The 64,216-nt window shown below is 65.8% G+C and overlaps 5 protein-coding genes across 7 annotated transcripts in view; 2 read left to right on the forward strand and 3 right to left on the reverse strand.

Annotated features, from left to right (window-relative positions):
* Window positions 1-12,423: 12,423 nt before the first annotated feature.
* Window positions 12,424-14,579, reverse strand: LOC106500184 (microtubule-associated proteins 1A/1B light chain 3C-like). Its single transcript, XM_067314586.1, has 5 exons — window positions 14,528-14,579; window positions 14,390-14,445; window positions 13,825-13,931; window positions 12,877-13,114; window positions 12,424-12,462 (listed from the first exon to the last, which is right to left on the reverse strand). The coding sequence occupies exons 1-5, from the start codon at window positions 14,577-14,579 to the stop codon at window positions 12,424-12,426; spliced, it is 492 nt and encodes a 163-aa protein (XP_067170687.1).
* A 5,105-nt stretch (window positions 14,580-19,684) lies between these two features.
* OLFM2 (olfactomedin 2) lies at window positions 19,685-28,907 on the reverse strand. The gene is made up of 6 exons (XM_067314669.1): window positions 28,770-28,907; window positions 24,670-24,819; window positions 23,080-23,235; window positions 21,446-21,665; window positions 21,193-21,299; window positions 19,685-20,366 (listed from the first exon to the last, which is right to left on the reverse strand). Exons 1-6 carry the CDS (start codon window positions 28,905-28,907, stop codon window positions 19,689-19,691), a joined length of 1,449 nt encoding a protein of 482 aa, XP_067170770.1. The 3' UTR covers window positions 19,685-19,688.
* A 5,478-nt stretch (window positions 28,908-34,385) lies between these two features.
* On the reverse strand, window positions 34,386-53,624 carry COL5A3 (collagen type V alpha 3 chain). Of its 3 annotated transcripts, XM_067314706.1 has the most exons (67): window positions 53,522-53,624; window positions 52,011-52,178; window positions 51,604-51,817; window positions 51,372-51,534; window positions 50,543-50,665; window positions 50,189-50,341; window positions 49,178-49,288; window positions 48,956-49,099; window positions 48,803-48,850; window positions 48,614-48,655; window positions 48,460-48,522; window positions 48,280-48,354; window positions 48,066-48,149; window positions 47,933-47,989; window positions 47,782-47,835; window positions 47,620-47,673; window positions 47,435-47,488; window positions 47,251-47,304; window positions 47,124-47,177; window positions 46,997-47,041; window positions 46,781-46,834; window positions 46,593-46,637; window positions 46,336-46,389; window positions 46,209-46,253; window positions 46,070-46,123; window positions 45,922-45,966; window positions 45,757-45,810; window positions 45,608-45,652; window positions 45,392-45,445; window positions 45,097-45,204; window positions 44,969-45,022; window positions 44,834-44,887; window positions 44,332-44,376; window positions 43,605-43,658; window positions 43,461-43,505; window positions 43,234-43,287; window positions 43,081-43,134; window positions 42,944-42,997; window positions 42,623-42,730; window positions 42,385-42,474; window positions 42,245-42,298; window positions 41,942-42,049; window positions 41,645-41,752; window positions 41,181-41,234; window positions 41,011-41,064; window positions 40,672-40,779; window positions 40,428-40,481; window positions 40,172-40,225; window positions 39,992-40,045; window positions 39,801-39,854; window positions 39,483-39,590; window positions 39,252-39,305; window positions 38,941-38,994; window positions 38,671-38,724; window positions 38,475-38,528; window positions 38,193-38,300; window positions 37,874-37,927; window positions 37,733-37,786; window positions 37,513-37,620; window positions 37,347-37,400; window positions 37,055-37,090; window positions 36,866-36,919; window positions 36,416-36,659; window positions 36,095-36,207; window positions 35,825-35,893; window positions 35,476-35,712; window positions 34,386-35,250 (listed from the first exon to the last, which is right to left on the reverse strand). In XM_067314706.1, exons 1-67 carry the CDS (start codon window positions 53,577-53,579, stop codon window positions 35,104-35,106), a joined length of 5,292 nt encoding a protein of 1,763 aa, XP_067170807.1. In that variant the 5' UTR covers window positions 53,580-53,624; the 3' UTR covers window positions 34,386-35,103. The 3 variants fall into 3 exon arrangements, with proteins under 3 accessions (XP_067170807.1, XP_067170808.1, XP_067170809.1); XM_067314707.1 differs by lacking the exon at window positions 41,181-41,234; XM_067314708.1 differs by lacking the exons at window positions 34,386-35,250; window positions 35,476-35,712; window positions 35,825-35,893; ... (2 more) ...; window positions 36,866-36,919; window positions 37,055-37,090 and adding an exon at window positions 37,102-37,249.
* A 1,300-nt stretch (window positions 53,625-54,924) lies between these two features.
* On the forward strand, window positions 54,925-57,006 carry RDH8 (retinol dehydrogenase 8). The gene is made up of 6 exons (XM_067314680.1): window positions 54,925-55,030; window positions 55,790-55,951; window positions 56,023-56,202; window positions 56,283-56,376; window positions 56,471-56,654; window positions 56,735-57,006. The coding sequence occupies exons 1-6, from the start codon at window positions 54,925-54,927 to the stop codon at window positions 56,957-56,959; spliced, it is 951 nt and encodes a 316-aa protein (XP_067170781.1). The 3' UTR covers window positions 56,960-57,006.
* A 971-nt stretch (window positions 57,007-57,977) lies between these two features.
* The window catches only part of P2RY11 (purinergic receptor P2Y11), a 6,242-nt gene continuing 3 nt past the window's right edge, over window positions 57,978-64,216 (forward strand). The window contains 13 exon segments of the mRNA XM_067314587.1: window positions 57,978-58,050; window positions 58,525-58,695; window positions 58,829-58,930; window positions 59,276-59,326; window positions 59,448-59,618; window positions 59,696-59,772; window positions 60,224-60,331; window positions 60,412-60,535; window positions 60,714-60,792; window positions 60,898-61,131; window positions 61,134-61,259; window positions 61,480-61,858; window positions 62,613-64,216. The exon segment at window positions 62,613-64,216 is cut by the window's right edge and continues 3 nt beyond it. Of these exon segments, the coding sequence (XP_067170688.1) occupies window positions 58,033-58,050; window positions 58,525-58,695; window positions 58,829-58,930; window positions 59,276-59,326; window positions 59,448-59,618; window positions 59,696-59,772; window positions 60,224-60,331; window positions 60,412-60,535; window positions 60,714-60,792; window positions 60,898-61,131; window positions 61,134-61,259; window positions 61,480-61,858; window positions 62,613-64,041 (3,069 nt within the window). The 5' untranslated portion in view covers window positions 57,978-58,032 and the 3' untranslated portion in view covers window positions 64,042-64,216.

The following is a 64,216-nucleotide window of genomic DNA, read 5'->3' on the forward strand; positions in this document are numbered from 1 at the left end:
GGTGTTTCTGCATCTCCACTTGGCTCCTTCCATTACTTGAAGAAGGAGGCTGCAATTTAATGGCTTTTCAGCAATGTCACAGGGTTTATTTTCAGCCTTGGGTATTGGTTTGGTTCACGGTCTGACTGTGTCTACAACCATGAGCGCCTAGATGGTTTGCCGGGGCAAAAAGTCATGACCGTCTTTCTACATAATTCAGCAGCTGCAGCAGTTGGTTGAGTAGGTCGATTTAGCTGTTTGGTGGGTTTGGGCATGAGTAACATCTGTCACGAGGCTTATTCTTTCTTGCATCTTCTCTTCAGGGAGAGCTGTTGTGCAGTGGAGTGTTTTGTTTTGGTGAACGCTGTAGATGCTGGTATTGGAGAAGCAAAGGTAAAGAGCTGTGTGTTGCTTCTGGAGGAGAAGGTGGCAAATCTCGTGATGGTTCAGATCCCCCGCTGCTGGCGGGAGAACGTCTACCACTCCCTGCCCTGTGTCTCTGCTGAGCTGTGTGGTAGGGAATCCCTTTCACTCTCTGCTTTGCCCTGTTCCAGTGGAGGCATCTGAGTCTCACGAGCCTTCGTCTGGATGAAAGGGGTAAAAATTCTTTGCTTCTTGTGGTTTATTTATTATGCAAAGTGCTGAAAGAGCCAAACCAGCAGGAGGGGGGCTGCTAGTGCATGGATAACAAAATTACCCAAACATCAAGGCTTCCTACTGGGAGCACTTGGCGTCAAAGAAGCATTTTTATCCCTCTCCAGCAGCTGTAAATCTACAGAGCAGGAGCCAGGTTATGGTCCTCAGGGAAGCCTTAATTTGAACAAAACAACTCTGATTGTTTCTGGCGATGGGCAGGCAGAGAGGGAAACCTGTGAATTACTGGAAACTCCAGGGCCAGGTGGGGTTTACATCTTCCATGGAAGGCAAGACTAAAAATTGAGCTTGTAATGCAAAGACGTGTAGCGGAGGGGGAGGTCAGGCAGTGCTATCTATCACTTGGCTCCTTAGGATGAATTAGTTCCCTTCTCTTCCTCTCCAACCTCATCTCTTCTGGAGCATCCTTGTGGTACTGGGAGGTCTTTCCCAGGACTGTGTCTGTCTGCTCTCACTCCCTTCTGTCTTTGCAGAACCACCTGCTCCAGTTTGCCTGTGGCTTTGCAAGGCTTGCGGCAGGAGGTCGGGTCCCACGTGGGGATGTTGCTCTGCGCTGCAGTTTGGGGCGCTGGAGCAGGGGCTGCCCCGCAGCTGGGAGTCCTTTGGGAGCCCGCTCATGGAGCGGGAGCGGATGGGCCACGCAGACCGTACAGCCGCGGCTGCCAAGAGAAGCCTGTTTAGTGCTAGATGACTGTCATGGCTTTATTTGCCTGCCAGCAACTGGCCTGAGACCAGTTACCTCGTTTCAGGGCTCGCCAATCAGCTGTCGCACCCGTCCACCTGGTGCAGCGGCCATGGGGAGCTGCGCTAGGCACTGGCTACAGCACAGGAACACTGGCACCTTCCAGCCGGGGTTCACCTCACACTGCTGCCTTGCAGCTGGCTGTCCAGACACCCTGCGTCTAGCAGCGGAGAGAAACAGGCACTTCTGGGTGACCCATTGGGCTCACTTGGGTGTCCTCTTTAGGATGGGACAGCTCGGAGGCACCAGTTGCTCTGCTGAAGGCGTCCCTAGTTATCGGGCTGTAGGTGGATGCTTTAAGCAGAGCTTGCTGTGCCTGCAGCCGGCTCCCTGGACCCTGCTCGCGCTGCGCGGCTGCTGCACGGAGGAGCCCTTCCCCTGCCGCCGCTCCCTCTCCGTCACAGCCTCCTTCCTATGCAGCACACGCGCAGCTGGGGCTGAGTCACTCGCTCCTTGCGCAGCCCTGTTTTGAGGAGCCGTTGCAATGTTTTCCCCCCGAATTCTTTCCTGTTCTTTCCTCTAAAGGCTTAGCTTTGCCAGACACAGAGGGAGTTGTGGGGAGCTGGAGAGAGTTAAGTTTTCCTGTTCCTTTCAGTGTTTGTGCCTGTGTAACAGAGCTTGATCTGGAAGCTAACAGCTTATTCACAATTTAAATCATCTTGTTTGGCCTCTGCAGAGATCTTGTCAGCCCCAGAGCTTGCTCAAAGTTTTAATCAAGACACGAGGGCTTGCTTTAAGGCTGAAAGTGCCTCCTTCTGTTTGCATCTCCCTTGGGACAGACATTTGTTCTTGGAGCTAGCTGGAAGGAAGGTAGGGGTCTCCAACCCAAGTCCTTCCTGAAGGACGGAGGTTGGAGATGCCCCTGTTCCCACAGGCTGCGCTGGAGTCATCCCTTTCGGACCGCAGCCCCATGCTGCGTCCTGCTGGAGCTCCTGGTCCCAGGGCTGTCCCTGCGCCCTGTTTGGGACAGCGGCTGGCACGCCAAGTGCACTTTGGGCCTCGCTGGGCCAGCTGCCATCCAGACCCCACAGAGAGTGGTCCCTGCGCAGGCACGGGGCGGCGGGAGTCCCCGACCCAGGGGCCTTGCTCTGAGCGCGCAGGGTGGATGCATTTCACCGGTGGGGGCTGCAGTGCCGAGAAATGCAGGGAGAGCAGCAAAGCAGGGAGCAAAGCAGGGCTGGCGCTGCAGCTGGAGAGCTGTCCTTGCTCTGCGCCGGGCGGCAGCCTGCACTGGCTCCCGCTCGCGCTGCCCTCCCGCCCCGCCACCGCAGCAGGGGTGCAGACGGAGCCGTGTCTCAGGGCAGATCCTTGGTTTGGCCCGGGTCCAGCTTCTTCCCGTTCCTCCTTCCTTTGCTTCCCCTCTCCTTCCTTCTGCCTCTGCCGGCCTGCCGCAGTGCCGCTCCTCTGGTGCTGGCGCACACATCCCCGTCTGCCCTCTCTGCTGTAATTGCTCTCGACAGTCATTGATTCCAGCCCGTTTTCTGCTGCTGGTTTCTTCTCCCTTCTGCACTGGCCTTTGTCAGGTTTGCTCCGCGCTGCTGTCTCCACACGCGAATTCCTCTCGAGTATCCCAGATTTGACGATATTATGATGGCTTGATCTTTGGCACTCTGAATCCTCCTTCATCTGCCTTGGTTCATTGCCTGGGACTCTGGATTGAAATAGCAAGCCTTTTAGCAAGCGTTTTAGCAAGCACTTTTTTTTTTTTTTTTTTTTTTTTTTTTTTGCTGTTGTTGCACCTTGTTGCATGAGCAGTTCTGCTCTTATTCCAGCAAACAATTTAGAGAAACAAAATGACCATCTCCTTTAACCCAAATCCACGATTCTGAGTTCTCAGCCAGCCTTAAAAATTTTGAGTAGAATAAACATCCTGCAGCCCCTGCAGGGGTGGTGGAGAGGCGAATAAGCTGCAAAGCCCCATGTCACATGCATGGGTGCTCCATTTACCCAAGTGCCTCAGAAGTAGCCACTGGTGTTTGCAGGCTGCTCGTTCCCTGTTCTGCAGTCCGGGAAGCTGAAGCAGAGGAGGAAGTGGCCTCTGAGAGCTGGGCAGAGCCTCGGGGAGAGAGGGAGGACCAGTCCTGGCTTCCCACGCCTCATCTAACCTGTCAGCCCTGCTGCCTGCCCGGGAGGTCCTGGGGGCATTTCCTAGTGGCAACGTTGAAGAAACCCTCTGCGTTTGCCTGCCCTGCCCAGGTGAGTCCCAGAGGCTGTGGACGCTTGCTGATGGCTCATGCTCATGTCACGCCCAGCCCCTCTGCGGATGCCGGACAGCCCTGCTGTGACCTCACACGGGCAGTTTCAGCTTCTCGCTCCCGGTGGAGAGAGGTACGAGGATCTGCCGCCCCACGGGCAATCCAGAGATAAGGAGCTTGGGATGAGTCCTTCCTGCTGGGTGGACAGGATCCTGGTGCTCGTGCTAATACTTTGATCCTAAATCTTGTTGCGACAGCGGTGAGCAAATCCTTGTTTCATGGGCGCTGATATTTTGGATGGTGGGAACCTGGGCTGAGAAATCGAGCCGCTAATACAAACCAGCCCAAATGCAATTAGCAGCAGTATTACAGGAGTGGTGCTGAGCTGGTGGCCCTGTGCCAGCAGCCCCTCCGATACGCCCTCGTCCCGTGACGTTTCTCTCATCTCTCTCTCGTTTCTCAAGCGCCACTATCAGCAGCAAAATAACCGAGCGAATTGGGAGGGTACATACCTCCCTCTCAATCATGTCTAAAGCCTTTATTTCGAAAGACAGCCTGCCATTAATCATTAATAGAGCATCCAGGGATGATGCTGGATTCCTAGAAGGTTTCTCTTCATCATGAGCTTCTATTAGAAAAGTTCATATTAACTCTAACGGACGGATTACACTGACAGTTCTTGGACTTTGTCTATCCACTGACCAGTGGGGCTTGCATAAGTGCTGAAACACCTTTAGAGACATTTGGAAACAGTAGATATTTTACCTTTGGAGATAGTTGAAGCTGATATTTTCAGCATCAGCATTGCACACCCTCTCCACTGATAAAAACGCTCTCAGGCCAAGGGACGAAGGGAATTGCAGGGTGCAGATGAAGTGCTGCTGAGCCCTTGGGGCTTCTGGCTGTGCTGTAAGCTCTTGCTGTGAATGTGAAGCACCTTCACTTCGCAGGGCTGTTTTTTTATGCTTTACATCCAAAAGGAAAGCCAGCTCTTCAGAAGAGCCAGCAGCTCATGTGGGTTTGTGCTGCCTGCCAAAGGCCAGAGATCTTGTTGAACATAACCTCTCTGTGTCTTTCCTGTCTGTAATGTAAAACGAGGTGAATTGGTCCCCGCTCACAGCGCTGGAGCCTCTGTTTCTAGCCGCTCTGCTCCGGCCGCTGCCAGTCCTGCTCCCTCCCCGAGCCGGGTGCGGGACCTGCTGGGACCTGCAGCATCCTGGAGAGCAGGAGTGCGGCAAGGGCTGTCGGTCAGCCCGGGTCTGTCCATCCTGCTGTTGGATATAAAATACACTGTGATCTGGACTTGGCTGGTGTTTTATTTCCTTGCGGAGACAAAGGCGTGATCTCTTTCAATAGGTATCTTACTGCTGCCCCGTGAGACAGGACAGCCGGGCAGCTCGTTATCCGCAGAGCTGGTGCTAAGTGCCTGCGAGGCAGACGGTGAGTCATGGCCAGGCTGTTCATTGCTCTTTTGACCAGGGAGCCAGGACCAGCCAGAACGGCCTCCGTCTTTCTGGTGTCACTGCAGGGGGGCAAGCCTGGGGCGTGAGGAGGGATGGGGATGTCCTGGGGATGAACGAGTGCCCAAGCATGTGCCAGCCCCAACATCTCCCCACACTGCTTGCGCCGCTTGTACCACTGCTGGAGCAGAACTGGGCTCTTGGCTCCGCGTGGGCTGGGGATTGCTCGCTTGCCACCGATGCTCCTGCTGGGCTCTACCCAGGCTGCACCTGGACCCTCCTCGGGCTCGGCAGGACTCTCGGCGCCGCTGCCACCGGCCCCTCGTGCCGGCCCCCCGGCTCTGCCGAAGCGCCGCTGGGCTCGGCGGAGGGGTGGCGGAGGCCGGCTGGCTGGATGCAGCACGAGGCCTGCCAGAGTACCTGCTCTTATATAAAATATTCCCTCTTGTGAGTTATAAATAGTGCGAGATGTGACTGCAGTGAAATCACTTTTAATATAAAGTAATGAGAAGAGGAGGAATGCAGGCAGGAAATATCACTGCTGCTGGATCAACCTGGATTTAGCTCTGAAATTAAACAGCCTTGGGGGATCCCAGGATAAATAAAGGTGAACAAATAGCTCCAAAGAAGAGAGAGCATCAAGGTTGGGCCCACAGAGCAAGGCAGCGGGGGTCTGTTGGTCTGGCTGCTATTTATATAAATAATCGGACTCTCTGGAGGGCAGCAGCTGAGTGCTTGCCCCTAAAATGAATTAAAATCATGCCTTCATCGTGCTGCAGGGTGGCACACGGGCTTGCTCAGCATGCTTTCCCTGTGCTGCTGGCTGCTGGCCCGGAGCTGGTTCAGGCTCGCAGCAGCGGGCAGAGCTTAGCCAGGCAGAGCACGGGCTGTCTCCTGCCCCAGAGGCTGCCAGCATGCTCCTGCGTCCCGCTCGCATGGCCTGGCTGGGCCCCACTGGCTTCTGAGCGCTCCTGGGCTTGGAGGCTCAGGGGGCTTCAACCTGCCACGAAGACGGGTTGCACAACAGGAGCGGCAGAAATCGGACATGTGGCTCAGCCGTGGCCTGGCGAGGAGAGCGAGGGGAGGCCGACGCCAGCTGCACATGGGGGAAGAGTCCTGAGTGCGGCTTTCAGCTTGGAGAGATGAAGAGCTTCGTGTCACCAGCTGAACCACATCTGCCTGCAGGCAGCTGTCCTGTAGCAGAAATGCACGTGTGAACTTCCTCTGGAGGTGGTTGGAGCATCCCTCCTGGTCTCCCCCCATGGGTGCTTAACCAGGCGTGGTACTGGAGCATCTCAGTCTCGGCGTTAGAGGAAAATACTGAAAATCAGGTCCTTCTCTGAAAGCCACATGAGACGCTGGAAAAGACAAGCTGTGGGAAATCCTAGGTGACATCTTCTCTGGGACATAGTGCTTCAAATGACTCATCTGCAGCGCTGTTTGCACTAGCAGGAAGAGGTGTTGGAGGCCCAGGCAGGAAGCCTCACAAAGTCGGTGCATCCCACGGGGCAGTGACCACTCAGCTATGAGATCTTGAGCAAGCCACTTCTTGTGACTTGAATTTCCATGTTTTGAGATTTTGGTGCATCAAACAGGACCATCCAAACTCCAGTTAGAGCAACAAGGTGCAGAAAAACATTATTACAGTATGGAAAGATTTAGAGAGAGACTGATAGCTTAAGAGCTTTCATGAAGGACCTGACACCAGGAAGCAAACAATTGAAACCATTTAGCTACCTTCTTAATCATGTAAGATTCAAGTGACAATTATGAAACCTCCAGATGCAGCATTCCTGCAGGAGGAGCAGAAAGAAATAAAATAAAAGGCGGACACTCCATGTAACAAGCAAGAGAATTTTGGATGGGGACAAAAAGCAGCCAGAGGAAGCAGGACTAAGTGAGGGCTTAATCACCTCAATCTGGGGCTGGATTCATTATTATGGCTCTCATGGAAAACATCTATTCAAGGGCTAGACAAAGGAAACGGAATATAATCAGGAGCCAATGTGTTGAGCAGTGTTCCAACACAAACAGCATCTTCAGAGATGAAAGAACAATTTACAAAACAAAGATATGTCAATTCTTCCATCTGATAAGAACCCAACAATAGGTATTTACCCACTAATGAACACACAAAGCAGCTGTGAAGGGAATCTTAATGATGAGCAAGAAGGTAAAATCCTGCCCACGAATGCACAGGCCTCAGCTGCCGTCAGCAAATCTCAGCGCTCAGCAACATCTGGAAGGAGAGGGCTTTTTCTTCGCCTGCTGTGCACTGACTGCTAACCCATGTGAGTGAGTGAGCGCTCTGTGCAGCGTCTGGCTGAGGTGCTCCCTGGACACGTGCCCCGCTCAGCCACGAGTATCATGGATTTGGGAATGCTCAGGACTGGCAGTTTGAAGGGACCGGGGGGGGGGGGGGGGCAGGCAGATAACTCTTGAAACATCGCTTGGCTGCATCCGTGGGCTCCCCATGTCCAGCTGCTCTGGGGCAGAGACCCCTTCCTAACCGTGGTCAGCACCTGCTTTGCATTCCTGCCACGTGTGAACAAGTTGGAGCTGGAATGCTAAATCTCACCTTGCCCTTCCCTGCGGAGCCTGGTCTTTCCCTTTGATGTCCAAGGCGTGCTGCTGGCACGGTGCTCCTGCTACCCAGCTGCACCAGATTAATCATTTATTCCTTCACATCTCCACCAGCGGCGGAAAGGATGGGCTTGATGCTGGGAGGCGAGTGGTGGAGCAGGGCTGGGGGAAGGCACTGTGAAAACATCCGCAGCAGAACAGGCTGGGGAGGAAGCGCAGCGCCCAGGAACGGGGCACAGGCAGGAAGTTTCCTGAGCCCCTGAATGCCGCAGTCTGCCCAAAGGGGCTCCGCGCGGGCACGGTCCTCCTAGAGGGGGTTCAGGCCTCCTTGGCTCCGGAGGCATTCCCCCCACACACACAGTGCACAGGCGATTTATGGCCCACGCTTCATCTCCTTCTGCTTTAGGAAATAGAATAATGCGCCAATATTGCATGGTATTTTAAAGAAATGGGGGGAAAAACAGTGCTCAGAATTACAGCTGGCTCTTTCACACCAAAATATTGCTGGCCCCTGCTGAGAAAATTAGTTGCCTTATAATTAACTTAGAATTATATTGGCAATAAATATGTAATTATATTTGTACTAATATGGGTGGCTTGCGATTACAAATGGCATTTAGCAAACTAAATGAATCAGTGAAAAGTCCATCAGCATCCTGTTTCCTGATGGTTGACAATTTTTATGCATTTTTGAGAGTAAATAAAACACGTGGACACCACTTTTCGGCATCCTACATCTGCCCTGGGGAGAGATGCTACCACTGCACTGAGCCTGGGTGCATGTGATGCTGGGGTGCATCCCTGGAAAGGACCCAAGGACCAAAGGTCTCCAGGAATCTGCACTGTCATTAAGTGTAGCACCTTGACGGAAACCCTGCCCTGGGGACCCAGCTGCCTCTGCCTGCAGAGCTGCGTTTGCAATAAGCCGACCGGTTATTTCTCATAGTCCCTAAGCTCGCTCCATCCCTCTGCGGGATCCTGCATATTTTTGCATGATAAACAACCACCTTTCAGTAATCCCGCCGCGGCAGCTCCTGGAGAAGCAATTCCCCTGGTGGGAGTTTGGAGTGAGCAGAGAGCTCAGACCGCTGGGCTGCTGCTGCTTCTCCGCTCCCTGCGAAGCTGCCAGGTCCTGGCTGCTTTGTGCCCAGCACAGCAGGACCCAGCGCTCCAGGGGCTCCAGTGGTGCCTGGGGAATGGGGACAGGACAAAGCGGCTGGTCCTTGCAGCGAGAGGAGCGCAGATCGCCTGCAGCGGTGGAAGAGCCCCAAACTTGCAGGGAGGCTCGGGCACAGAGCGCCTGGGGCAGAGCCGATGGGGCTGCATGGTCTTCACAGACCCCCACAGAGGGCAGGGGGCTCCTGAGCCTCTTAAAATCTGGTTTCAGGAATGTTTCTGCTGGTGCCAACCTCTTTTTTTTTTTTTTTTTTTTTTTTTGTTTGTTTGTTTGTTTTGCATCTGAAAATCTCCACCGGGCACAGGTTGCCCTGGCAGAGGCTTCCCAAGCCTCCTCTCCTGGAGGAGAGACTGTCCTTGACTGGCATGTAGCTTCAGCAGTGCTTCCCCACCAGAGCTGCACGAGGCTCTGGAGATGGTGCAGAACATTAAACCCCGGGAGAGTTTGTTGGAGGGAGGCTGGCAGAGCTTGGTGCCAGGATGGTGATAGCAACAAAGAGCTCAGAAGGTTCATAGCCTGGATCCTGGGAAGGAGAAAGGGAGAAGGGAGGGTATGGGTGATGAATGACCCAGAGTCTGGAATTAGTCTAGGGACAGGAGATGTGATTTCAGGCGGCTTCCATCATTAAAAAGCCCTTTAATTTAGAGATGATATGTCTGTCCCATCTGGTCCCATCCAAACTACCCATCTGTTTCCTGAACCAAGGACAGAAGGGTTAATAGGGCTATAAGCTCCTTTTAATGAGCATCTTGTAGACTGAGCATGTGCACGCTGCTCCCAGTCTCGAATGCTCCTTCCCAAATCAAATCCCGGGCACCAGGGGTAACTCCAGATTAGGACACGGTGAGAAGAGGCTGAGAGCCAGCAGCAGGAACAGGCCAGGGAATGAGGGTTCAACCACCAACCCACAGGTTTTGGCCCTGGCTGGGGCCGTGCAGGGGCAGGTGTCGGAGCCGGGCAGCATAGCTGCTGCTCCTGGGCATCTCCCATGGGAAGAGCCGGTGGGGCATTCGCGGCTGGGGGGGGGGGCCAGCCCAGGCCTCCCGCTCGTCCTGGGCTGCGCTCTTTCCCAGGGTGCAGTGAGCGCTCCCAGTGGGAAGCTGTTTCCAGAAACAACCACATTTCACAAAGCAACATCCCCAGGACTGCAGTGCTTCCATGAATGGCATGGGGCTACTTGTATATTTATGGCGTCACGATCCCATCGCACAGCCTGCGTAGCAGCACTTGAATTCATTGCCTCGCCTCCTGCCAGGGCTGCGAACGGCTCCGGGCACCACCCCAGCTTCCAGACCAAATTCTGCTGGGCTAGAAGTGGCTGCTGGTGCTGTCGGACCTGCCACCACGCAGCCCTCGCTCCCTGGGCCAGATGGGGCCCATCTGGCCAAGATGAAGGCAGCTGGGGGAACCCCAACCAGCTCTTGGTCGGCGGGGTGCTCCTCGAACCCCTGTGAGCCCTCCCTCCACGGGGTGATCCTCAAACCCCTGCCAACAGGAGCAAAACACCAGCTCGCAAGGTGGGAGGAGGTGAGCTGCGACTCAGGCGCTGGCAGAGATGCCCGGCGCCCCGGGAAGGGAGCAGCACAGGGGCCGGCGTGCAGCCCGCCGGCGCTCCTCTGCAACGTGGCTGCTCCTGTCAGCGAGGCGGGGACAAGCGGCAGTGGATTTCCCCTGACATCTGCTGGGAAACAGCTTTGTGGGATTCCCCTCCTCCCCGCAACGAGGGGAAGCACATGGTAGCGGGAAAAGGGCAGGAAAGCAGAGCGGGGTGGGGGGGGGGAGAAAGGCCTTGAAGGACCTGCGGGAGAAGGCTTTCCCAGGACACCCCTCCCTTCAGCATCCCGCTTCCCTCCCCTGCGCCAACACCCCGTCCAGCTATTGTCTCGCAGGTTATTGCTCACTGCAAATTAATGAAGGCGCAAACCCGCTCTGCATGGATGCGGTGCCACTTCTTGCATCTTTGGGAGCCTTTGGGAAGCGCACAGCATTAATTCAGTCTGTAATTGAGACTTTTCTGGCAGTGAAAGCACCCCATCCTTCCCCAGTTAATGCGCGTCCTGGTGCAGAGGGGAGGCGCTGATGGGGGAAAGGAGAGGGTTTAGCACCGCAGGGGGATTCCCGCCAGCCAGGGCCTCCTCACTGCCGCTGCACCTGTCGAGCGCTGGCGTGCTCGGAGCAGCAGCTCTCCTGGTGCTGCAGAGGGGCCACAAAGGATGCGCTCTCCTCTCGCCAGCGCGGCCCCATCTCTGCTGCCAGGGCAGAGAAGGGGTTGGTGCCTGGCCGGTCCCCCCCACGCTGCATCTTGCTTTTCTGCTCTGTACAGGCTTGCAGACCGTCCTCAGGTATTCAGGGATGCTCTAGGAAAACCAACACGTGCGTGCATGCGCACGGTGCAGCGATCGGGTGGAAGGGGACTGCGCCACCCGGGTGCCCCGAGCCAGCCCGGGGGCTGCCAGGGCTTGCATACACGACGCACGCGCAGTCAGGCGGCAGGACGCCCAGAGACGGCGTGAGCGCAGCGACCGCGTGTGTGCAAACACCGCGAGCTGTGCCAGCCCCTTCCCTATCCAGCAGGGAGGGAAGCGGTTCCAGATATAAGTGGATCAGCTGCAGGCTGACAGGTTAAATATATGTTTGCAAAAACCCAGAGCAAGGAGATGTCTACGCGGGGAGCGAGCGTTGCCTCCGAACATCTGCCTGGGAAGCTCCGGCGGCGGCAGCAGACACCAGTGTCGGGATGATGGATGGGAAATGGCTGGGGGCAGCAGAGACGGAGCAAAGGGGCCGGGACACAGGGCCCCGCTCCCTCCGTGCGCGGGGACAGCCCCGTTGGCCAGACTCCCGGGCCCATGCCAGCAGGGCCCCTAGCACAGCCCCTCTTTCAAACACCCCATCTTTGCCCTGATTCTTCTCCCTTCCTCCGGAAAATCAAGTCTGCAACTCCCCTAGAAACACAGCAGCCCTGCTCGCTTTGGCAGTTGAGGTTTGTCACCCCCAGCTGACGCACAGCAGGGGCTGAGACCCCTGTGGATAGTCCACATCCCACCCCGGGGCCAGAGAGCCCCTGCCCGGCTGCTTCCTTTGCTCTCACTCGCCCCCATCACACTGCAGCCCAGCTCCTGCTGTCATGGCCGACACCGGTAGCTAATTTTAGAGTGTATTTATTAACATTTTAACATAAAACGTGCATGAAATATTCACCCGGTGTGACAATGCACTTTATCACAAGGGAAGCCTTAAATATTTAAGAGGTATTTTGCAGCCTCAGTGGCAGGAAGCATTTGCATCTGACTCACAGCACAACACTAAGATTTGAGTGCAGCTGATCCCTGCTGCAGTTTTTAGTTACGTGCCCCATCCTCGGTGCACCAGGCCAAGAGGTGTTTTCACCCCCCGCACCGGGGAGTTGCTCTTCTGCAGGCAGGTTTCTGCTAAAGCGCTGCTTTCCAGGCTGCTTTTGCCTCCCGCCCAGTAGCAGGAGCAAGCTCCTCTCCCGTTTCCATGCCGTTTTTCTCTCCTAGCCACCTGCCCCAGCTGCCAAAGGCCTGGCGGGAGTAGGCTAAAGCACCACGGATGGAGGGCAGCTTCGTGTCCCATTAGGTGAGCAGAGGAAGTAGCCTAATCTTACTTTCTTTACTCCAAGTCCCAAGAGCATGGAAATTTAAGGAGCAACTAGAACAGACACACGGCTTAACAGAAATCTAAACAGACCGTGAAACTCCTCATCCACAATCCTATTAGAGGAGCAGTGTCGTGTAGAAGAAGCCTAAGTTCTCAGTGCAGCAAACCAGGAGAGGGATGAGAGGCTACAAAGCCCTTTAGAAGAACCTCTTAGAAGAGCTTCTGGTGGATCAAAGTAAACCAGCACCACGTTCTGCTGTGTCGTGAGAATAATTTGTGCCTAAAGCTGCCAGATTAGCAAGGTGTTGAGTGGAGTTTTTAGACCATTACAGTTCTGAGCCTGTCAAGCTGCTGTCAGAGAGGAGGTGAGGTTTGATCCAGCCGAGCTTCGGGGCTGGGTAGGCGCGCGCATCTCCCCGCAGGTCTGGGGCACCGGCCCGCAGCCGAGGGAGATGCATTCCTCACCTCGCCGCAGCAGGACGCGCAGCCGCTGGGACGAGGCATTGGCAGGCAGCTCGCGGCTGAGCGGCCACTGGAGAAGCAGCTGCCGAACACCTCCTGGGAGGCGTAGGTCAAGTAGAGGAAGCCGTCCTCGTCCTTGTGGTCGCGGTACAGCTCCTGCATGGTGGCCGTCATGTTGGGCAGCCCTCTGTTGTTCACCAGCAGGTAGAAGGTCTGGGAAGAGGCCAGGCACAGACGCGTCCTGGCAGGAGGAGGGAGAAGGCAGCACGCGGGTGAGTATTTCGTGGGGAGAAGCTGACCGCACCAGCCCCGCAGCAGCGGGGCCATCTGGAAGGGCATCTCAGGGGCTGCACAGAGACTTTGCAAAGCTGGAGCAGCTGGCACCGTGCTTGGCACCGCGCTCCTGTCCGTAGGACTGGGCTCCAGCAGCTGCCCCCTGGATTCAGCAGGCTGGGCGTTCCCTGGAAAAGTGCCATCCCCGCTCCCAGCCTCTCCCAAAGATCACTAACCACCACTGCTACCAAGTGCTGCTTGTTTGCATTGCTGCTAATAGCCCATCTCTAATGGGCTGTTCAGCTGCGCTCATGCACAGACAGCAGCACAGCAGAGGAGCCAGGCTGGCGGGAGCCCTGGGAACAAGGCTGACCGTCACCTTCTGTCCCAGCGAGGACAAAGGATTTCTGCCATGAGGGTCCCCGCGTGGCTGCTCTTTGCTTGCAGCCTGGCACCCCTCAGGTTGGTCTAAACACTTGCCCACCAGGAGGGCAAATGCCTAAAGCAGCTGAAACCAGCTTCCCCGTGGAGCCGTTTTGAGGGCTCAGCTGCACCTGGGCTGGGCATTTGCAGCAGGTTGGTGCTGCAGAGGAACAAGCCCTTTTGCGGGGAGCGCAGGGAAAGAGCCAGACCCCCTCCCCAAGCAAGATAGGTGCTGCCACGCTGCTCGCGCCTTACCGCAGGGTGACGGCAAACTGGGACAGCGGCAGGTCCTGGGACACCAGAAACTTGGTCCTGCTCAAGGGGGGCAAGTTCTTCTCCTTCTGGTAGCGCTCCACCACCACCTGCACCAGGGCAGAGAGGCTGGAGGGATCAGGGGGATGGGGGACCCCGGGGCCAGTGACCACGGCAGGAGCCTCCGGGGAGGGGAGATGCTTTGTGGCCTTCAGAGTCAAGGCATGGACTCTTCAGCAGAGACATTTGCAGATCATCTTTTAACTACTGGAGCTTTTTTGGAGGGGGGAAGGGAGGGGGAACAGCACATTCTTCAGCTGCTGTCCCTCAGCCATGCTCGAGGGGACACAGGCTTCAGCATGGGCAGGTACCCATTTGAGTGGACGCCCTGCCAGAAACGGGACGGCAGCCAAAGTCAGGGGACTTGGCCGGTGCCCACCGCACTGCTGCAGGCGCTGGCAGCAGGGCAATTTTGAGGAGGGTTTTTGAGTTTGCAAGCAAGGGGAGACCCCCATGCTCAGGCAGCTGCTCAGTCACAGCTGCAAAGAGAGCAGAACAGAGCCCTTACCGGGATCTTGTTGGGGTATTTTATCCGGATCTCTGTCACTTCATGCATCCTAGTGGCTGCAAAAGAGAAAGATGGAGAGTGAACAGAGCCCGACGCCCGCTCCGCTCTGCGGCAGGGCTTGCTGTCCCGGCGACGCACCGAGGCTCTTCCTCTGCTTGAAGGGGCGAGCACTGCCCTCCACCCGCTGCATCTCCCAGCACAAGCAGGACCCAGCCCTGCCAAGGGCTGCACCTGGCAGCTGATATAGGCTTGTGCCCACCTGGGCTGGGGAGGAGGAGCCAGGCGGATCCCCAGCTTCCTGGTGGAGCAGCCGCCTTTTCCCCCAGCTGGGGCGGGAATGGGGTTTGGAGTGAGTCTGGCCGCCCTGGTGCCAGCGTGGGGCTTTTTCACAGGGTTTCCCTGTAAGCCAGCTGCGCGGATGCTGGGATGCGATGGCGCAAGGAGCGGCAGAGCCCGTGCCAGCCGCTGCTCTGGGAGGCCAAGGGATTCGTGGGGGATGTGGGGTCTCAGGGGCCCCTGCCTGCCCAGGGAGCAGTAAGCATGCCTTATCGCGACAGCAAGCATGCCTTATCACGACGGTTCAATTCCTTCACTCTCCCCGTTCGGTTTAGCGAGGGGCCTGGGTCAGGCGGGATCCCCCCAAGCCGCCGCTGAGCTGGCTCCTTCGTGTGCTGCAGGGCTATTTGGGAGCGCAGCAGCTTCTGCAAGTGGGCCAGACCCGCCGCGCTGCTTAGCCCCCGTTTGTCCTTCCTCTAGGCTGATCCCGCAGCAGCATGTGCGAGAGCCACAGTGTCCAGCCCTCCGCGCGCAGCACCGCTCGGAGCAGGGAGGAGGCAACGGCAGCCCGGAGTGCAGAGAGGCGCCGGAGGCTCCAACTGCCTCGTTTAGAGCCGCTCGTTGCACCAGGGGCTGTTTGCAGCTGCCGGGGGAAGGCAACGGCTCCGGAGGAGCTGCTGATGGGAGCAGCCCGGCCCCGGGTGCATTCCTGGCCCCAGAGGCGCTTCCCGGCACCGGCGGCATTCCTGGCACCGGCAGCACTTCCTGGCCCTGGAGGCACTTCCCAGCCCTGGTGGTACTTCCCAGCCGGAGCCGCACGGGATGAAACCCAGAGCGGGTCCGCCCGCATTGGCCGGGCTGGGGCTGGGGCCGGTGCCAGGCGTCCGGACTGAGCAGCTTCCCCGTGACGGACGGGAATGCTGAGCCGCCCCAGCACGGCGGTGCACAGCCAAGGACAATCCGTCATCCCATTTTTTTTTTGATGTGTTTCATATACATATTTAATATATTTTGCTGTTCTGCAATATATTAAACTGTATTACTTTGCCATAAAAAATCCCTCAGACATGCTCATCACTGGTTTGGAAAATTACATTAGCAATATATATTCCATCTGTGTAGCAAGTTAGGCCATTATAAATTTATACCCCTAATAAATTGAATTCTTGAAACTTTGCGTGGGATCCAAAGTGGAGGTTCACAGAGGAAGGGGGCATTTTCATTCCAGATGATTTCTGAACAATAAACTGATAAATATTAAAGTGTCTCTCAGTTTGCTAATAAAACGAATCGATTGCTATTCACTGACTTAATTCTCTTTCCAGGCAGGAGCTAATTGCTTTTCTGAGAGCAAAAAAAAGTTGTGGATTTTTTTTAAAAAAAAAAAGTCTATCTCCATTTTAAATTAGTTCATTAACAGCAAACATTTATTATTTATCAGTTTAATTTCCAAATATTGCTGTGATATCGGGCTGGACTCCGGAATCCCAGGTCTTCATGGAAATGTGATGCTTTCATTAGCATCAACTAATTAATTAAAGATGAAGGGAAATTGCTTTTCCTGGTAGGTGGCAGCTTTCCAAGGCCAAGCAGGGAACGGTCCTCGTCCGCCTAGAAACGGCCTTCGCCCCGGTGCCACCCCTTCACCAAAATGGGGCTTATATCCACTGAATCTTCCCTGTGGGAGCCGGCAACCCTCCCCCGGACTGCGGCTGCGTCGGAAGGAGCCCCGAGCTTCCAGAAATGCTAATTTCCTCGGAGAGCAAACATTGCCGGAATAATCCAAATAAGACAAAATAACAAATGCCGGCACCGGGATGCGGGGGGAGGCGGAGGCAAAATTTATATCAGCAGCTTCCCCGGCTGCCGGCTGGGCTCATCTGCATTCCCACCTTCCCCACTCGGGGCCCTCCCGGAGCAAATTGCAGCTGAAACTCATAAATAAATCCTCTTCTGCACAAGTTAAGTTTTATTCATAGCTCATTTTGTGACATACTGGAATGAAAAAATATATATATCCTCCCAGATTTATCTTTAATCTCACGGTAAATATTAAAGGGGGGGGGGGGACTGCAGCCCCACGCTGTAGCTGGGCGGCACCGCGGGAAAGCCGGAAGCGCCGGGGCTCCCAGCACTATCTGCAACACTCATCCAGGAGCTGCTCCGTGCATGGTCCAGCGGTGCCGGGGCTCCCGGCTGGGCCTTCAGGGCTCTCCAGCCCCAGCACCACCTGCTCCCCCCTTGCAACACTCATCCAGGAGTCGCTCCGTGCGCAGTCCAGTGGTGCTGCTCCCATATGCCCTTCCTGCCCACTGGCTTTCCCAGTCTCCATCCCAGCTCCCCATCCCGCACCATCGCCTGCCATGCCACTGATGCAGTCTGAGTCTGGGTATCTCGGGGGGTGTGTGTGTGGGGGGGGGGGGGGGGGGGTAAAGATCTGCTCCTGCCCCTGCAGCATCCTGCACCCTGACAGGCTGGAGAGGAAACGCCGAAATACCCCTCAGCATCGCCCGCCCCACTGGCCCGCGGCGCCACCGGCACCATGTGTGCTCCCACGCTCTCCCCACGACTCTGCTTCCAGCTGCTGGCAACCATGTATGTGTGCATATATGTATATACATACATATATATATATACACATATAGAAAAAAGGAGCCGTGCAATCCCTGTGGGTACCCCAAGGGAAGGGTGGTGCAGCGGGGGATGCCCGGCTCGGTGCCGCTCCCCGTGCCGGCACCCGCAGCAATCCCCCCCCCCCCCCCCCGGGAGGAACTGGTTCCTCCAAGCAGCCACCACTCAGCCCCAGCAGGGACCCGCAACTGTGAATTATCCCTGGTGAGCCAGCAGCTGGGGCGGAGAAATCCTTCTGGGGGAGCGTTTCCCGCTCCCAGGAGGGAGGGAAGCTGTCGCAGGGGCTGGGAGCGACGGTGAGGGTGGTCCCAGGGGCGATGCAGCTGCGGGGGCGAGCAGACGGCTGCAGTGCCTGGGGGGGGGGGGGGGGGGGGGCACCGAAACCTGGCACTGCCTCTCTTCACACGGCCTATTTTCAGCAGCAGCTATGTGCTGCTGCTGCTGGCCGCTTCCCTTCCATAAAGGAGCCTCCATCACTGAGCTACTGCTGCCCAGCGTCAGGAAAAGCCCACAGCCCAGATGGCCGGGACGCATCAGCCAGTGCCGAACGACCAAGCGGGTTGTTTTCAGCCGCAGCGGAGTTGCCTGGGGAGGACGGGGGGCCCGTCCTGGCCATGTGGGTGCAGCCTGACAGCGGCAGGGAACGAATAACTGATTCGCCTTCTGCTCGATCTGTTCAGTGCCACATGGACACATGGGCACGGCTCCATCCCGTGCAGCGACACCTGGACACACCGGCACAGCTCCGTCCTGTTCAGTGCCACATGGACGCACGGGCATGGCTGCATCCCGTGCAATGTCACACAGACCCACGGGCATGGCGCCATCCTGTGCAACGTCACCCGGATGCACCGGCATGGCTCTGTCCCGTGCACAGGACAGGACGGGGCGGCAGCGTCGCCCCTCGCTGCTCCTGGCTCGCTTTGCACCGCAGAGCTGCCGGCCCAGGGAGCAGCCGGCAGCAGGGCGAGAGCAGAGGCAGCGCGGACATGGGGCCCTGGCAGCCCAAGGACGTCGCCTGCCTGGAGCAGCCCGGGGCAGCCAGAGGCGCCCCAAGGGCAGCAGAGGAGCTGGTGCTGTGCCATGGCGGCAGCCGCTAATTGAATCGCGGCGTGGGGTTAATCGTCTCCCCCCATCGCAGCCCCGCTGCAGTGCGGGAGCTGCAAATCCAGGGATACTTCGGTGGCTGCCGCTCGCGGGGCTGGTGGCGCCGGGGCCTGTTGCTGGCACCCGCCGGGAAAGCTGGATTGCCTTTTGTGCACGATTGATTTTGCAATTGTTTTCTGGCGCTAATAATAGCGCTGGCGCGGGCTGGGCTGGGCTGGGCTGGGCTGGGCTGGGCAGCGCGCGGGGAGGTCTGCGACTGCCGCTTCCCCGGCCTGGCCGGGCCCCCTCCCTGGCTCCCCCCGGCTGGAAATTGGGTTAAATTAATTGGAAAGCATCTGCGCAGCAGAACAGCTAAGCACAGGCTAGAGCCCTGCTCTGAATGGTGCTGAAAGTCACAAATTGATTTTAAAGGGCCAATTTAAGGTTTATTACGCCTGACCGTGCCCGCTGGGGGTCGCTGAGCAGCAACGCTGCCTGCAGAGATGCATCCCGTGCCCTGGGCAGTGCCAGGCCCTCCAGCCCCCTGCCCTCGCATCACCTCCCTGGCGCCCAGCAGTCCCTCCATCCCTCTATCCTGCTGCCTTCTCCATCCCTCCATCCTGCCACCGTCTCCATCCCTTCACCTCCTCCATCCTTCCCCATCCCTCCATCCTGCATCCCTCTATCCCTGTCCTCCATCCCTCTGTCTCCTGTATTCTTCCATCTCCCTGCCTCCTCCATCCCTCCATCCTTCCAGTGCGGACAATGGCCCCAACCCCTCATTTCTGCAGGAAAATGCCCTGGCCCAGCGGGCTCCTCCTCTTGGTGCCCCAAGGACAAGGCCCAGGAAAGCCGCCCGTGGCAGAGACTGGGACCAGGACCAGGAATGGGCTGGTGGGACCAGCCCCGCCAGCCCTCAGCCAGTGAATAAAAAGCGTTATTAAAAAAAAAAAAAAAAAAAAAGTAAAAAAAATAAAAGCACAAGCTGCATCAAATGTCAAAGAGACTGTTTTTATTTGCCATCAAAATAAATTAAAAAAAAAAAAAAACTGAGGTCAGCTCGAATGAAGGCAGACGAGATCCATGCGCCATTGACCACGGGAAGAAACAAATGGAAAAGGATTATAAAAAAATAGAGGTGGAAGAGGAGGAGGAAGAGGAGGAGGAGGTGGAGGAAGAGGAGGAGGAGGAGGTGGAGGAGGAAGAGGTGGAGGAGGAAGAGGAGGAGGAGGAGGAGGAAGAGGGGGAGGAGGAGGAGGAGGAGGAGGAGGAAGGCCGCCCAGCTCCGGTGCAGGGCCCGGAGGGGTCACAGCTCGCCCGACGTCTTTATGACGTGGAAGAGCGTGACGTTGTAGATGACCTGGTGGCCGTTGTTCCAGGTGTAGAGCACCCTCTCCCGCGGGTTGTAGTCCAGCATGGATATGTGGGAGTACTGGTTGTGGAAGGGGATATCCGTGTACTCGTAGCTGGAGGTGTTCGTGTAGTAGGCGAAATAGATCTTGGCGCCGGCCAGGTGGGAGTTGGTGACGTAGAGGGTGCCGCAGATGATGAAGGCCTCCCCAGCGCTGCGCTTCGGGTAGCCCGTGTCCCAGCTGCGCAGCACCTCCAGCGTCTGCGGGTCCACCCGGCTCACCACGATGTTGCCGGCGTTCTGGTTGGTGGTGTAGACGGCCCACAGCCCGCTCTCGTCCACCATGAAGTCGATGTCGGAGAAGCCGCCCCAGGAGTAGGGGAAGGTGTTGTTGTAGCCGGCGCCGGGCAGGCTGCGCTGCACCAGCACGCTGCGCGAGCGGAAGTGGTACTTCACCGCCACGTTGCTCTGGTACTTGTTGTAGTAGAGCGACCCGTTGAAGACCACATGGCCCGTCCCGGCCCAGGGGTGCGGCAGGAGGTGCTGCACGAAGTTCTGCCCCGTGATGAAGTCATTGAGGGTCCGAAACTCCAGCACGCGGCGCCCCTTGTAGTAGCCGTCCATGTACCACACCTGGGAGCGGGCAGGGGTGAGGGAGGTCCCGTCCCCAGGCGCCCTGTCCCCCCTCTGCCGGCTCCGCGCCAGCACGCGGCCGGAGGCGCCCGGTGTTCGCCACGGCCGGGCCCTGCCTGCGCGCTGCACGGAGAGGCGACAACCGCGGGGGACAAGCAAGCTGCACCCTTACGGATGTGTCTTAGTGCTCTATGAGACAATCTTAGTCTTCCCCCTTTAATTTATGGAGTTAAACAATTTTCACTCTTTCTGCAGATCAGACGCTTGGCTAATTTTTAATAGAAAGGAGCTGTGCCCGTAATGCCCAGCACGATTCACCCAGGCTGAGGAGGCACCAGCTCCGCTCCTGCCCCGCCACAGAGCCCGGCTTCCTTTGGCAGTGCTCGGCAGAGGCGGCACGCTGGGGGGCCCACGCCCCGGGCAGCACGTGCCAGGTGCGCGGGCAATGTGGACCTCGGAGGCCAGCACCCTGGGCAGCAAGCACCCAGTGCATGCACCCCCCCCAAGAAGTGAGCACCTGGGTGCATGCACCCAAGCCTGCACCCAGTGCAAGCACCCCAAGAAGCAAGCATGCAGGTTGTGCACTCCCAGAAGCGAGCACCCCAGCGCGTGCACCTCGGGCAGCATGCACCAGTGGGGCCAGCGGCAGGACGGCCACAGCAGCAGGAGCCCGAGGGCTGCTGCAGAGTCCAGAGCAGGGCGCGCGCGGCGGGAGCAGAGCGCCTGCCAAAGTCGCCATGCCAGGGTGCCGGGGAAGGACCCCCCGGAGCCCCGCACTGACCCTGAGCGGTGCCTGGCTGTGTCCCTGTGCCGCCGCCCCACTCACCCGGCTGTCGGCGCTGGGCGTCATCGTGTCAGTCATCCAGGACCCGAAGCGGGAGCCCGAGGCACGGATGGTGATGGGGTTGCTGACGCCTGTCAGCTTCCCGCAACCTGCGGGAACGGAGGCAGCGGTCGGGTCGGGGCAGGCGGCAGGCGGGCACCCCGGCCACCGCGCGCCCTGGCGGGGGGGTGCTCTGGGAGAGGCACCACTTCGCCCCGGGACAAGTGCCGCGCAGGGCAAACGCCGAGGGCCGTACCCAGCTTCTGCACGCAGGCGTGCAGGCGCGCCTCCAGCAGCAGCACCCGCCGCTGCAGCTCCTCGTAGTCGTAGGCGCCCATCTCCTCCCGGATGGCCAGCAGGCTCCCCGAGAGGTTCCTCACCTCCTCCTTCAGGTGCACGATCATCCGCGTGTCCGACTTGTACTGATCCAGCACAGGCAGCAGCGGCAGCAGCTCCCTCATCTTGTCCTTGAGCTCCTGCAAAGGGGGTGGAAGGGGGGGACGCCGGCCGCGGGAGGAGCACGGGGATGGGGCACCCCGCTCCCCTGCCGTGCCCTGCTGGGGGGCCCAGCCCGCGCTGGGAATCCATGGGAATTACACAGCTTTGCCCTTTGCATCTCCTGAGATCCGGTGCCCATGAGCTAATTAATCTGTTGCAGCTGATGCTATTGCTGTGCGCTGCAGGATGGAAATCGGTCACGGAGCAACAGGGATCCAGCCAGTGTCCCTGGATGCCATGGAAAGGCAAGATCCCGCCTCTTTCTGTGTCCCTGCGGGAACACAAGGTAAAATGCCCCTGGCCGGAGTGGAGGGCAGCAATGCACGGGGTGAAGCTCCCTGCACCAAGGGATGCGGAAAAGGTGACGCACAGCTGAAAACCCAGCACTGGCAGCAGTGGCAACAGGCAGAATCACCCCCCCACACACACACACACGAGTTGGCTTACGAGGCTTAAAAATCTCTATTTGCTCATTTTTGCAAAAAGAGGAGGTTCAGAGGCGCTTTGACCCTGCCGTTCCACCCAGTCCAGGCTGCAGCTGCCTGACGAGCGAAGGCAGAGCAGCTCCACAGCCGGAAAGCTGAGCGCCAGCCGGGTGCGACCGCGCGGGGGCTGGGCACCCCCCCAGTACCTCCCCAGCTTTCCTGCAGCACCGCTCACCGTGTGGCCTGCAGACGGGGCAAGGGGGCGCCGAGGGGGGCAGGTGGGGCTCCCTGCACCCAGCGCGCCCAGCTAGGGCATGCACGACTGTGCACGGGCGCACCGCGGCGTGCATGCCAGCACCGCACCGCCTTGCAGAAAACCCACCAAAATGCCCTTTCCCTGAGGGGTGGGGGAGAAGGGCATAAATCCAGGGAAAGACTACAGCCCTGAGTGATGAGCACGGAGCCATCAAGGAGCTCAAACTTGGAGGCTGCAGTCCAGCAGCAAAGGCAGCGCTGCCGCTGCCCAGCTCAGGACTGGGGGCTCACGGCAGGAGCCACCGCTGGGCTGGTAAAGCAGGGGCATGGGGCAGCGCTCGGAGCTGCTCACCACAGCCCTGGCGGGGTTTGCAGCAGGTTTTGCAGGGCTCCTTCGCCCACCAGCCCCTCTGCTCCCACGCTGTGTTGCGGCTCCAGTGGGTGCCCTCACCTCTGCTAATGTTGCCTCTGCATGCCGGGGGCCCGGCCCCCACTGCCACGGTTAAACACTTGCTGCTGCGCGGCTGTTTCATCACTGCCTGGTCTCTGCAGCCATCGGCGCCGACAGCTCCCGAAGCACTCGGGGAGCTGGGGGCCAAGGGGGGTCCCGGGGGGGGGGGGGGCTGAGGCACCGCGGTGGCACGCAGCATTGCCCAGCATGCGTGGGGACCAGCATGCCGCTGGGACCGGCACATGCGGCTGGCGCTAGTACCTGGAAGCTCTTGGTGTTGAGGCTCCGCTGGCTGTCAGCAGCCGCCCGTAGCCGGGCATCCAGGCCCCTCATGAGCGCCTCTGTGTTGCGCACGTACTGCAGGTCCCGGCTGGTCCGCAGGTCCAGCACCTCCATGGACTGCGAGATGTTCTGCACCTGCGGCAGGGGCCGGGGTGAGCGTGGCCGGGGGGCCCGGCGGTGCCCTGGGGCACCCGCTTGCCCCAGCCCTGCTCCCGCTGCGGTGCTCACGTGCACCGTGCTGCGTTGCAGCTCATCCTGCCTCAGCTGTTATTTGTTTTCTAAACCACCCGAGCGCGCATTTCCCAGCTTGGGCTGTTCTTTAATTTCGTCTGGCGCAGGCAGCAGAGTTATTTTATTTCCATGCTCTAAAACGACATGAACGTGGCCGTGTTCCTTAAACGGTTATTTATTTATTAGCATGAGCCCTGCTGGTATTCACAGTGCTGTTGCAGCCTCTGAAGGGAGCTGTTTAAGAGGCATTTTTGCAGCAAGTTATAATAAAAGTTTAATCGGGTTTGTGGTGGACGTGGAGGTGTAAAAACCAAGAGGAAATTAAATGAAAGCTGCTGCTCACGCACGCAGCCTCCCGCAGCCGGGGAAGGGATCACCGCAGCAAGAGGGGCCGCAGCAGCTTCCGCCAGCACTTGCTGCAGCAAAGCAACACCAGTGCAAAGCGCCAGGCACTGGCTGCTACACGACACCAGGGTTTCACCCTGTGTCATGACATGAGATGGTAAAAACCCAATTCCGCCTCGTGCTGGCAGAGGGAGGTGGTGCGGGAAGGCGGCAGGGAAAGCCCAGCAAGCCATCCCTCCGCAAGGAGCAGCCGCCCCAGCTCCACTGGAGACACTGCGGGAACGCTAAAGTGCACTTCATTTTTATTTTTTTTGTCAGGTTTAACCTTTTTGGCAGCATCATGGGCTCGCTCAGTGCAGTGAGCGAATGGGCTGCCCGCACTGCCGCGCTCCTCCGCGCTGGTGGCCATAGCCACACATTGCAGGCAGGCTGATGATCTGCCAGCAAAGCCGTCGTAATTCGAACAGCTCTGGAGGACAAGGCTCTCTGCAGCTGAATGTAAAAGCATTACGGGCACTAATACCAGCAAAGAGCAATGTTTTGCACTGCAGTATCGAGCACCACAGTATTGTGCACCATGGCATTGTGCACCGTGGCACTGCACACCGTGGTATCGTGCATGGCGGCATCGCACACGGCGGCATTGCAGCATCATGCACCGTGGCATCGTGCACCATAGTATCATGCACAGTGGCATCACAGTATCGTGCACAGCGGCACCAGGCTGCAGGTTCCCAGCCAGGGCACACTCCCGTCGGGCAGGGCTGTGAGTCCTCCCTCTCCAGCTGATTAATACGTAATTTGCAGGCACAGTCAGCAGCAGCTCTGCTTCTCCAGCCGCGAGCACTGGGATGGATTTGAATACTGCAATCGCTAATGGACAGCTTTAGCATGGCCCCACCTGGAGCAGCTCACCGCCCGGGGCCGTAAAGGGTGGCTGGGGGGGGGGGGGAACGGGACGGACGGGGGACACGGCACCACGCCGCCACTTACCTTCTCTGTGAGCTGGCGGAGCTGGTGGCTGCGCAGGTCCCGGGAGCAGGTGCCCTGCACAGGGATGACAGCGGTGCAGAGGCACTTGCCGTCGGGGGCTTGCGCCGAGGTGTAGACCTGCCAGCCCTCATCGGGGCTCTGGAAGAGGGTCTGCAGGGGAGAGGGAGGAAGCTGTGAGCTGCCCGGCTGGCACCTGTGATGGGGCGCAAACGCTGCTGCACGGGGCCGTGTACCCCCAGCCTGCGCTCGGGAGCTGGGCGCAGATTCGGGATCCAGCACTGCTAATGCCGCTCCACTTGCGGGCGGACGGGGGGGGCTGCACGCGTCCCCATGGCAGCCAGGGATGCTGCCCCATCCCCGAGAGCCAGGCGCAAACCCACTGAGGCTGCTCTCCCCAGCAGTATGGGACCCCCGGCCACAGGGGCATCGCCCGGCCATAGGGGACCCCCTCCAGCCATAGGGGTCCCCAGCAATGGGGGCATCACCCGGCCATATGCAGACCCCTGGCAACACAGGGACCTGCAGTGATATGGAGACCCCTGTGTGCTCCAGGTATCCTGCAATACGGGACACCCCAGCAATATGGGACCCCCAGCAATGGGGGACCCCCCCAGTGATGGGGGCATCACCCAGCCATATGAGGACCCCTGGCAATAGGGGGCCCCCATGTGCTCCGGGTACCCCACAATACAGGACCCCCTGGCAATAGGAGATCCCCCGGCAACAGGAGACCCCCGTTCGCTGCAGGTACCCGGCTGTGCTGGAGCCGAACCCTGGCCAAAAGCTCCCCTGGGACGAGCTAAGAGCAGGTCGTGGCTGCCGGGCTCCGAAGGGAGAGGCGCCTCCGCGGGAGCCCGGCTCCGTGCCGGCATGTCCGTGCCCCTCCTGCACGATTCCCGGCTGCAAAGGAGCCGCCGGCTCCGGCGCCTCCCCGAGGCGGCACATGTCGGGGGGGGAGCAGCGCCGTCCCCTTCCCTCTCTGCCTGCCTGATTTATTCATGCCATAAGCCAGCATTTCCGTGCTGGGCCATTTAACATTTCGTGGGTAATTCATAATTATTAATTATGAAAATCAAGAGCAAACTCATCCCTCTCCCAGCCCCTGCCGCACGGAGGCAGGCAGAGATAAATGAGCCGTTGCCCGTAACAAGCCGGGGACGACACCTCGCTCTGCACACCACGGTTTTAACTTCATGTTTCACATCGGAAGGGATTTATGGGACACGGCAGTGGCTAAACACTGCTCTCAAATCTCCAGCGCAACGAGTATAAATTAAGTAACAAGGGTGTAAAACTCTCCCCGAGCGCAGTAAATTCCCGAGTTATTGCGGAGGGAGGTAAATAGTTCATTTACTTAGCAAAGCCAGAGCGCCGGAGCTGGCGGTGCGGAGCCAGCTCCCCTCCGGCTGCTCTGGCGAGTGGCGGCGATTCGGCCCAGCCCGCTGACGGGAAATGAATCCAGCGCTGCTGCCGGCTCCTCCACGCCATCCTCCTCCCCTGCTCCCAACAGTGTGAGGGCTGGGCATGGCCGCTCGGCGCTGCAGCGGGCTTCCCCGGAGAGGAGTCGCTCCGAGTCGGCAGCACCCCTGCCACCCCCACAACACTTCCAGGCAGCAGCGCTCCTTGCCGAAAGCTTCCTTCCCTTTCCAAACGCCCTCAAGAAACTGAAGTGCCCAACCCCGATCTGAGAATGATCAAGGCAAAGCGGCTGCGGAGGAGCCATTTCCCTTCATCCGGGAGCCTCCAGGCCGTGCCGGGGCGGAAGGCAGACGTGGATGCTCCAGAGTGGGTTGATGCACAGGGAAAACAGCAGAGGCCGGGGGGCAGGAGGAGCCAGTGCCCCCAGACTCAAGGCTGCTGGAGCCCCTCAAGGGCCGGGACCCCCGGGACAGAGGTGAGAGCCGCCCGGCGCAGCCGCCACTCACGGCACCGCGAGGTCGAACCTGCCGAGGGCCAGTGCAATCTGTCACCAAGTCGTTAATTAGAGCAGCCTGGGAAAGCTGCCCGCTCGCATCCAGGGCACGGAGGGACCACTGCCGGCCGTGCTGCCCAGCCCTGCCGCAGCCCCTCACCTGCCTGGCGGAGCAGCCCGGCCGGAGACACGGAGGGCACTGTGCAGCCCCTCCGTTGCAACAGGCTCCACGGAGTCCGGCTCCGGGGGCTCAAGCCGCGTGGGAGAGTCCGGCCGCTCGCCTCGGGGCAGGTGAGGGGCTGGTGCTTTCTGCAAAGACTCTCGGGAGGTCTTGGGGATTCGCGATGACGCACGCAGCAGGGGAAGGAGGCGCCTGGCAATGCCGAGCCCCGGCCGCACACAGCCACCTCCTGGCGCCCAGGCTTGTGTGCGCCCGTGCGAGCGGTCCCGGCACGGCACAAGCACAGCACAGCACCAAACTGGCCCCAAGCTGGCACAGAGTCCGGCCTGCCGCCGGCAGGAGAGTGGCATGGCGGGGGCCAGCCCCAGCACAGTTCCACTGTGGCAGCGCAGCGGCCAACACGGGGCCCCAAGTGGCCCCACTGCCAGGCCGCCCTGTGCCTGGCCGGGGCTGTCACTGATGCATGTGCCCTGCAATGCACCCTTGCATGCATGCATGCCTGACCATGCACATACACCCTTGCACACACCCTTGCACGCACACCCTTGCACCAGTGCAGACACTGCAGCGGCAGCCGGGTGCCCATCACGCCCCGACCAGCAAAGGCGCCTGCGCCCCGTGGCCTCGTGTGCCTCTCCGCCAGGCTGCCAGCGGGAGCGTGGGTGGTGGTGGCAGCCCATTACAGCCACATTAGCAGCGCTCCTTCACGGTGATTAATGATTTTACAATGAACACCAAAGAGTGACTAATGATTAGCCAATTATTGCAGTGCATCGCCCGCTTTACCCTGCGCGTCGCTAATTGTCCTGCAACACGATGGCCCCGCGCGGCTGCACCTCGAGCATCGCCCAGTGTGTGTGGGGCCGGCAAGCAGGCACCGGCGACAAGGGCGATGCGCTGCCCCAGGGAGCATCGTCTGCTGCCACCACGCACTGGGCTCCGGTGGACAGGGCCGGCGGGGGCCCAGCTCGCACACGTGCTGCCCAGTGAGGGGCAGTGTGCAAGGCCCGGCAGCGCCTGCCAGCTGTCAGTGCGTCTGCCAGCCCGGCTGGCTGCGGGGCCGCGCGGGGAGCAGGCGCTTGCCTGGCCTGGACATCCCGGGCACCGAGGCAGCTCCTTCCCACCCTCTGCGTCCCACCAGCCCGGTGCCCCCAGGCTGGAGCCCTATTCCCGCCGAGGCCGGCAAAGCGGGGAAGCAGCGGCGCTGGCCTGGGGCCCCTCCTGCACCCGCCGCTTCAGCGGCGCGGGAGCCGCAGCACCGCGACGGCACGTCGTGCAGGGATGTGGCCCTGCCGGGACACTGGGCCCCCAGCGCAGCCCCCCGGCACCCGGCCCCGCAGAGCCCCGGGGGGCCCCGCTGCCCCCGGCCCCGGGAAGGAGCCCAGGCATCCTGCCCCCCCCATCAGACCCCAGCTCCACAGAGCCCCGGCGCACGATGCTGCACATGTCTGGGGCTGTGGGTGAAGCAGCCGCCCCGGGGGAGTCCTCCCTGCCCGGGGCCCCCACGCCGGTCCCGCGGCTCCCCGACGGGACGGTCCTTCCATCGGGTAGAAGCGTCCGGCCCGGCCGCGGGGTCCCCAGCCCGCCGGGGGGTCCCGGTGCGCCCCGCCCCGCCCGGGGGGGGGAGGCGGGGCGGGGAAGGAGGGGGGTCCCTGAGCCCGGGGGGGTCCCGGCGCTCCTTGCCTGGATAGGGGGGATCCCTGAGCCCCACCAGGCGATCCCGGTGCGCCCTGCCCGGCGGGGGGCGGGGAAGGGGGTCCCCGAGCCCGGGCGATCCCGGTGCGCCCCGCCCGGGGGGGGGGGAAAGGGGGGGCCCGGTGCGGGGGGGCCCGGTGCGCCCTGCCCGGGGGGAGTGGGGCGGGGATCGGGGGGGTCCCGGTGCGCCGCATCCCGGGTCCGCCCGACCCGCTCGCCGCCGCCGCGGCACGGCGGGTGCCGGTGCCGCAGCCCGGTGCCTCCCCGCGCCCCCCCGCGGCGCTCCCCCCCCCCCGGACGGGGGCGACTCACGATCTTCTCGGAGGTGCCGGCCCGCGACACGGCGGTGCCGTTGAGCCCCACGAGCGAGGGCAGCGTCTGGGACATCCAGTTGGTGACCATGGCCATGGTGCTGAGCACGGCCCCGATCTTCAGCAGCGGCACCGTCATGTCGCCGCCGCCGCCGCCGCATGCCCCCCCCCCGCCGGTGCCGGTGCCGGTGCCGGTGCCCGCCGGGGCGAGCCGCGCACCGGCCGCGCCGCCCCCGCCGCCTGCGGAGCCGCCGCCGCCGCGCTCGCCCTTATAGCGCGGCCGGCGCCGCTCCGGAGTGACGTCGGCGCCGCTGGCCCCGGGCCAGCCCGGCCCGGCCCCGGTTCGGCCCGGCCCCGCCCGGCTTGGGACCCCCCAGCCCGGCTGGGACGCTGCGGTCCATCCCTGGCTGGCGGCGAAGACCGGGGAGCCCCCATCGCCTAGCCCCCCCCCGTACCCCTCAACCCTCTCATCCTCCCCCAGCCGCCCCTGCTGCCCCGAGCCCCCCATGGTGCCATCCAGCATCGCCCACCAGCCTCTGCCCTTGCACCCGGCTGGCACCTGGGGCCCCATGCTGCAGCCCGACTCCTGGAGGGCTCCGGTCCCGTGCAAGCCCCCCCGAGACCCTCCGACCGCGTCCCTGCACAGGCAGGACATGGCCTGCAGCACCCCGGGCATCGCTCCCCCCCCGGACCCCCGTTCCCCTTCCAGCCCCCCGCTTCCCCTTCCAGACCCCCAGTTCCCCTCCAGGCACCGCTCCCCTCTTGGTGCCCCAGTTCCCCTCCCAGCCCCCTGGTTCCCCTCCTTGTCTCCTCCGATCCCGCACGCTGGCCCAGACGAGCAGCGCCGGGGGCAGCTTGTGAGGGCAGCAGGGTTGGGGACGGAGGGACCATGTGGCTGGTGAGCAGAGGAGCTGGGCTGGGACTGGAGCCATGCTGGGAGCCGGGCCTGGGGCGGCTGCTTCCTCGCTGGCACTGGGCAGGGGGATGCGAAGGCCAGTGGCAGCCCTTGGTGCCAGTCCGCGCTGCCCAAGGACCTGCCCCATGGCCACGCGCCACCCTTGGCCGCGCCACGCGCAAGGCCAGGAGCATCAGCGTGAAATTCCCCTTCTCCTCCCCTGCTTCCCCAGTTTGGGCACTGCTGCCTGCCCCATCCCCAGAGGTCACCGTGCTCCCTGCCACTTGCTGTCACTTCCAATGCCACTCATGGCCTCCCTGGACACCCCAACATCCCCAGCACCCACTCTGCCCAGCATCGCCTACCTCCACGGTGCACAGCGCCTTGCACAGGCAGCATGCCCAGCCCAGCACGGCCTGGCATGGCGCAGCACAGCACAGCATGGCACAGCATGGCATGGCACGGTGCAGCACAGCACGGCACGGCATGGCGCGGCACGGCATGGCGCAGCACGGCATGGCACGGCACGGCACGGCACGGCACGGCGCAGCACGGCACGGCACAGTGACCCAAGTCCCCCCCATGGAGCCCCAGGCCCCGCCGAGGCCTGAGCATTGCCCAGGCTGTGGCGCCGTGCCGCGGGGGCGCAGTGCCACCGCGTGGGGACGGGCATGCACAGCACGGGCACCCACGGCACCCACTGCCCGCCCGTGGGCAGAGCCCCGGCCACGGCCACCCGCGGACCCCGCGCCACTGCCACCGGCCGGTGGCTCCCGCAGACCCTGCGTGGGGATGGGGACACGCTGCGGTGCACTGCTGCTCCTGCATCCCCAGTGCTCCGGGCCCTCAGCACAGTAGCCCCGAAACGGGCATCCAACAGGTGCTGAGGGGGTGTCCTGGCCACTGCGGCCACCTCCAGCAATGCAACGTCCCCATGCACCGAGCTCTGCCAGGCACCGTGCGCTGGGGACATGCGCTGGGCGCAGCGGTTCCCCGGGATGCAGCAGCCTCCGGGGAGCCCCGCGCTCAGGCCTGGCACCAGCTGCACGCACCAGGCTGGTGACACAACAGGGCAGAGGGTGAGACGCCCCAAACCTCACCTCCGCCTCTGTATTATTCCTTTGCAAGGCTCTCTTCCAGCCCAGAGCATAATCACTGGGAATCTGCATGCAAATTGCTCGTTAATTCCAGCTCGTTATCCGGCATTTAGCGCCGTGCTGGGGAATGAGGCACAGACATAAGGAGAGGATTGGCAGCGAGGCAGCAAGGCCTCGCCGGGGCGCTGCTGCCACCCTGACCCCAACCCCGATCCCGACCCTGACCCCTCCGCAGGTGACAGGGGTTCAGACATGGCTGCGAATGCCGACGCCCTCTGCAGCTCGACCTGTCCTCGTCCAGGTCCCCACGTCCCATCCCTGCCCTGCTGCATCCCTGGGGATGGGCAGTAGGAGCAGGAGGAGGCAGCCGGGGCACGAGGGCGCTGCACCCTTCTCGGCGCACGCAGCTCCGGGCCCTTCCCGGAGGAGGCTGGGGCACCGCGGTGGAGCCGTCACATGGGACCATGCTCAGAGCAGCCTGGGTGGGGGGTCCGTGCCCCCGAGCTCTCTCTGTGCATTGAGCCAGCAGCTGGCTCCAGAGGCTGGAGCATGCCAGGGAAATGCTGCCGGGCCGCCAGCTCCTGCCCGGGGCCAGCACCTCCCGCGCGGTCCCGTTTCCAGCAGGGCAGTACCCGGGTGCCCAGTCTCTCCCCATGGCTCAAAGCCCTGGGATCATGCTGGGACCCCACGGAGACACATGCCCACAGAGCAGCTCTGGGCTGGGTTGGAGCAGCCCTGCAGCCGCGAACCCAGCTTGTGCGTGTTCAACAGGCAGCACAACTGGCGCTGCACAGCCAGCAGGGCTGTGAGCAAGCTGCCTGACTAATTGCAGTAACGGCCGGGTGGGCGCAGGACGCTTGGGCCACGGCACCACCGGTGGGGCCACGAGCGCCCCAGTCTCCCTCCGCCACCCCGAGGGCTTGTCCCACTGGCTTCCCGCTGGCGTAATGCTGGTGCGCAGCCGGCTCCAGAGCAGGCACCGAAGAAGCTGCCCGGGATAGGGGTTGTGGCTGCTCCCGGAGGGACCCCAGCCCGGAGGGGATGCTGAGACCCCCCCACACCAAGGGGTGACCCAGCACTGGCCCCACGGCCCATGGGTCCCACGCAGAAGGCGTCCCTGGGATGGGGGCCGCCAGGGCTCCCCCAGGCCCACGCACAGCGGCTCTGCAGCCAGCACTGGGGGCCACGTCCAGGCCAGCGCCTTCGCTCGTCCCTGGTGGCCACCGCCTCCACCAGCCACGTGCGAAGATGCTCCAGTGCATCCTCCGGAGCCACCCGTTGCCCACGTGCTGAGTGGGGCACCCGCGGCCCCGCGCCCGCCTCCGTGCCAGGCCCCACACCACAGCCGAGCCACAGCACCGGGGCTCGCACCCGGGCACCCCACGGAGGCGGCCGGGGATGGGGTGATGCAGCCCACAGTGGCGGGCGGCTGTGGGGCCGGGGTGGTGGGGGGACACGGGGTCGAAGCCCCGCACCCGCCCTGGGCGCTGCTGGGGGCTGGGGAAGGGCCCCGGCATCCGAGTGCTGCCGCCGGGGGGGGAGGCGGGGGGTGTCAGGTGTCGCCCGGGGCCCCGCGGGGTCCCACCTGTCCCTCCCGGCGAGACCCCGGGCCGGTGCTGGCGGAGGCCCCGCTCACCCCCGCCGCAAACGGGCATCGCCGGGGGGGAGCCGCCGAGGCAGCGCCGAGCCCCCCCGGCCCCGCCGCCGCCCAGCCGCGCTTACCTGCATCGCGGGGCACCCGGCGGAGAGGAGCAGGAGGAGGCCGGGGAGGAGGCGCATCCTGCAGGCGCGGACCCCGCCGGTGCCGGTGCCGGAGCCGGAGCCGGAGCCGGAGCCGGAGCCGGAGCCGGAGCCCAGTCGGGCCGGGCCGCCCCGCCGGAGCCGGTACCGGAGCCGCGCCCGCCTAGCGCCGCCGCAGCCGCATCCCCCCGCCGGGCCCCGCCGCCGCCGCCGCCGCCGCCCCCGTTGCGGCCGAGCGGGACCCGCCGCCGCCGGCTGCAGCCGCGGCACCGGCCCGGTGCAGGGCGCGCCGCGCCCGGCAGGGGAGGCTGGCGGCGCCGCGCCGGGCCGCGCTGGGCGGTACCGGGCTGAGCCGCGCCGGGAGGGAACGAACCGGGCCGGGAGGCACCGAGCCGAACCGGGCTGGGCCGGGCCGGGCGGCACCGCCGTGCCCAGGGTGGGAGCCGGCTCCCGGTGCCCCTCGCCGGGCACTGCGGTCCCGGGGTGATGGGGGCGGCCGGGTCCCCCCCGCGGTCAGCGGGCGGCCGGAGAGGGGAATGGCAGGACACCTGGGTCCAGTGCTGGCTCGCTGGGTTTTCCCGCACCTGCTCTGGGATCTGCGACAGGGAGCAGGATCCTGCTGCTATGCAGGGTGCCATGGCCCATCCCAAGCCCAGTTCCATCCCATCCTATCCCATCCCATCCCAGCCCATCTCATCCCCTGCCCGGCAGCCTTGTACATGGAAAGCGGGACCCATCATGCCAGGCGGGGAACATGCTGTCAGGGGGCAGAGCTGGCCCTGCTGGGCACCCCAGGACCCCCTGCCCGAGCAGCCCCCCAGGGACAAAGCCTTCCCGGTCCCACTGCCCCATCCCACCGTGATGCCGCAGCCTGTCCCCACGCAGGGGCAGCTCACCTGGACTGGCTGGGGGCAGAAGGGGCCCCGCCACCAGGACACACCACAGGGACAGCCACAAAGGCAGGCTCGCCCCGCATGCCGGGAGCCGGTGCCCTCTGCGTCACACCAAGCACTAAAACCCCCACACGCTGCGGCCTTGCATGCTGTAGCCTCGTGTGCCCCCTCCTTGTGCAAACGGGGGCACGAGGCCCCCTGGCAGCAGCCAGCAGCAGCCTGGGAAACCCTCCGTCTGGCCGCCCACTCAGTGACAGGCAGGGGAGCAGGGAAGCCACCGGCAGCAGGGCTGTGGAAGGAGCCAGGCATCCTGCATGCAGGAGAGCAACCTTGGATGCTGAGACTGCAGAGACAGGGCTGCTCCGACCACGGCAAGAGGGGGGGGAAAAAAAAAAAAAGAGAGAAGCCATACGCGCCCAAGGCCACCTGCGAGCTCAGCATCCTGGGCTGGCGGGGGATTCCAGCCCCGTCTCCAACCATGCCACAAATGTGGTGTGGCAGGCGGCGCCAGCGGCTGCAGGAGCAAGACCAAAGGTGTTCGTGAGGCTCCTGCCGAGGCAGCGGCACCAGGGCAGCCCATGCCCCTCCTTGGCCCGGCACGGGCAGCCCAATGCACGCATTGCCATGTGCATTGCTGCATGCATTGCCATGTGCATTGCTGCGTGCATTGCTGTGTGCATTGCTGCGTGCATTGCTATGTGCATTGCCGTGTGCATCGCGCACACACCATGCACACCTGCCAGCTGTGTGCACACACACCCACATGCAACATGCATGCTGGCCCTCACCAAGGGCTGTGCCTTGCAGCCCCCGGCCGCTGCAGGATCCTGCCAGGGTCCACAGGCACCAGCAGGGCCTGGCGTTGCCTGTTTCCATGGAAGCAGCAGGGATCCAAGGTGGGAGCACAGCGCCGGGACAGGAGACCAGCGCCTGCGGAGCGCCAGCCTGGGGCGCCAGGCACAGAGCAGTGCCAGGCAAGGCAGGAGGTTCAATACAGTCGGTTTATGTTACAGTGACCGCAAGGCGCCGGGACCGAGACGCTGAAAAGCACAGACCAGGGCGCTGGGTTGGGCAGGGGGGCTGCACTCATACCCGACCCCACACGCCCCAGGGTGCCCTTGGCCCCCCCCCCCCAGCTCCGCGCGAGCTGCCACCAGACAGGGAGCGGGAAGCAATCCCCCGGGGGCAGCGGGGCTCTCCTGCCCCCTCGCCGCCCGCTCCTGCGGAGGGGCTGAGCCGCCACAGCGGTGAAGGAGGCAGCCCCGGCTTGCGCATGGAGCCACAGGCAGGCACAGTCAGGACAGACGGCGGCGGCTCGGTGGCAGCAGGCTCTGTAGGAACGTGGGGCCAGGGAGAGGGCTGGATGGGGGCCCTGGCCCTCTGGCATGGGGCTGGGCGAGGGGTGCCGCAGCGCTGCCATGCTGAGGGCATGTCCAGTGCTTTACTAAGGGGGCTCTCGGGGAGCATCATAGCACCACGGGGAGGGCGCCGGCTCGCACCCACTCCCTACAGTCCGGGGCGCCCTGCCCCAGCTCGTCCCCCCAGGAGCCAGCAGTATAAATAAGGGGGGTGGCACGGGCAGAAGGGGGGGCGCGCAGTGGCAGCTCCAAGTCCTGAGTGTGCCAGGGCAGGCACTGGGTCACTGTCCCTGGCATGAGAGGCGGCAGAGGCCCCCGGAGCCCCCTGCCCACGCGCCATCTGGGGCTGCGCTCAGCCCAGGAAGCACACGGGGCCCAGCTCGAAGCCAAACTTCTGGTTGGCGTCTCCGAAGTCGGCCACGGCCACGTCCGTCAGGGGCAGCCGTTCGACGCGGGACGAGGCCACCTCCAGCACCGTCCGCTCTTGGCCCCGGCGTCCCTGCAGACATGGGGCAGGCTCAGGGATGGGACTCTGGGGCAGGGAACCGCCGGGACCTCACAGACACAGCGGCAGGGGAGCAGGGACACAGCGGATGCCCAGAGACAGGGGCTGGTTCCAGCTGGGTGGCTGCGAGGGGCTCCAGGGGTGGGGAAGGAGACGAGGGGTCCACGGGGCTGCGTGAAGGGGGGCAGCGGGGTTCAGGTGGCATTTGGGATGCCTCACCTGGCAGCCGTCACGGAGGGCCCGGACGGGGGTGGCAGGGTGGCCGTGCCCCAGCTCCTCGTCGTTGGCCCCACGGAAGCGCAGGGCGCGGGCGAAGGTGCTGGCGTCGGCGTCGTACCAGGCGGCTGCGTTCTGGCAGTTCAGCGTGAAGTTCTGGTGGGCTCTGGCGCTCAGGAGACGCAGGAAGGTGAGCTGGGTCACAGGCACCCCGTTCCCATCCGCGTCCACATAGGAGAACTGGGAGAACAACACACAGACTGAGATGCAGCCACCCAACACCGAGCACCGGGTGCCCCTTCCCTTCTGCCCCCAGACGGAGTGCGAGCAACGTCTGCCCCCAGGCTCCTACCTTTTTGCCCCTCTTGAAGGTGCTGTACCATGTTCCCGGCTTCTCCCTGTTCCAGGCAGCGAGTCGGACCTGGGGGTGACGGATGAGGAGAAGGTGTTGGGGGCGAAGAAGAGCGTCTCTAACCTCCGGGCCCCCACAACATGGGGTAGAGCAAGCCCTGAACCTCCCCCAATTCCCCAGGGGTTCCCGGGCCCAGAGGGCTGCTGGACCATGGATCTGGACACCCGGCTCTGCTCTGCCCCGGCCCTCCTGATCCCTGCTTCAACTCACAGCCTCAAACTTCTTATCAGGGAAGAGACAGGTCTCGCCGCCAGCCGTGAAATTACAGAAAACCCGGAAGGCATCTCGGGAACAGCCCTGGTTGGGGTCAATCCAGTACTCGCCTGGGAAGGAGGGCAGGGAGGTCAGCAGGCGGACAGACAGACAGACAGAACAGCTCCCTCGGGCTCTGCACTCGCCTTGGCCCCCTCCCCGGAGACATGCTGTACGTGCAGTGCCTGGTGTGGGGCAGAGGTACAGGAAGCCCCAGTCCCACCCCTCTTGGAGGTGTTTCCAGCGTTTCCTCTGCCTTCTGCACCTCCAAAACCTCACCATCCTTGAGGTGGGGGTGGCAGAGCTGCAGCTCCCTGCAGACACGAGCGGGACTCTCGGGGGTGCCCAGGGGCCGTCTCAGCTGCTCGACCTCGGTGCGCAGGGAGCTGAGCGAAGCATACACTTCCTCCAGCCCCTCGTGGTCTGAGGGGGCTCCCTGCTCCCCGGGAGCCCCTTCCGTGGCCTGCCGGCGCTTCCTGGCCCTGCTCGAGGGAAGTGGCTCGAGCAGCTCAGCTGGGCGGCCCTGGGACACAGACAGAGAGGGGTGAGAGCTGCAGATGCTGGGGCCAGAGCAGGATGAGAAAGGCCGGAGCAGCCTCTGCACTGGCAAGAGGGGCCTGGGGACGGAGGAGCCATCCCTGGAGGGGAGAGGCAAAGGCGGAGTAGGGGGCTCGGCAGAACCCAAGTGGGGTGTTGTCTGTCTCCGTGCCCAAAGCGCCCCTCACTCACCGGTGGCCCTGGGGGCCCAGGGGGGCCCATGTCACCTCTGGGGCCCAGCGTGCCCTGCAAAAGAAGAGGAATCGGCAATCAGTCGAGCAGCCTGCAAGGCCCCGGATGCCTTGTTCTCTCCCCAGCTCTCCTAGGGACATGGCAGAAGATGCCCCTGCTCATGCTCCCCATCCCCTCCCGGGCACTCACCGGTGAGCCTTTGGAGCCCTTCTGACCCAAAGGTCCCTGTGGGGAAGAGAAGACAAGAGAGGGGTGCTTGCTGGGAGCAACCAGCTCCCGGGCATGCGGTGGTTATGCGGCATGGGAAAGCCGCCCTTGACCCTCCCGTGAGCCTTGGTCCCCTCTGCCCTTCTCAGCCATCCTGGGGAGAGAAGCCCCCCGGGACTGCAGGGGAGTTAAGGGCAGACCGGAGATCCTGGGATGAGCAGGACGACGTGCAGCTAAAGCTTGGTGCACCTGGACGATGCAGGAAGATACTCACCGAGAGCCCGGGAGGCCCTGGGGGGCCGGTGGGACCTGTGGGTCCAGCCAAACCCTGTGGGTAGAGACAGCATCAGCCCTGTCCCCATGGGGCCTGTGTCCTGCCAAGTACGTTGTCTCCCTCCCTGCTGCCAGCCCCAATCTCAGGAGAGACCCCACATACTCACAGGGTCTCCCTTGGGTCCTGGGGGGCCCTGGATGCCTGGCAGCCCCTGGTCTCCTTTCTCCCCCATCTCTCCTGGAGGTCCAACGAGCCCGATCAGTCCAGCATGGCCCTGGGGGTGAAGGGAGTGTCAGGTGGCCTCCTCCCCAGGACCACGAATGGGGATGAGTCTGGGCTGAGGGGCACCCCAGCCCCAGCTCCTGCACAACCATCACCTCGCTCACCTTGTCTCCCTTGTGGCCAGGATCTCCTTTGAGGCCAGGCAAGCCCACAGGGCCCTGCAAGAGGCACAGGGAGTGTCACAGTCCCTGGACGGCGCCCAGCCAGGACACCAGGGTCCCCAGGGCTCACTCACCCCGACTTACCAGGGGGCCAGGTGGTCCCACTTGTCCTGGGGCTCCCAGCAGACCTTGCTCACCCTGGAGAAGACATGGCGTGGGAGAACGGCATGGGGCTGAGCCCCCCGAAAGCCCCCCTCCGAGCAGCATTCCCCAGGGCTGCAGCAATCCCAGCCTGCAGCAGCTCAGTGCCCGAGGGGACGTCTCGTGCCCTGAGGCAGCGCTGCACAGGCACCCCGCTGCCCCGGGCTTCGGGCACGTGCTCAGCCCTGCGTCTCCGCAGGGATGTGCCGTGCTGCACGGGCCCTCCCCACAGCCCCACACCCCCGCCGCCACCAGGACTCACAGCTGGACCAGGGATCCCGCGGAGGCCTTCGGAGCCGGGCTGCCCTGGAGGCCCCTGCACTCCCACGGGGCCCATCTTCCCGGGCGGCCCCTCCGTGCCGGGCTTCCCCTGGGAACGTGAGTGCGGAGCGTCAGAGCGGAGCCTGGTGCCCCTTGGGGTGGCACAGGGGTCCTGGCCCCCGCTTGCTGGAGGTGTCTGGGAGGACTCGGCTTCTGCCCCGGGCTGGCAGAGGTGTGGGGCTTTCCTTCCCAAGGGGAGCAGGCTTGGAGAGCCATGGCTTACCTTGGCACCCTTTTCGCCCTGACGGCCCTCGCGCCCAGTTGGCCCCACCGGCCCCTGGGCAAGGAGACAGAGAGTGCGTGAGCTGGATGCTGGGAACCGTGCTCTGGCCTGGAGTGGCCCCACTTGTCCCCTGACACAGCCCTCCCACCTTGCCCTGAGCTACCCCTGCCCTTCCTCGCCCCCTTCCCCTACTCACCCTCCGTCCAGGGGGCCCCGGGGACCCTGGCTCCCCTGACGCGCCAGGGGGACCCTGAAACAAACCCGGAGTCAGTCAGTGGCAGCTTGGGGAGTGGGGGAGAGAAGAAAGGCCCCACAGCAGGTGCTGGGGGAAGCGCGGAGAGGCTGGGGGGGATAAGAGGTGCACAAGGACTCTAGGGAGCAGCACGGCTCAGCTGCAGCCCCTCGAGCCCAGCAGCCCCGCGGGGGACCACAGTCCCCCTCTCGCGGCCGAGATACCCTCACTCACCGGCAGGCCAGGGTCCCCGCTGTCGCCCTTCTCCCCAGCGACACCGTCCAGACCCTGCAGCACAGGACGGGGTGAGCGTTCACCCAGCCTGGGCTTTCTGCAGGGGCAGGGAGAGAACGCCGGCACCTGGCTGCCCCCAGCCCGTGCTCATCCTGCGCCCCCCTGCCAGTGCCTGGGTGACCGCGCCAGGGCAGCAGGTGACACGGGAGCTCCGCAGCGCTGGCTCCAGGCTCAGGGGAGTGCCGGCAGCCTCCGGGCTGGGGCTGCTTCTGCTCTGCAGCCCCTCTAATGCGTGAGCTGGGGCTACTCACCGGCAGGCCAGGGTCTCCAGGAGGGCCGGGATCACCAGGGAAGCCGATGGGGCCCTGCAGAGAAATGGGGACATGAGCACGGGGCTGGAAGAGAGTCACAGACCCCCTGCACACCGGGAGAGCAGAGCAGGAGCAGGGAAAGGGGTTAGTGCCTCCAGGCCTATCGGTGGGGTGCGAGTGGGGACTCAGGGCAGCTCCCTTCCCCTCTCCCTGCCTCATTCCCGCACTCACCAAGTTGCCTTTGGCTCCATCCTCTCCTGGGGGCCCCTTCTTGCCGGGGGGCCCAGCTGCTCCCGATTGTCCCGCGTCTCCCTTCTCCCCCATGTCCCCTTTCACACCCTGCAGAGGGACGGGGAGGGTCAGGGTGGGGGGAGAGCAGGGGGCAGCCTGGGCTGCACGGTGTTCACCTGCAGCCCTACCACTGCTCTGTGTGGCTGGGGAGAGTAGGACCTGCTCCCCGCTCCATTGAGCTCCACCTTTTCCCCCACCCTGATGCCCTGCTCCTGCCTTCCTAGAGATGCCGTGTTCTCCCCTCCCCACGACACTCACGGGCGGACCGGGCTCCCCCGGGGCTCCAGGGGCTCCTGCTTCGCCTGGCTCACCCTGCACGGGAGAAAAGCAGAGGGAAACCTGTCGGTCAGGCACTGCTGGGCGCTGGGAGGAACGTACACGGCTCTGCCTGGTCCACAGTCCCACTACGCAGACACGGAGTCTCGGGACCACTCCCAGTGCAGGCTTACCTTTTCTCCCACGGCACCTGGCTGTCCCACGCCGCCTGGCATTCCCTGGGGACCCTACAGACACCAGGACAGGGGTTACACACTGCAAAGCCCAGACCCTGCTCCACAGCTGGCCCTGGCACCCTGCACACCCAGGCGCTGTGCCCAGCAGCCCCCGCCAAGCGCCAGGGCTGTGCTCACCTCTGTGCCGCTGGGTCCTTGTGGCCCGCGTGGTCCCGGCGCGCCGGGGGGGCCCTGCAGGGAGCACAGAGCGGGTCAGAACCGCGAAGGGCGACTGCTGAGCTGTGGGGCCACAAGGCCCCCACAGGAGAGGGAGCTTGCAGAGGTGGGAAGCTCGAGGAGCTGGGGCAGAAGAGTCGGAGAGGGCTGGGGAGCTGGGGATGCACCGAAGGAGGTGGCCGAGGTCAGAGCAACAAGGCCATGGGGGGGTCCTTACCATGGCGCCGACGTCTCCGTTCTCACCCTTCTCGCCTGGTGGGCCTGGCATGCCCTGTGAGGAGCACACAGGTTGGCAGGGCTGGTGCTGGCCCCAGCTGGCCCCTGGGGCTCAGTGGGCTGGGAGCCCAGCTGGCAAGGCAGAGCCGCCCTGGCACTGCGCAGAGCCCTTGTCCCTGCCCCTCCTTCCCAACCCGCAGCCCCCGCCAGACCTGCAGAGCCAACCCTGCTCCCCTGCCCCTTACCTGCAGGCCCGGGGGGCCACTGAGGCCGGGGTGCCCCCGCGAGCCCTCGTCTCCTTTCTGCCCAAACATCCCCTGCTGCCCACGACGCCCAGGCTCCCCGTCTGCTCCCTGCAAAGGGCGAGCCTGGGGTCAGCACCTCCCCGTGGGCACCGTCTGCCCCGCAGGGACTCAGCACACAGGGTGGGAATGGGGCCAAGGGGGAGATGCATCAGGATGGGTGTCGTGGGGGATGCTTGTGTTGCTGCGGGGAGCAGCCTGCACTGCGTTCGGGGTTTCTTGCTTAAGCGTTGGGCTCAGGGGGAATAAACTGGGTGGGAAGAGCGTGCCCCAGCTACTCACCGCGGGGCCGGGGTGCCCAAGAGGCCCCTGGATTCCTGTCGGTCCCGGCGGGCCCTGGGGGGGCAGGAGCATCCGCATCAGGGTTGGGGCAGTCCCCAAATGCCTCCTGTCCCCAGAGGTGCTCTGACCCTGGGCAGCCCACGCAGGCAGACCAGCCCCTCAGCACTTACCGCCTCACCCTTGTCGCCTTTGCTGCCCTTCTGCCCGGGCAGCCCGATCTCACCCTGCCGCGGCAAAGGGACACGGTGAAACCCCACAGCCGCCCTTGCTGGGGACTCGTGGCTAGGGAGTGCTGGCGGCCAGGGAAAGCTGCCATCGCCGGGGAACCGTGGCCAAGGAAATCCCATCACCAGGGAAACCTGCCACCACCTGGGAAGCACTGCCAAGGAAACCAGCCAGGGCCCAGACACGGACACGCTGCTGCCAGGGAGATCCCCGCTGCCGGGAAGCCACCGCAGAAACCTGCCCCACCGGGGAGGTGCCCTGGCCCGAGGACCTGCCCTCTCCGAGGGGACCTGTCCCGCAGCGCTGGCCCCGGGGTACCTTCCCCTGCCATCGGCAGCAAAGTGCAGCAGATCCCCTCTGCGCAAAGAAGCCGTTGCTGCAGGTGCCGACTGGTGTCTCCCCGACTTACCTTGTCGCCGTCTTCTCCAGCGGGGCCAGGGGGACCACCTGGACCCGGCAGCCCCACAGGGCCCTGGATGCCGTCGTGTCCAGCTGGGCCCATTGGGCCCCTCTCGCCCTGTGGGCAGGTAGGAGAGCAGGGTTGGCTGGGACTGCGCGGGACGGAACGTTCCGGCTGCTCCCAGACGTGCCCCACACCTCCTCCCGCATCACCCCACCTGCCCCGTCCTCCTCTCGCCCCAAGCATGGCCTCCTCCTTCCCCCGTTCATCTCACTCCCCACCCCATGCAGAGGACATGGCACCTACCGGGGAGCCCTTCTCTCCGGTGGGGCCGGGGGGGCCCTGCGCACCCCCACGGCCCGGCAGTCCAATGCCTCCAGCTGCCCCCGTGGGGCCTCGCTCACCGGGGGAACCCTGGGGGAACACAAAGGAGGGGTGAAGAGGGAAAGGCCCTGGGAATCCTTCCTCCTCTCCAAAGAAACCTTGCTCTTTATCAACTAGGACTTGGACCAGGGTGGCAAAATTGCTCCCCAAGGAGCACATGGCAAGGGGGGGGGGGGGCCCAAAACTCTGTATAGACCCCCCAATGCCACGATGCTTTGTACTCACTGTGGGTCCAGGGGGACCGGGGGGGCCTTCCCCACCCTTCAGGCCGGGTGGACCCTGTAGAAAGGCAGGAAGGATGGTCAGTGAGGACCCTACTCGCCTCTCCGCCCTCCTGCTGCTCCCAAGCCCGGGATGGCACTGACCATCTCTCCTGGCGCACCCCGCGTGCCAGGAAAGCCATGGATGCCCGGGGGGCCGTTCTTGCCAGGGATGCCAGCTGGGCCAGGGTCGCCCTGTGAGGAAGAGAAGCAGCAGGTAGCTTGGCTCCATCGTGCCCGAGCTGGTGGCAGCCCTCCCACCGCAGAGCCCTCCCACCCAGTGCCCCCCGGCTCAGGCCGGCAGCGGGCTGCGCTGGCGCTCGGACCCCGGAGGGGCTCCTACCTTGGCTCCTTCTCGGCCAGCAGCTCCGGGCAGCCCCTGCTCCCCCGGGGGGCCGGGGGGGCCTGGGTGCCCCCTCTCGCCCACTGGCCCGGTCTCGCCTGATTTACCCTGCGGGCAGAGAGCAGGGTGAGCCTCAGGGGCACGGGCGGCATGGAGCAGAGACCGGGGGCAGCGCCGGAGTGCCAGCAGAGCAACACCGGCCCCTCCATCTCACGTGGAGCAACACTGGCCCCTCCATCCCGCCCGGAGCAACGCCAGCCCCTCCATCCCGCCGGGGCCCGCAGCGCTGGCGTTGATGGCATCCTCGACACAGCCACTCACCTGGGGTCCCACCACCCCAGTGGGGCCTGGGGGCCCAGTTTTGCCATGGAAGCCCTGCAGAGGAGGAGAGCAGAGAGGGGATGAGGCGGGGAAGTGCGGACGCGCCGTCAAGGAACGAGGCGGGCAGGGATGCTCACCGGCTCTCCACGCTGCCCTGGGTGTCCCGGCAAGCCGTCCTTCCCGGCGGGACCCTACCACAGCGGGAGCGGAGTTAGCGGGGTGGAGGGGCGCCAGCGGCCAGGCCGGCCGGGCTGGGCAGCAGCGCTGCTCCCCGACGCGTTGCTACTTACGGGGGGCCCTTTGGTGCCGGGGAATCCGCTGGGGCCCTGCGGACCCTGGGGGCCCTGCGGGAGGAAGGGAAAAGCCCGTGGGCAGCGGTACAGCGACCATCCCCATGGCCCAGAGTGTGTCTCCCCCCGCTGGCATCGTCCCAAGGAAGAGCCCCGCGTCCCAGCACCACCAGCCCCAGGCCCCTGCTCCTGGCCCCTCTGCAGGGCACCGGCTGCCCCCGGCTCACCTTCTCCCCCGCCGCGCCAGGGGCCCCATCATGGCCAGCGTCGCCCTGGCGGAGAGAGACAGGCTGAGGGCAGGTGGCAGCGACCCGTGGGCTGGTCCCCGCCGCCCTGGGGCGGGGGCACGCGGCGGCCGGGTGCCAACCTACCTTGGGGCCGGGTGTTCCTGTGGCGCCGGGCAGGCCGCGCTCCCCCGGCAGGCCCTGAGCGGAGGCAGCAGAGAGCGGCGTCAGGGCCCGCGAGCCGGGCGGGCACCCCGGGACCGAGCTGTGACGCGGAGCCCAGCGCCCCAGCGTGGCGGCCATGGGGCACAGGGCCGATGTTTGGGGCCCGGATGCCGTGGGATACGGCAGGCCCCAGGGCCCGGTTGCCATGGGACACCAGGGCCCTGGGGTGGTTGCCATGGGATACGGCAGGCCCCAGGTCCCGGTCACCGTGGGTTATGGCAGGCCCCATGCCGGTTGCCATGGGACACGGGGTGGAAACTTTTGGCCTGGTTGCCATGGGAAACGACAGGCCCCAGGGCCCAGTTGTCGTGGGATACAACAGGCCCCAAGCGCTGTTGCCGTGGGATACAGGGCGGGAGTTTTGGGCCTGGTTGCCTGGGACACAGCAGGCACCAGAGATCAGTTGCCGTGGGATACGGCCAGCCCCGGGGTAGTTGCCATGGCTGTGGCAGGTCCCCGGGCAGTCCCTGTGGGATATGACAGGTCCCAGGGCGGTCACTGTGGGATACAGGCGGCCCCGGGGTGGTTGCCATGGCTACGGCAGGTCCCAGGATGGTTGCCATGAGATACAGCCAGCCCCAGGGCGGGCGTGTGGATCCCGGCGGCCCCCAGCATGGGGCTGGTGGAGGTCGGGGCCGCGGCGGCTCACCGGGGGTCCTCGCTGTCCCGTCTGCCCAGCCTGGCCAGCCTTGCCCTGCGGGAAGGGAGACATGCCGGGGGGAGCCGCTCCCACCTGCACCCGTGCCCGCCATTCACCCGCTGCACACCCGCTGTGCACCTGCTGTGCACCCCGCGCAGGGATGGGGCATCCCATGCAGCCACGACTCGCGCCCAAGTGTGTGTGCAGGAGGACACGTGGCGCAGGAGCCGGGGGGGGGCTTCCAGGCACGCGTGAGATCTGGAGCCAAGGACATGGCGGGGGGACCAGGATGCTTGGGTCCCTCTGCTGGCTCCGAGCTCTCCCAGCCCCTCTCTGGCTCCTGGCACAGCAGGACAGGGACGGTGGGGCAGGATGCAGGGGACCCATGGGGGGACAATGGGGCAGGATGCGGGGGACCCATGGTGGGGACGGTGGGACAGGATGGGGGGGACCCGCAGGGCGATGGTGGGGCAGGAGGGGGCAGACGGCACAGCGGGATGTGGCGACTCACCCTCTTGCCTTTCTCTCCCGCCAGCCCCACGGCACCCTGGAAGCCAGCGGAGCCCTAAGAGGGGGAAGCACAAGCTGCAGCCGGGGCCGAGAGGATCCTGGCTCCGGAGCGACCCAGCAGCCTCCCTGCACTCACCTTGGGGCCCTGGCGTCCGGGGTATCCTGGGAGGCCCGGCACGCCCAGCTTGCCCTGCAAGGGAGAGAGCAGAGCTGAGCCGGGGGCAGCACGCGCCGCGGGCGCGGGGGCAGAGCGCTGGCACCCACCTTATCGCCGGCAGGGCCGGCAGCGCCTGGTTCGCCCATGGGGCCCGTCTGCCCCTTCAGCCCCTCGGGGCCGTCCTCACCCCGGGGGCCCAGCGGGCCCTGGTCCCCCTGGAACAGCAAGGCAGCAGCGCGGGGAGCGTGCCGCCCAACGAAACACCGCCGGGGCCGCCGCCCCGTGTCCCCGCACCCCCCTGCGGCCAGACCCGCCCCCCCAAACTGCCGCCGGGGCTCCCGCAACCCCCAAGAGAGGCCAGAAATGTGGAAACACCCCCCCCTCCCCGGGGACGCCGCTTACCCTGTCGCCCTTCGGACCTATGTCCCCCTTGAAGCCGGGGAATCCATCTTCTCCCTGAAGGGAAGCACAGGCTGGGGGGCCGAGACCGCGCCAGCTCCGGCGCAAGCCCCCCACCCCGGTGCGGAGGGCCGTCTCCAGCCGCCCGGCACCCCCAGCACAGGGCTGTGACAGCACCGGCACGAGCGTCCCTGGGACCCCCTCGCCAGCCGCCCTTACCTTCTCCCCTTTGCTGCCCTTCAGGCCGCGCACGCCGAAAGCTCCCTGCAGAGACACAGAGGGGCCGGGGGGCCGGAGGGAGGCTCCCGATCGGGGGGACGCAGCCCGACCCCACTGCGGGGCCTGGCCGAGGGGGAGGCTGTGCTTACCTTCACCCCGCGCGGTCCCGGATAGCCGACGGGGCCGGCGGCACCCGCAGGGCCCTGGGGGCAGAGCCAGCATCAGCAGAGATGGAAATGGCCCCATCCGTGCAGGGGGGGCAGGCAGGGACCCCACGAGGGGGGCTGAGCCGCCTCCCCAGGGCGGCTCCTTACCTGGAGACCCTTCTCTCCGGCTGGCCCCTCTCGGCCGGGGTGACCCTGCAGGGATGCGCGAGGGATGAGCCCCGCACTGCCCCGCGGCGCCTGCTCTGAGCGGGATCCCGCAGCTGGAGCGACCCCATGGTGCTGTGCGAGTACTCACCGGGGGCCCGTCGGCCCCAGCGACGCCCTGGATCCCCGGCTTCCCTGGCGAGCCCTGGGCAAGAGGAAGAGGAGGTGTCAGGCGTGGAGGGCTCCCGCGGCCCCCCGCTGCCCACCCCCTGTGCCCCTGCGCCACTCACCTTCTCCCCCGGCAGCCCCACGGGACCCTGGGGGCCAGGCAGCCCCTGCAAGAGAAGAGACCGAGGCACTGGGAAGGCACGGAAAGAGCAGCCGAGCCCCCGGCCCCTCGGGCCGCCCTCCGCCTACCTGCGGACCAGGGTTGCCCTGCTGTCCCGGCGGGCCTGGCTCCCCGTGGATCCCCTGCAGGCGGCAGAGAAATCCCATCAGCAGGACACCGGCCTCCCGCGGAGCCTTGCTGCAGCCCCGGCCGCCCTCCCATGCTCCTGCACCCGTGGGAGCGTTGCCCCCCCACACTGCTCCCATGCCGGCAGCCCCGCCACCCCCGCCCCAGAGCATCCCGCTCTCGCACTGCCCGGTCCCGGCGGGGCCCCGCTCGCACCCACCACACTGCCCTCAGGTCCAGGTGCTCCGTCGATGCCGCTGGCGCCCTGCGGGGCAAGGAAGGAGGGTCAGGGCCCCGAGGCGATGCCGTGCCCCAGGGTGATACCGTGCCCAGGCTAAGAGGCCAGGAAAAACGTCCCCTTGACACGAGGATGGGCAGACAGGCAGAAGGGGGGGGGGGGTCTTGTACCGGTGGTCCCGGGGGTCCGGGGGAGCCACGCGAGCCGATCAGACCTCGCACGCCCTAGGGCCGAGGATAGATGGGTCAGTCAGCACCCCAGGCCCCCTGCATTCCCAGGGTGCCCAAATCTCCCCCCCAAAAGCTCCAGGGAGCGGCAGAACTTGCCCCCAGACCCTCCAGGGCTCCCGGAGCGAAGCCGGGGAGGCTCCCAGCGCCAATACTCACAGGTTCCCCAGGCTGCCCGCGGGGTCCCGGGAGCCCATCCGGGCCCTGGAGGAGATGGAGCAGAGCTGAGCGCGTCCCCCCGGTACCTCTAGGGCCTGATCCCGCTCCCCCTTCCCACGCTGCTCACCTTGGCGCCTCTGTGGCCGGGGGGCCCCACCAGCCCTGGCTGCCCCGCGTCGCCCTGCGGCAGAGAGGCGGTGAGGGTCCGGGAGGGCAGGCGGCGCCAGGACAGGGCGCAGCGTGCTCCCACTTACCCGGTGGCCCTTCTCGCCCGGCAGCCCCGGAAGCCCGTCGAAGCCTCTGTCACCCTGCGGGACAGCAGAGGCATCAGCCCCCCCTGCCCCGGAGCTGCTGCCGGGGGGGGCAGAGGGGACCAGGTGTCCTGGCCCTGCACAGACCCCCCACCACCACCTGTGCACCCTGGCAGCACTGACCAACCTTGGGTCCAGTTTCTCCCGGGAGGCCCCTGGCTCCATCTGCTCCGGCGCGGCCCTGAAAGACATGTCGAGGGGTGGGAGAGGGCCGAGGGCTGGGTGTCCCCCAGGATGGGGACGGGGATGGGGACAGGGATGCCCTGGGCAGGCACCTGCAGGGGATGTGAAACCCCAGCGCGCAGCACTTACCCGCCTGCCCGGCTTCCCCGGCAGCCCCGGCGGCCCCTGCGGCCCCCGGGGACCCTGGCGAAGAGAAAGGGAAGGCATCAGGGCCGGGCGCCGGCAGGATCCCGCGGGGCCCCACGTTCAGCCCCATTGCCACCTCCCCGCGCACCCCTCGGCAGGACCCACCTGCAGCCCCGAGTCGCCCGCATCTCCTTTCAGGCCGGGGTGTCCAGGGAGACCCTGGGAAAACGGGAGAGCGACGTGGGGCAATGCCTGGTGCACGGCGTCTCAGGGGGCAGCTGCCCCATGGCGGCTGCCCCACGGCGGCCGTACTCACCAGTGGTCCCGGGCGGCCGGTCAGCCCCATGGGGCCCGGGGGGCCCTTCATGGCGAGCTGGGGAGAGAGCGGAGGAGAGGGCTGAGCGGAGCGGCGATGCCGGTGCAGGGGCCGGCCCATGTGGGTGCCTCACCTTCGCCTGCTGCAGGATCGCTTGGGCCTGGGCTTCTTGGAAGGAGACGCTGGGGCCCTTGAGGGAGTCTCCGCCGAACTGGAACTGGGGGGCAGCGGGCTGAGGGGGGCCAGCAGCCCCCAAAGCTCCCTGGGCACCCAGCTCCGCACGGCCCCCGCAGGAGCCATCCCGCAGCAGGTGCCCCTAGATGCAGCCCGGCTGCCCCGGCGCCTACCGGCAGCATGAGCGTGGTCCCCGCCGGGCCACGGCTCCCGTCGGCTCCTGGCAGTCCCGGCCGTCCCGCGGGGCCCTGGCGGGGGGGAAGGGGGGGCAGCCTGTCATCACCCTGGCGCTGGCAGGTCGGGGCTTGCAGCAGGACGCCAGCAGAACCCCCCCCCCCCCGCCTGCTCTTTACCTGGTCTCCGGGGTCTCCCGGCAGTCCTGGCGGTCCCGGCGGCCCCCAGGGACCCGGCTCCCCCTGCGGAGGAGGCAAAGGCGTGTTAGTGCCAGCGCAGTCCCCCTCCCCATCCATGCGCCGCCCCCTCCCCGCAGCAGCCCCTGCTCCTTACCGCGGGGCCCGGGGGTCCCGGCGGCCCCTCGAATCGCCAGCCCTAAAGGAGAAGAGAGTGAGTGCAGCTCGTCCCGGTGCCCCCCCGGCAAGCGCACACCCATCGGCCGGGGACCACCGGTGTGCTGCGAGGGCTGGGGGCGGCCGGCGCCACGCACCCCCGGGAGCCCCGCGGCTGGGCCCCACTCACCGGCTCCAGCATGGCCGGTTCGCCCTTCTCGCCCTTCTGGCTGGGCTCCTGCAAGACGCTGGGTTGTGGGGAGACAGGCCGGGGCTTCACCCCACCCGTCGCGGGGCCGAGCTCATGGCCCCAGCTTTTCCCGGTCGTCATCCTCAGCGTTACCTGGGGAGCCTGGATCCCTGGCTGCTCCCGCTCGGCTGGGCCGAAGCGCCCCCGGAGCGCGGGGTCCCCCTCGTCCTCGTCCTCGTAGCCCGGCAACAGCTCCGTGCTGCCGGCCTCCTGGAGCACAAATTCCTCCCTGGTGTCCTACGGGATGGGGGCGATGCTGGGGGCCTGGAGGGGGGAGCTCCAGCCCCAGAGCCCCAGCCCCGGCCCTGGTGCTACCTCCTGGGGGTCGGTGCGGTTGGGGGCAGCAGTCGTGGTGCTGGCGGGGCTCCAGGCGTCCGTGGCGAGGGTGCTCTCCTCCGCGGAGCGGGTCGGTGTGGCCGTGCTGGCCTTGGATGGAGGAGCCCGTGGGGTCCCGCGCACCGGGGCTGCGCTGGAGGGGGCACCGCGGCCCCGCGCGGCTCCCCTTGCTGCCGGGACCACCGTCTCGGAGCCATGCTGGGGCCAGGGGCACGGCAAGCCAGGGCTCATCAGCTGGCTGTTCCTGGGATCGCAGCTCTGGCGCAGGCCCCTTCCCACCAGCGGCACCCACAGGCAGCCGTTCCCGGGCGCGGGGGCGGCCGTTCCCCTGCACCCTGGGGCCGCGCAGCCCCTGGCTCCGAGCAGCACCTGGAGCCCGGCCACCCCCTCGCCGGGTCTCTCCCGCCCGGCCGGGCCAAGGCTGACTCATCGGCAGGAGGGGCCGCGGCCCCCGGGCCGCCCTTGGCCAGCACCGCCGCCTCCAGCTGCAGCCGCGACCCGCTTGCAGAGCCGAGGGGGGCAAAGGCAGCGGCGGGGGCTCCCTCCTGCTCCGCTCGGGTGCCTGCAGCCGGGTGATCCCCGCCGGGTGCTCCGACAAGCTCTGGGGGCAGCTCTGCCACAGCGCCGCTCAGCCCCCGGTGCAAAGGGGAGCAGTAAGAGGACACGGGGCCATGGCATCCCCGAGGCCTGGGCAGGGGCCGTTCTGGCCAGAGAGCCCACGGGCGACTCCAACAGACCCAAAGCTCTGGCTCTGCTGGGGCGTGAGCTGCTGGAGCCGTCCCGGCTCACCCCAGGCCGTCCAAGGAGCAGGAGGCCGGGGGCTGCTGTGGGTGCAGGAGGCGGCATGTGGCACAGCACGAGCTCCGTGCACAGGGGTTTGCTCTGGACGGAGCTGGTGCACCTGGAGCCAGGCTCGCCGCAGCCCTGCACGAGCAGCAGGTTAGCGGGGCTGGGTTAGGCAGCCGCAGAGGCGGGTTAGTCGTGCTCTACCTGGCCATCCACGGTGGAAAGCACCGAGGCCTCCTGCTGCTCCAGCAGCTCCTTGTTCCTCCTCTTCTTGCCCTTGCCCTTTCCCTTGCGCTTGCCTTTCCCCTTGCCCTTCCTGCCCTTCCGACGCGGGGCAGCGGTGGCCTCAGGGCCGCTCTGCGCAGGGCAGCGTGGAGGGAGGCAGGGAGAGAAATGTGGGCATCAGGGTCCCCGGGCAGGAGCAGGGTGCTCTGCCCGGCGCGCGAGCGTCCCGGCGGCGCCAGCCCCCAGCCCAGCAGCATCCCTTCAGGCCAGCTGCGGAGGAGGGGGGCTCCGGAAGGTGCCCCCAGCCCTTCCTCTTCCCACCTCGGCGCCTACCTCCTCGGGAAAGGGGGCCACAAGTGGGTAGAGCAGGGGCTGGTCGCAGCCAGGCATGTAGAGCTGGCAGTAGGAGTGGGCCACCGTGGGGTCGGCCACAATCAGCAGCTGCTGGACATCGCCCTGCAGGACAGGGGGAGGTAAAGGGGACGGCGCGAGGGCGCAGGCCTTCTGCCCCCCTGGGCGGCCGTGCGCCCATGCACGCCCCGCCGCGGCCATGCACGCAGCCCAGCTGCGCTGCCCGGCCCCGTGCACCCGAGAATCTGTGTGCAGCGCTGAGCAGGGGCTGTGCAGGGCGCTGAGCAGGATCTGTGCACGGCGCTGTGCATGGCGCTGAGCAGGGGCTGTGCATGATGGGGGCAGATCCGTGCATAGCTCCGAGCGGGATCCATGCATGGCTTGGGGCAGCTGGCCCGGACACCCCCTCGGCCCCGGCTGCATGCACAGCGGAGAGGAGCGGACAAACACACCCTTATTCGTCCGCCACGGGTGAATGGCCGGGGGGAGCCCAGCCCCGCGCGCCTGGCTCCCTCCAAGCCGCCTCTTGCCCACGGCCCCTGACATTTGCAGCGGGGAGAGCTCAGCGGGCAGGAATGTGGCCGGGGGGCCTTTCCCGGTGGGAAAGGGGCTGAGCCACAGGCATGGGAAGGGGAACAGGAGCAGCCCCAGTGCATGCAGGGCCGCTGCCAGACACGGGGGACCCAGCCTACCCCCATCCCCCGGCAGCTCCTGGGGCCCCTCATCCCCTGCACCCACATCACCAGGGGGACGCAGGAGAGCCGGGACCCGGCGGGGAGGATTTGGGGAGGGAGGCTGCGGGGGGACCCACCTCGAACACCTCCTCATCGAGGAGGCGAGCCCCGAAGAGCGTAACCCCCTCAGTGCTGACGACGGGCTGGGGGCCCCGCTCCAGGGGCAGCGTCTCGAGGAGGTGGCAGTCCACCAGCAAGGACACGTTCCTGCCCTCCACAGCCAGCGCCACGCGGTGCCACCTGCAGGCGTGGGGCTTAGTGCAGCCGGGGCAGCCGGGCGCCCGCTGCCCTCCGGCCCCTGGTGCTCACCTGCCGTCGGCCAGGTTCACCTTGCGGAAGACGGGGTACTGCTCCGGGGCCGGCTGCCCGTCCTGGTCCTCGTAGAGGAAGACGGGCGAGCGGCCAATCTCCAGGCCCAGCTGCTGCACGCCCCGCTCATCATAGATGGAGAGCAGAAAGGCCTGGCCGCCTCGCTGGGCTCGCACCGTGGCCAGGATGGAGAAGTCCTCCGGGAAGGGGCCGTCTGCAGCGGGGGGGAAGGTGAGGACGGTCAGATCGAGAGCTGCTCCGCACCCCAAGAGCAGCTCTGCACCCTGAGAGCAGCTCTGCACCCCTAGGGCGGATCATCCCCCCGGGAGCAGCTCTGCACCCCAAGATCGGCTCTGCACCCCAAGGGCAGATCGTCCCTCGGGAGCGGTCATGGCCCCCCGGCACACCTGGGAAGAGCTGCCTCGTGGGCGCGCTGAGCTGGGTGCGGTTGTCCATGCGGAAGGCGAGGTCGGGGTCCGCGGCCCCCGGGCGCTGGGTGCAGATCCCGGCGGTGACGGAGATGCCTTCGCGGCCATGCTGGGCGCCCAGGGTCTGCAGCACATCCACAGGCACGGCTGCGGGGTGAGCGGAGACCTGTTGGGCAGTGGGGACGGGCCGGAGCCCCCCACGGGGCCGGGCTCCGTGCTCCCGGCTGGAGCCCGCGTCCCCATCCCCCTGCCTGCGTGCTGCCGAGCGGGGCCGGCCCGGTGCCAGGCAGCTGTGTGGGCCCAAGGTCCGGCCCGCGGCAGCCGGATTCCTTCGTTGCATTCCTCCGCCCCCGGCCTGCTCCGGCCAGGCTCTGCCCCCTGTGGCACCGGTGCCGCCCGTGGGAGACCCCCGACGCCTCCCCGCCCGGGGCGCTGCACGTCTCCGCATGCGGAGGGAGGGTTAATGCCGGCGCAGGCAGGTGTGCGGGGGGATGATCGCATCCACATCAGAGAGCTCGGCGGCCCCCTGCCCGCGGCGGCCCCCCGCCTCCCCGCCGCCTGCTGCAGAGGCCTGTCCGGGCAGGCCAGGAAGGGGCAGCCGGGGGGCAAGTCCTGCTGGGGGCTCCCCCCGCTCCCAGCCGCGACGGGGCACGCGGCAGGAGGGGACCGCGCGTGGGGGCCAGGCTGGGAACGGCCTGACCCCGCTCCGGCCGGGCCGTCTCTCAGGCCCTCCTGACCCCGGCGCGTGGGGCCAGTTTCCTGCCGGGCTCCCAGGGGAAGGGGCGTCTCCAGGCCGCCGCACGCCGGCATGGGGGGGATCCCCCCCCCCGGCCTGGGAAACCCCAGCCTGGCCCAGCCCCTCCGCACCCCACAGATGACGGGGTGCAGGGACGGGGCGGCAGCACCGGGGAATCACCCCACAGCACCGGGTCCCGGCAGAGCCAGGGAGCGGGGATGTGGTGAAGCTCCCGGCACCATGGCGAGGGGAGAGACCCCCGGCCCCCCCCAGCCGGGCGGCGAGAGGACCCCGGCGTCCAGGCCCCCCCTTGGTCCCGGGAGGGGCCCAGGCGTCCGGGTGCACAGAGCCGCCGCCGCGGGGCCCGGAGCACCCCGAGGCGGCCCCGGGGGCGGGGGGAGGCCGGGGAGCCCCCGCCCGGCCCCGCCGCCCCCGGACGCCCCGGCCCGGCCCCCCCGGAGCGGCGTGGGGCCCTCCCGGCCCTGTCCGTGGTGCTGAAGGCGGCGGGGGCCCCGCGGGCGAGGGGGGGGCCCACGCGTGGGGCGCCCCCGCGGGGCCCGGCCACCGTCGCCCCCCACCCCCGGCTGGGGCTGGGGGCGGCGGGAGCCGGACGCCGAAGCCCCCCCCCCCCCCGGGGCGCGGCGCGGGCTGGGCGCTGCCGCGGGCGGGGCCGCGCGCGGGCGTGGGAACGCGGCGGGCGTGGGAACGCGTGTCCGCGGGGCGCCCCCCCCCGCCGCCCCCCCGCCGCCGTTACCTGCCCTGCCCGGGCGCAGCCCGTGCAGCACGGCGAGCAGGGCGAGCAGCCGCTCCATGCCCGGTGCGCGGTGCCCGGTGCGCGGTGCGCGGTGCGCGGTGCCCGGTGCGCGGAGCCGGCCCGGCCCTGCCGCTCGCGCACTCGCCGGGGCTGCTCGCGGCGCGGCGCGGCGCGGCGCGGCGGGGCGCGGCGCGGCGCGGCGGGGCGGGGAGGGCCGAGCCCGCCGGGCGCCCCCGCCTCCCGCCCGGCCCGGCCCGGCCCCCCGCGGCTCCCCCCGGCCCGGCCCCCGCGCGGGCCCGGCCCGGGCTGCGGGGAGCCGCCGGGGTTGTCGGGGCGCCCGGCCCCCCACCCCGCTCCCAGCCCCACGGCGAAGCCGGCGGGTGTCAGGGCACCCGGCCCCCCCACCCCACTCTCAGCCCCACAGCGAAGCCAGCGGGTGTCGTGGCACCCGGCCCCCCACCCCGCTCCCAGCCCCTCAGCGAAGCCGGCGGGTGTCGGGGCACCCGGCCCCCCACCCCGCTCCCAGCCCCACAGTGGGGGCCATCTCTTGGGGGTGCCCAGCCCCAAGGCAAGGCTGGCTATTTGGGGGCGCCCAGCCCCAGAGCAGGGTTGTCTCCCAGGGGCGCCTGGCCCCATGGCAAGGTCGAATGTTTGGGGCCACCGAGCCCCACGGTGAGGCTGGTGTGTGTCAAGGTGCCCGGCCCCTCACCCTTCTCCCAGCCCCATGGTGGGGCCATCTCTGGGGGCACCCACCCCCAAAGTGCGGCTGGCTGTTTGGGGGCACTCAGCCCCACATCCAGCTCCACGGCGGGGCCGTCTCCCAGGGGTGCCCAGCCCCATGGAGAAGCCGGCTGTTTGGGGGCACCCAGCCCCACGGCAGGGCCATCTCTGGGGGCACCTGGCCCCCCCAGCCACAGCGCAGCTGGCTCTGGGCCACGGGCGCCCCCGGGGCCTGGCTGGCCGGAGTCGCCCCATTGCCTCATCGCCTGAGTCACAGCCGCTCGGCTCCCATCCACTGACCCGTTTTTCCATTTCCTGGCAAATATTTACCACGGTCTCTGCAGTAACAGGCCCCCAGGCTGCGGCAGGGCCACGGACGCCCCTGGCCCGGGGAGCTGAGCCCCTGCCCCACGGCGCAGCAGCCCGGGCCCCCTCTCCAACCCCACAGCCACCTCGGGCCCCCGTGACGGACTCTGCACTGGCCGGGGCCGCGGGGTCCCCCGGCCGCGGGAGGCCGCGGGCACCTCCAGATGCCACGGCCCGGCTACGGGGCCACCTCACCGGCCCTGGCCCCGGTGCCCCGCCGGGGGCTCCCTGAGGGCGGCCCGCGGTGGCTGATCCTGCCCCACGTGATGCCGGGTCCTGATCTCATAAGAGCCTTTGGACCCGAGGCCGGGGCAGCCATGGCCAGCCCTGCGCCTCGCACCGTCCTCATCACCGGCTGCTCCTCCGGCATTGGCCTCGCCATCGCCGTGCGGCTGGCGCGGGACCCCCAGCGCCGCTTCCAGGGTGAGGAGTGGGCAGGGGCTCGTCCCTGCCTCCCCTGGTGCCGGGGGGGGGACGGGAAGGGCCCTGCGCCCCCCACCGGTGCAGTGGGAAGGGGATGGGAGCCCCCCAGGCCAGGGCATCCCGGCAGCGTGGGCCAGGGAGGGTGCAGGCTTTGGGGCTGGTGCTCGCCCCATCCATCCCCACCGGCCTCTCCTGCCCCTCGGCACCAACCCCTTTGCTACGGGGCAGCTTGGGGGGCACCAGCACCGCGGGGCAGCCCCGGAGCCTATTCCTCCCCACGGCCCCAACACGACTCCCAGCCAGCATGCAGACCCCTCGCTGGCAGCACGAGGGCTGGGACAGCCCCATGTGCCAGGGCGGGCACGGAGCCGGGCATCACATCCGTGCCATGGGCACATTTCCCATGCTGCACGCCGTGGCAGGGAGCACAAGCACCCACTGCCTAACGACTCCCTTTGCACGCAAACATGCTGCAAACACTGTGCACACACGCACCCTGCAGCGCCATGCACGCGCGCACACGCGTGTGCCTGCAGATCTCTGCACCGGGGCTGCCCTGTGCGGGTGGATTAGCTGGGGGGGGGGGGGGGGTATTAGCAGCTGCGTTACCCAAGCGGCTTAAGGAGCATCCCGGCTTGACCCTCCAGCCCTGGCGGTTCTGGGCGCAGGGGGAGCGGGGACAGGCGCAGGGCAGGGTGTCAGCCTGCGGCGGCAGCGGAGGCCACCAGCGGCGCTGCCCCCACCCCGTCCCCACCACAGTCATCGCCACCATGCGCGACCTGCGGAAGAAGGAGAAGCTGGAGGAGGCGGCGGGGCCGGCGCTGGGCCGGACGCTGAGCATCCAGCACCTGGACGTGTGCAGCGACAGCTCGGTGGCGGAGTGCGTGGGCAGCATCCCCGGTGGCAGAGTGGACGTGCTGGGTGAGCTGGGGCGCGGGGCCGGGGGTGGCGGGGGTGGCAGGGGCGGCTTGGCGAGCCCCCCTCTGCCGCAGTGAGCAACGCCGGCGTGGGGCACGTCGGCCCCGTGGAGAGCATCAGCGTGGAGGAGATGAAGCACCTCTTTGACACCAACTTCTTCGGGGCCGTGCGGATGATCAAGGCCGTCCTGCCCGACATGAAGCGGCGCCGGAGCGGCCACATCGTGGTCATCAGCAGCGTGATGGGGCTGCAGGGTGAGGCGGGGGCCGCGCGGCGGGCAGGCGGGCGGCAGCAGCGGTGGGGCCCCCCAAGCTCAGCCGCTCTGCGCCAGCAGGCATCGTCTTCAACGACGTCTACGCCGCCTCCAAGTTCGCCGTGGAGGGCTTCTGCGAGAGCCTGGCCGTGCAGCTGCTGCAGTTCGACGTCTTGTGAGTGCGCGGGGGCAGGAGGGGCCGGGGCCCCGCTGGGAAAGCGGAGGCGAAAGCCGGGAGCCCGGCCCCGACGGCGCCCGGCGCCCCGCAGCATCTCCATGGTGGAGCCGGGACCCGTGAACACCGACTTCGAGCGGAAGCTGCTGGAGGAGGCGTCGCGCCGCGAGTGCGCCGGCGCTGACGCGGCCACCGTGCGGTACTTCAGGGACGTCTACCTGCCGGCCTCGCGCGACATCTTCGCAGCGCTGGGGCAGAGCCCCGAGGCGGTGGCTGAGGTGGGGGCCGAGGCGGGGGCCGGGCGGGGGGCCACGGCGGGCGCCCCCGGGGCCGGCGCTGAGCACCGCGGCTCCCGCAGGCCGTGGCGCGTGTCGTCGGGGCCCAGCGCCCGGCTTTCCGCATGCAGACCAACCGCCTCTACACGCCGCTGGTGGCCCTCAAGTACGCCGACCCCTCGGGGGACCTGTCCGTGCGGACCTTGCACCGGCTGCTCTTCCGCTCTGGCAGCCTCCTGCGGCTCAGCGTGAGCGCGCTGCGGTGCCTCACCTGCGCCTGCTGCCGCCGCGGGGTCACCCCGGCGTGAGCGCCGCCCCCACCGACGACCACCCCAACGAGGGGGCCCAGGGGGACTTTAGGGAGTCACGAGGGGGGGCTTTGGGGAGGTTTGGGGAACCGGGGGGGGGGTTGGGGAGCCCTGTGGGGGTCTTTGGGGAACCAGGGGGCTTTAGGGAACCTTGAGGGGGATTTCAGGAATAGGGGAGCTTTAGGGAACCAGGGGCCTTTGTGGAACTGAGGAGATCTGGGGAACCAGGGGGGCTTTGGGGAGCCCTGGGGGGCTTTGGGGAACCAGGGGGCTTTAGGGAACTTGGGAGGGTCTTAGGGAACCTGGGGGGGGGGGCTTTAGGGAACTGGGGGGCTTCGGGGAACCAGGGGGCCTTAGGGAACCTGGAGGGGATTTCAGGAACAGGGGAGCTTTAGGGAACCAGGGGGTTTGGGGGAACTGGGGAGATTTGGGGAACCAGGGGGGCTTTGGGGACCTGGAATGGCTTTAAGGAACCTGGGGGGGACTTTGGGGAACCAGGGAGGTTTAGGGAACCGGGGGTGGCTTTAGGCAATGGGGAGGGGTTGAAGAAACCAGGGGGGCTTTGGGGAACTGGAGAGAGATTTAGGGAACTAGGGGGGCTTCATGGAAGGGGGGGGTCTTTCAGGAACCTGGGGGGGCTTTCGGGAACCTGGGGGGGCTTTCGGGAACCGGGGAGATTGGGGGAACTGGGAGGATTTAGGGAACATGGAGGGGCTTTAGGGGCCCGGGAAGGGCTGCGTGACTCACTCCCGAGCGCCGACCTCGGCGGCGCAGCAATAAAACGCGCTTGGCCGCAGCTCGGCGACGTTGCCTGGCCCGGGGAGGGAGGGGCGGCGGGGGCTGCGTCACCATGGCAACGGGCGGGGCGGAACGCGGCGGGGCGGAACGCGGCGGGGCGGAACGCGGCGGGGCGGAACGCGGCGGGGCGGAACGCGGCGGGGCGGCTCTGAGCGCGCCGGGCGACGGACCGGCCGGAAGTGCCCGGCCGGAAGTGCCCGGAGCGCGCGGGCGGCGGCGCCGCCGGAAGTGCCGCCGTCCCGCATGGTGGCGGGTGGGAAGCGCGCGGTGCAGGCATGGGGCGGGCGAGCAAGGTGCGGCCCGGGGGGGATCGGAGTGACCGGGGGGCGCGGCGGTCCCGGGGACCCGGGGCCCGGGCCCTGCACTGGGGGGGGAGGGGGCGGTCCGGAGGGATCCGGGGTCCCGGGGGGCGGCCGCGCCCTCCCTGCGGGCCGGGGGGGCCCGGCCGGGCCGGGAAGCGGGGGGGGGGGAGCAGGGTATCGGACCGGCCCTGGAGCGAGGCAGCGGCCCGGTCACCCCGGGGGAGCGGGAGGGGCTGGGAGGGGGGCGGCTGTCCCGGGGGGCAGCGGTCGGGGTCCCCCCCGGGGGCAGGAGAGGATCGGGGGGGCCTGGCTGTCCCAGGGTCTCCTTGGGGGCAGGAGAGGATCGGGACAGGGGGGATGGGCTGCCCCGGGGAGGGATGCTGCCCCGGCGCAGCGGTGCGCGGGTCGAGGGACACGGCTGTGTCCCGCGGCCCCCCCCTGCCCTGACCCCCGCTGCGGCCGCAGACCAAGAACCAGAAGAAGGAGCGGGCGGCCGCCCTGCACAACGCACAGCAGGAGTTCGGCACCGTCCCGCACTCCTTTGTCTTCCACCGCGGGCGCGTGGGCAAGAATGTGCGGCAGCTCATCCTGGACGTGCGGAAGGTGATGGAGCCCTACACCGCCCGGGCGCTCAAGGTGAGCTCGGCCCTGCCCCACGCTCCGCCGCCACCGGGTCCTGGCTCCCCCCGCCTCGCCCTGGGCTCCTGGCACGGCCGGCCAGGTCCAGCGGGAGGAGGACGACGGGTTCGACCTCGGCTGTGTGCTGCAGGTCCGGAAGAAGAACTCGCTGAAGGACTTCGTGGCCGTGGCCGGGCCCCTGGGGGTGACGCATTTCCTGGTCTTCAGCAAGTCGCCATCAAGCATCAACTTTGTGAGTAGCAGGTGCCACTTTGCGTGCGCCTGCACAGGCAGCGTGGGCCCCGGGAGGACCCTTCTCCTGCGGCCGGAGGCTCCTCCGCAGCAGCCGGATCTGCAGCTCGGCCCTTGCTAACACCTCTCCCGTCTTGGGGCCAGTTGAGCGGGAGGCGCCGGAGCCCTTTTGGGGATCCCTTCCCTCTCCCGGAGCAGATGCAGATGATGACAAAACTCCACTGAGTTTCCGCCGTGATTTAGTTCAAAGTAAACGCACTGATGCATCTGCGGCATCATCGGGGCGGTGGGGAGGGCTGGCGGCAGCTTTTCCTGGGACTGAGCGCCTGCTCCTTTCCCCCTGCAGAAGCTCTTTCGCCTCCCTGGCGGCCCGACACTGACTTTCAAGGTCACGCAGGTGGGTGCTGGGCGACATCCCGGAGGAGCTGGAGCTGTTTGCCTTCCCGCTGGCCGGGACGGAGCCCCCTTCCCTGCCCGCACGGGCGGTAACCGCTCACGGCCGTCCCTCCGCTCCCCAGTATGTGCTCATCAAGGACGTGGTCTCCTCGCTGAAGCGGCACCGCATGCATGAGCAGCAGTTCACCCACCACCCGCTCCTGGTGCTCAGCAACTTCGGCCTCCAGCAGATCCACATCAAGCTCATGGCCAGCATGTTCCAGAACATGTTCCCCTCCATCAATGTCCATAAGGTAAACGAGGCGGCGCGACGTCTCCCCCGGCGTCGGCGCAGTTCTTAGCTGCAGCCTCTCCTCCTCCCCCTCCGCAGGTCAACCTCAACAACATCAAGAGGTGTTTGCTCGTCAGCTACGACGCGGAGACGCAGCTCCTGGACTTCCGGCACTAGTGAGTGCTGCGCTAGCCCCCAGCACCCCGCACGTCCAAGTCCCCAGGGCCGGGAGTGCAATCTCCCTGGGTTCCCGTGATGAGGATACGGCTGCTGATGTCCCCGTGATATCGCAGAAGTAAACACTCTGAAGCATCCAGCTGTTCTTTGCTACCGCTTCCTTCCTTGGCGGCTCTCGGCCTCTTGGTGGCAGCAGGCAGCGCGCAGGTGGTTTCCCCTCTGCAGTGCCCAGCCCCGGCTGTCCCATAGTGCCCCACAGTCATCCTCAGGTTCTGGGGACGGCACCAGCGCCGTTTCTTGGGTTGTGTTGCAGTGGTTTGTCCCCAAGCCGCTCTGGGCAGTCTCTGACCCATTTGCATCCTGCCCCCACAGCCTGCGGCTGCCTGGCCCCGCAGCGCGCGGGGTCCGTGCAGCGCCTTGACCCTGACCGCTTCCTCCTCGCCCTCGCAGCAGCGTGAAGGTTGTGCCCGTCGGCGTGAGCAAAGGCCTCAAGAAGCTGCTGCAGGAGAAGTTCCCCAACATGAGCCGCCTGGAAGACATCAGTGAGCTGCTGATCAAGTAAGCGCGGGGCACCCGGCTCCCCGGTGGGGGCAGCAAGAGCGGCCTGGCCCTTGCACCACGTGTTGTTCTCCCGGCAGAGACATAAACCTGTCTGAGAGCGAGGCCGAGCAAGACGGGACCCACAACATCCTGGAGCTGCCGCAGGCGTACGCGGGCCGAGGGAACATGAAGGCGCAGCAGAGCGCCGTGCGCCTCACTGAGGTCTGGGGGGGATGATGAGGGCGGTGCTCGTCCCCCCGGAGGTGACGACACGGAGACCTTGACTTACCCGTGATTGTCCAAGTAAACGTTCTGATCCGGGGGGACGCCGCGGCCATGCCGGGAGCCGCGAGGGCTCCGGGCGGAGCCTGACGGGACTCCCCACGCCTCTTTCCCGCAGATCGGGCCCCGCATGACCCTGCAGCTCGTCAAGGTGGAGGAGGGACTGGCCCAGGGCAACGTGCTCTACCACAGCTTCAGTAAGTGCCACCAGCCCCTGCCGCGGCCCAGGGCTCTCACCCGTCCCGGCAGCCTGCCGGCGCAGCAGCTGGGGCCTCCGTCTCTCAGCACCGTTCCCTCCCCAGTTCACAAGACGGAGGCAGAGGTCCAGGAGATCCTGGCTCGGAAGGAGGCGAAGCTGCAGCTGAAGGTGGAGCGGCGCCAGAAGCAGGAGGCAGACGTGGAGCGCAAGCGGCAGCAGCGCGAGGCCCACAGGTGGTGGTGGGGCAGGGTGGCGGGGCACAGCGTGGCGCAGCGCACTGAGCCAAGGCTGACACCGGGCATTGCAGGAAGAAGAGCCTGGCGGGGATCCGGAGGAGACAGGGGCAGGACGGCGACAGCGACGCTGAGGATCCTGGGGCACCAGAGCAGCAGGATCCGGCCGAGCAGTCGGATGAGAGCGATGCAGAGTATTACCGGCAGGAGGTGGGCGAGGAGCCGGACGAAGGTGAGTCCCGCAGGGGAAGAGGTTGAGCTTCCCGCGTCCTCTCCTCGCTCCGGGGATCCGCTGATGATGCAAAAACCCTGAGTTCTCCATGATCTCAGTTCAAAGTAAACGCACTGACACCTCCCCGCTGGGACACGGGGCAGCTCCACCGCTGCTCCCTCTCACCGGTCCCAGCTGCACCTCTGATCCTCTCCCTCCTCCTTTCGTGTCTCCTCCCAAGATCTGTTCCCCAAGCGCACCAAGAGGAAGCGAGGACCCTCGGGCTCTGCCCTGCTGAGGAAGCGACAGCGTCCCAGCCAGTTGGAGCAGCCCAGTGCTGCCGCTGGCCCTCGCCCTGTGGTGCCCGCCCACCAGGCCAAGCACGGGAAGCCACGGCCACGTGCGAGAGGCCCCGGACAGACAGACTCGCGGCCCCATGGTGGGACGGGGCGGCCGCAAGGAGCACCCGGGCGAAAGCCAGGAAGAGGACCCAGGCGTCCAGGCCACGAGGGTGGACGTAAAGGCCCCAAACTCGCCACTTCCAGACTGACGGGGCGAGGGAAGCTGCTGACAAAGGGGAAAACTGTTTTCAGGCGGCCGGGGCATGCCAATAAGGGGAAGCGCTGAGATGCCAGCCTGCTGCCGCGTGCACAGACTAAGGGGGAAGGGGTAGCTGCCTCCCAGAGGCCCTGTTCCTCCTCCTGCGCAATACAGTGCTCTAAACAACTGCGTGTTGCTCTGCTGGGCTCTGGGCAGGGGGGAGTGGAAACATCATGTCGTGCTCTGGGCTGCAACAGTTCCCTTCGCTGCCCTGGGCTTTTTGCTGCTGCAGAGCCGCCCTTTTCACGATGCTCTGAGTGTTTCGTGATTGAAGCGCCACTCTCCCCACCGCAGGGCCCTGATTTAATCAGCCGGAGCATATCTCTGGCTCCATCCCCCGGACTGAGCACCCGGCCCTGCCCTGGCAGGAAGGAGACGGGAGCGGGCACCTCCTTCCCCCTCGGCGCGCCCGGGCAGCTGCAGGGCTCCCCTGTGGCGCTGCCTGGCAGAAGAGGAAGTGCCCGGCCCTGCTGGGGCCCCCAATCCCGCCGCCCCAGGGAAAGGCCAGGTGAGAGGGGCCCAGGCAGCCACGGGGCAGAGACCTGCAGCGTAGGGCCCAGCTCCCATCCCGTGCTGTCCCCAGCGCAGGGCAGGATGTGACCCTGCCGTGCCTCACTCTGCTGAGAAGGGACGGACCGAAGCTGCTGAGGGGAGGAGACAAGCGAGCACCGGGGCTCAGTGTGGGAGCAGCGGCACAGGAGCGGACCCCGCGGTGTAGGCAGGACAGGGTGAGCGGCAGGGCTGCAGTGGGCGGGGGCGGAGGCCGGGGCCCAGTGCAGCGGGGCTGGGGGCTGCCAGAGTGCTGGGCTCTGTCCTGCGGCCCAAGGGGCTGGGCAGCACTGCCGGCCCCAGGGGCTGCTGCTGGGAACCTCGCTCCTCTCCGCTCCCCCTCCGTGGGAGCAGGGCTGAGGCAGGCTCCAGCCTCGCTGCAGGCTCCAGCCCTGCTGCAGGGCTGCGGGGCTTCAGTCCGGGCGCAAGCAGGCGCTCACCAACCCGCGTCAGCGTCCCCGCTTTGCTGCTCGCCTCCACTAGCTGCTCTCAGCCTCCGCTTCGGCTCGTGGTGGTTTGTCAGCTGTGCTGCACGCGGCGGTACCTCGCCGGCGTGCCTGCCGCCTTCTCACGCTGCTTCTTGCGCTGCTCTTCCTCTGCCCTCGTTGACACCTGTGCCGTGCGGCCTCCGCCAGGGTCGGCAGGGCCTAACCCCGTGCCCCCTCCCACAGCCAGCAAGGCGGCACCGTGCAGCCCCCAGATGAATGCCTCAGGCAGCCGCTGCGACAACTTCAGCAGGTTCCAGGAGGAACTGTGGCCTGTGCTGGTGCTGCAGTTCCCACTGGCGCTCTTCGGCAATGCCTTTGCCATCTACCGCTTCGTGGTGCACGAGCGCTCCTGGCACTCGGGCATCATCTACTCCTTCCACCTGGCCGTCAGTGGCATGCTCTACTCGCTCTCGCTGCCCCTTCTGGCAGCGTACTACTACCCCCCCAAGCACTGGCGCTACGGGCCGGTCCTGTGCAAGATGGAGCGCTTCCTCTTCAACTGCAACCTCTACGGCAGCATCTTCTTCGTCACCTGCATCAGCCTCAACCGGTACCTGGGCATCGTCTACCCGCTGTGGGTGCACGGGCGGCTGCAGCTGTACCACGCCAAGGCGCTGAGCGCGGCCGTCTGGGTGCTGGCCGGGGCGCTCTCGGCCCCCACGCTCGTCTTCTCCGAGCTGCAGGGCAACGCGGGCAACACAGAGTGCCTGGGCAGCGCCTCCCTGGAGCAGCTGCCCCGTTTCTACCCCTACAGCCTGCTGCTGGCCGTGCTGGGCTGCGGGCTGCCCTTCCTGCTCACTGCCTCCTGCTACGCCGCCATCATCCGCACCGTCTTCCGCAACCCCCACATCAGCCGCCTGGAGAAGCGCAAGGTGGGGCTGCTGGTGGGGGCGGGGGTGGCCCTCTACGCGCTCTCCTACCTGCCCTACCACGTCTTCCGCAACATCAACCTGGGCCGCCGCCTGCCGCGCCCCGGCCCGGAGGACTGCGCCGTCTCCCAGGCGATCCACACCGCGGCCCAGGTCTGCAAGATCCTTGTCAACCTCAACATCTGTGTGCACCCGCTGCTCTACGCCGCCCTGGCCGACAGCATGCAGAGCTGCTGCGGCGCCGGCCCTGCGAAAGCGGAGCACCCGGAGCACATGGAGCTCCGGCGAGGAGCCTAGGAGCCGGGGAGGGAGGCCGTGGTGGCCTGGAGACGTGGCACAGCCCTGAGGTGGACAGGGCTGGGCACAGCCCTGGCCCGGAGGCACATGCTCCCCTCCCGGAGAGGGCAGTGGGGCTCCCATGCAGGGAGAGGAAAAGCCTAATGTGGAAGAGCTGGAATTAAAGCTTATACCA

The sequence above is a fragment of the Apteryx mantelli genome, chromosome 36 (genome assembly GCF_036417845.1).
Source record: "Apteryx mantelli isolate bAptMan1 chromosome 36, bAptMan1.hap1, whole genome shotgun sequence".
NCBI lineage: Eukaryota > Metazoa > Chordata > Aves > Apterygiformes > Apterygidae > Apteryx > Apteryx mantelli.

Coding starts and splice junctions, on each gene's coding strand:
- LOC106500184 (XM_067314586.1), bottom strand. CDS start 14,579: ATGCAGCGGGTGGAGGGCAGTGCTCGCCCCTTCAAGCAGAGGAAGAGC. Junction 14,446..14,527: donor CAAGCAGAGGAAGAGCCTCG/GTGCGTCGCCGG, acceptor TCTCTTTTGCAG/CCACTAGGATGCATGAAGTG. Junction 13,932..14,389: donor AATACCCCAACAAGATCCCG/GTAAGGGCTCTG, acceptor GCCCTGGTGCAG/GTGGTGGTGGAGCGCTACCA.
- OLFM2 (XM_067314669.1), bottom strand. CDS start 28,907: ATGACGGTGCCGCTGCTGAAGATCGGGGCCGTGCTCAGCACCATGGCC. Junction 24,820..28,769: donor CCGGCACCTCCGAGAAGATC/GTGAGTCGCCCC, acceptor TCTCCCCTGCAG/ACCCTCTTCCAGAGCCCCGA. Junction 20,367..21,192: donor CGCCCAGCGCCGACAGCCGG/GTGAGTGGGGCG, acceptor GCCCGCTCCCAG/GTGTGGTACATGGACGGCTA.
- COL5A3 (XM_067314706.1), bottom strand. CDS start 53,579: ATGGAGCGGCTGCTCGCCCTGCTCGCCGTGCTGCACGGGCTGCGCCCG. Junction 50,666..51,371: donor TCGATGAGGAGGTGTTCGAG/GTGGGTCCCCCC, acceptor CCTGTCCTGCAG/GGCGATGTCCAGCAGCTGCT. Junction 47,990..48,065: donor CGATCCTGCAGCAGGCGAAG/GTGAGGCACCCA, acceptor CTCTCTCCCCAG/CTCGCCATGAAGGGCCCCCC.
- RDH8 (XM_067314680.1), top strand. CDS start 54,925: ATGGCCAGCCCTGCGCCTCGCACCGTCCTCATCACCGGCTGCTCCTCC. Junction 55,952..56,022: donor TGGCAGAGTGGACGTGCTGG/GTGAGCTGGGGC, acceptor CCTCTGCCGCAG/TGAGCAACGCCGGCGTGGGG. Junction 56,655..56,734: donor GCCCCGAGGCGGTGGCTGAG/GTGGGGGCCGAG, acceptor CGGCTCCCGCAG/GCCGTGGCGCGTGTCGTCGG.